Source organism: Pan troglodytes, chromosome 14 (assembly GCF_028858775.2).
Source record: "Pan troglodytes isolate AG18354 chromosome 14, NHGRI_mPanTro3-v2.0_pri, whole genome shotgun sequence".
Lineage (NCBI taxonomy): Eukaryota > Metazoa > Chordata > Mammalia > Primates > Hominidae > Pan > Pan troglodytes.
In genome coordinates, this window is record NC_072412.2 from 61011370 (window position 1) to 61083458 (window position 72089).

At 35.6% G+C, this 72089-nt stretch overlaps 1 long non-coding RNA gene across 5 annotated transcripts; it reads right to left on the bottom strand.

The window, feature by feature from the left end:
* Positions 1-2793: 2793 nt before the first annotated feature.
* On the bottom strand, positions 2794-50271 carry LOC104001852 (uncharacterized). Of its 5 annotated transcripts, none has more exons than XR_008538823.2 (5): positions 50050-50271; positions 47975-48057; positions 44757-44798; positions 21396-21519; positions 2794-2880 (listed from the first exon to the last, which is right to left on the bottom strand). It is a non-coding gene; the product is annotated as an uncharacterized LOC104001852 (long non-coding RNA). The 5 variants fall into 5 exon arrangements; XR_008538821.2 differs by having other exon boundaries at positions 47956-48057; XR_008538825.2 differs by lacking the exon at positions 2794-2880 and adding an exon at positions 20498-20636 and having other exon boundaries at positions 47956-48057.
* Positions 50272-72089: the final 21818 nt, after the last annotated feature.

The following is a 72089-nucleotide window of genomic DNA, read 5'->3' on the forward strand; positions in this document are numbered from 1 at the left end:
TTGAATATGGTGTTCTTGTTAGCATGGTTCTCCTTTCTTCATTCACATTGTTATATTCTTCTTTGTTCTATTTTTTAACTTATGCTCACATTTCAAGGCATTGGACTCATTTGGTCGTGTCATTAAGAAATGGTGGATCCAGGATTTTATTATTTGATTATTGAGTGTTTTTCACATTCTGAAACAAATTAGTATTCCAGCTTTGCTGCTTACTGCTAGACACTGAATGCAGAGAGAACACATTATGCATTAGACCAGTTAAGAGGTTTTAAATTAGATTTGTGACTTGAAAGTTTGAATAAGAAAACTAATAGAACACAAAATGAAGCACAGGGAAAATTAGATTAATTATCTACATCATTCAGTGTGAACAGTTGCTCATGTACTGTGTTGTTGAGTGGTATTTTGGTATTAAAACAAGCCTTAATTTTTCCCACATTAAGTTGCAATAATTGATGTGAAAACATATATACACATTTACAGATCACAATATCTTGGAGTATTTTAAAAATAGAAGTATATTTGAATAAGTTATTCATATTTTTTCTCTGTCTCCTTCTCCTCCCTCACTCTCACTAATTAGGAATATTTGCCTTTGTGATAACCCAAATATTTATCTTGAGTATTTTTCTCCATTAACACAACTTAGATAACTTGCTAATTCAAGACACTATATACTGAATGCAAAGACACATGTTTTTCCTAGTCATTTTTATTTCCCAACCCACCTAAGAATATTATGTTCAATTCACCCAAAGAAAGTTTCAAAGAATAATAGCACCTGCAGAATTGCACATTTCAATGCAACAACAAAGATCAAAATCTCTTGATCTATTTTAGAGGCAACTACCTCTTCCTTTAGGCAATCTAGACAAATTGAACCAATCTTTTTTGTAAATCTGGTTCAGTTCAGATACCTTAAGTTCCTGTGTCACCTACATGCCTGTGTGTGTGTCTGTGTGTATGTGTATCCTTTGCTCTTGTTTCAGTCTTCTCTAAAGGCAGTGACATTGATATTTAATTGAAATAATTCCTGCTGGTACATAAAACATGCCTGAATAAACATCCACCTGTTCCTCATAAATGGCATCAGGTGCTCATTCTATGTGACAAGCTGTATTTTAATTTTAAATATTTATTTTTTAATACTCAACCTCAGTAGGGTATGATTGCCATAATGCCCCGTAGTTGGTAAAATAATGTGAGAACTAGGAAAGAAGGCTTACAATTTTTCCTCAATAATGAATGAAGCACAACAATTATTATTAAAGTAATTAAACATAAACACAAGATAGTTTCTAGTTAACATTTTTTTCAGAATTTTATAATTATATAAAGTCAGAATTAGAAGCAACCTGCTGCTAAACCCTCTAGAGAAAAACTAAGGATACTATAAATGATCTCAGTCTTTCTAAATATTTTTATTTTTATATAATTTAAATATTTTGAATAAGTGTATTTTATTTCAGTTTAAATTTCAACTGATCAAGAATAAAATAATGAAGGCCTGTTTACCAAAGAAGGTGAGGTAGAAATATATGACTGGTTTAGATACTTGCAGGCAGAAGTATTGCTTTCATGGATAAAATAACACAAATATTAGATCATTAAATTAAACTAACACAAAGCAAATATTTTAGTCAGTATCTTTCCTTTTAAGTAATTATCCCTTTGAAACCAAAAACCACCAAACAAAAAATAATAATTGTAAGTAATGACTAAAGACAATATGCATGAGAAGAAGGTGTGGGAATACCTTTCCATCCCTCCAAGTCTTTTCCTGCCTAATTAGGACGCACTATGGAAGATTAATAAAATATTTAAAATCTAAGTTTTATATGCATCTCCATTACTTAAATAAAGGAGTCAGTCTCGAAACAGCTCCGCTTTATACTCAGATGTTTACACAATTTATGGTATATTTCCACAAAGTATGCCTCGAAATTTTATGATTCCAAGTTTGTTTGCAATAGTTCTGTATAAAGTATATTCTGGTGAGAACTTCAAGATATACAAAAAAAAACTCCCCAAGTGGCAATTAGATATACAAAAAATATCTCCCCAAGTGGCATGTTGTTATTCTAAATAAAATAATATTATCTATTTCAAAAAATGATTCTTCTCATTTATTGCTTAAAAGGTTCAAATCAGTCTGTCTAGAGCTCAAAAAGCTATGGGCTATGAGTACATTAGAAAGAAAACCATATTACTATTAGTTGAAATAATGAATATTTTATGACCAGGAAGAAATGTTCAGTGACTTGCAAAAATCAGACTTGGAAGCAGTCTCCGGTGGAGGCAAGTCAGATCCTAAAGCCAATGAATAACACGATTAACATGATAAGCATGGATCTATCGCTTATGAGATATGAACCACAAAAGATATATAAATATAATTTCAAGTACTCTACCTTCAGGGATCATTCTATAATTCATTATAAATATGATTTCATCCCATGTTCATCCTATCATGAGTGCACACAGAAGATGGTGGATCAGAAAAGCAAACAACATAATTGAGTTCTCTGCATTGAGAACTTGGTTGCTCAGAAAATGAGTTAAACAATTGAATAACTATGGGTATAGAGATAAAATGGAACTTGAGCACCATTGATCAAAGGGTTTGAGAAGGACATTTATGTAAATCAAATTCTATTGTTTTTCCTGTAAGTAACATGAGGTTCAGAAGACTCCTTCAGAAATAATCCAAACACTAAAATCCAAAATGTGGTAGAGAACTTAAAGCAGCAGTCAGGATTTCACTGAGGGTGACTCTTCATTTATCTTTGTTTGCTGCCAGTCCTGTCTCTGTGCCATATGTGTTCCTTAGAAAACTAGGGATAGAGTTTTCATTCTTTTTCTAAGTTTCCATTAGATTTCCTGGAGGAAGAAAAATACATTTACTTTAATGAAGAAAATTCTAGACTAGGTAACTAAATTTTATTTTCTTCTTTCAAGACACAGTAGGAAAATATGTGTTTTATTTTATTTATTATTGACACCAATGTTGTTGAAGGAATGATACCAATATCTTTATAATTGTTTTTATTAAAAATTAAGTAACAAAAAGGATAAGATTATTGTGCTTTACTTGCCCAGGTGGCCACAGCAAACATATAACATTAGCATTGAATAACACATACATATGGCATCAAAATACAAGATACAAGTATGCCTCAGAGATATTTCAGGTTCAGTTCTGGACTACCACAATAAAGTTAACATAATAAAGTGAGTCACATTAATTTTTTTGGTATCTCGGTGTACATAAAAGTTATGTTTATACTTACTGTAGTCTTTTAAGTATGCAATAACATTTTGTATAATGGAAAATAGATACTTTAAATAAAAACATACTTTGTTGGTTAAAAAAAACAAAACACGCTAATAAAGTGAGCATATGCTGTTTGAAAAATGGCACTGATAGAGTTGCTCAATGCAGGGTTTCCATGAAACTTTAATTTGTAAAAGTGGACACTCTTCCAAGCACAATAAAATGAAGCACAATAAAACAAGGTATGCCTGTACTTAGACTAACTCATTGCCTCAGAAAATAATGTATTAAATGTAATTTGGAGAGAAGCACTTCCAGAATGGCAGAGGAAGGTTTTTCATGAACGCTCTCTCCAGTGAAACAACTACTAACTTCTGAAAATTAATAATACATTTCTGAAATTGTCCTATAAGCAAACAACAAATGAAGAATATTTGTTCAATAATGAAACTTTGATGATAAAATATTCATTTGTTCTTACTAAATCTCGTAAAAACAATTAGAGTGTGTGAGTGTTGAGCCACTTCCTTCCTTCTCAGGCAGTGTGATGGAAGCTATACTTTGGGTAGGTATAAGTCTGAAGACAGGGCTTTCTGTCTCCAGCAGCTGCCAATATAATAGTTTATTTCTGGTGAAAGAAGAAAACAAGAATTTCTTATCTCCTTCCCCAGATTTGTGCTGCAGCTTTATTCCAGGCAAGCAGAGCAGGATACAGCAGAGCAGTCTGCTTTCATCTACCCAGACCCTAGTCTACCCTCCTAGTGTGAAAGACTATACCAGCTGTGGCAGGTTGAGAATCCCAGAGATGAATCCCTATCGCAACTTGCTCATATGGCAGTTTTTCTATGTTTGGAAGAGCAAGTCAAGTAACTGGGTTATCATCCATGTCAGTACCCTGCTTTCAGAGTATCAGCATCACTGAGACAAAGGGGCCACTGTCCATGCACCCAGTTCTGGGGCAGTAACACATTGGTTCTTCCCAAGTGGAGCATTAGGCCATAATTGCAAATAAATCTGCATTTTTTCATATAGTAATTAACTTCATTTGGAGCAGATCTTGGGAAACTCCAAGCCTAAGGACATAGTCAGAAAATGGAGATGTTGGTGGTAAGTAATTAAGAGGAGACTGACAGGTCCCTAAGAGCACCAAGAGAAATTATAGACTAGCCAGCTGTTTATCAGAGAAAATGAAAGGAAATGCAGTTAAAAAGAACCTTCTTAGCATTGGAGTAAGGCCCAAAGACTACCTCTGCAAAGGAGATTGACTTAATTGAACAGTTGTGTAACATTTTATGCACCAGGGCATTGTCAAAGACAACACAGCAATCAACTAATAATCATTACAGAAAAATAACTGGCTGTAACACTAGAAAAGTCTAACCAGGCAAAAAGTCATCCACAACGTATGGGGTATCAGGAAGGTGGTGCAACGTCTGAGGCGCAACATCATTGGCTTGATATTGCAAAGGATGGATACTGCACTGAAAGAATCTATTAAAATCATAAAGAAACAAAGAAGACATAACAAATAGTTTCTAATGAAAAATCAAGAGACATTGAAAAAGAACACAGGAAAGTGTGACTCATACACAGAAATATAAATCAAGCAACACACTGTCTTTGAAGTGGTCAAAATGTTGTACTTAACAGAACAAAAGAGTTTGAAGGCTATTCCTAATCCATTAAATAACTAAAGGCTGAAAACTTCCAAATTTCCTGAAAACTTTGATGTGTACAGTCAAGCTGCTCAAGTAACTCCAAGGGGGATATCATAAAGTGATCCACAAGGCACACTTTATAGTGAAAATATGAAAGACAAAGAGAATCAGAAAATCTTGAAAGCAGCAAATGACAAATGCCTTGTCACATACAACGAACTTTAAAGTAACAGCTGATTTCTCACAGAAACAATGGAGTCCAAAAGGCAGTGGTATGACAAATGCAAAAAGATGACAGACAAAATTCCTGTCAGAATAGAATCTTACATCTGATAACAGCAACTAAGAGTTTTCACTGCTACTGGGTATGTCATATTAAAAATAATTGTTTGAGTCCAAAGCAAGTGACATCGGATGATAATCTGAATCAACATAGAAATGCAAGTGATTCTAGATGATAATCCACATAGAATCCACATAGAAGGTCAAAGAGTTACAGAAAAGATAGTTGTGTAGATAATTGTAGGAGACATTCTGATTGCATATTTCTTATTTTTCTTCTTAACTTATTTAAAAAGCAATTATATATAACAATGTGCATATATTTGTATGCTAAGGCAATAACACATACAATATGTGTTTGACAACTTATATCCTAATGAAGACAAGTTAGACCAAGTTGTATTGGTGGAAGAAAACTACACAAGTTAGTAAGAGGGAATACAAAGAAAAATATATAAACATTATATCTGTAAATGCCCACATTTAAAAGGTATCTAAAATATACAAAATAACATTCCAACTTAAGAGACTGGAAAATACAATGACAAACTAAACCTCAAGTCACCAGATATAATGAAATAATAAAGATGATAACAAGAGCAAGATGAATATTAAATGGAGATTAGGAAAAACTACTAGAGAATAGCTTTTAAAAATCAATAATTGGCTTCTTGAAAAAAATCAGCAAAATAGATAAACATAATCCAGAGAGAGAGAGAGAAATAAGACTCAAATTACTAAAATAATAAATAAAAGACATCCTTTATATTTAGGTGAGTTAATCACTACTGACTTTACCTAAAAGAAAAGAAGTATATGTGAATACTATGAGTAATTATAAAACAGAAAATTAGATGTTAATTGAAATGTATAAAAATCCATAGAAAGATGTACATTACTAAAGCTTAGTCAAGAAGAAATAGGCAATAATAACACAAATACAACAATAAAATTGAATTAATAGTTTTAATACTTTCCGTATAAAAAGTCCAAACCAGGTAGTGTCACTGCTGAATGCTACTAAACATTCAAAAAGTATTAATAACAAGTCTTCATAAACTCATTCAAAAACTAGAAAAAAATGAGCTATTTTATAATTAATTCTGTGAGGCCAGCATTAGCCTGATAATAAAATCAAAGACATTCCAAGAAGTTAAAACTGCAGACCATGATCTCTTGTAAATATATACACAAACAGCCCTTAACAAAATACTAGCAAATCTAATCCAGCAGCATATCAAAAGAATTACATATCATGACCAAGTATGATTTATCCCAGCAATTCAAGTTTGATTTTACATACAGAAATCAATGTATCATATTGATATAATAAAGGTATTTATCAATCACATTATTATCTCACAGAAACATAATAAGCATTTGAGACTTAGTATCCATTTTTAGACAAAACACTCAACTAATTTGGAATGTTCAACATCATAAAGGGCATCCATAAACAAAATCATCCATAACCTCATACTTAATGTGAAAGGCTAAAGGCTTTCCTCTAAGATAAGAAACAAGAAAAGGATGTCCTCTTTTACCACTTGTATTTAACATTGCGCTAGAGGTTTTAGCCACAACAATTAGGCAAGTGAAAGAAATAGCAGGTATTTAGATTAGAAAGGATAAACTAAAACTAGCTTTATTTCAGATGATAAGTTTTCTTATAAAAAAATTCTAAGAAATCCAACAAAAATTTGGAACTAATATTCTCAACAAGGTTGAGTCTCCGTACTCCTTAGTTCGGCTAGGTCTGAGTTCTTGTTCCACAACCAAGAACAATAAGACACGCAGACACCGGAGAGTGAGTAAGGCAGCGTAGGATTTATTAAGCAACAGAAAAGCTCTCAGCAGTGAGAGGGGACCCCAAGAGAGTTGCCAGAAGTGGGGCTGAATTCTGGGTCTTTTATGTGGCAAAGACAAGTAAGTCCTCTGTGGGTTCTATACTAAGAGGACAGGTAAAGTTCCCCCATAAGAGTGCTGCATTTGCACATGCCTGGGATTGGCTATAGCTACCCCATCTTGGTTATTACCCATGATTATGAGTACCTAAATGAAACCCACAGGGAACTAAAACCACAAAACTAATGTCATGTTAATGATATTATAATGAGGAATTATCTGGGTTAAGTTAAAGACATTTCAGTTCATTTATTGTCCCTGCACTTAGGTTGGGACAGTCCCTTCCGAGCAAACATCCTAGCTAGAGAAAGTTCTTAGCTACATTTCTTTTCACTAACTACAAGGGTGGTGCAGGTGCGGTTCCACAGATGTATTTCCTCTCCTGAGACCCTCCCTCTCTAGCTGCCTAGCTGGCTTCTAACTGCCTCCTCTCTCAGTAGAATATACAATATAGAAAAATCAATTGTATTTCCATACAAAAGCAGTAAACAATCAAAAAATAAAATTTAAAACATAATTTTATTTATAAGATAATCAAAAAGAATACAATACTCAGTGATAAATTTAGCTATAAGAGTGTAAAACATGCATTCTGAAAGCTACAAAACATTACTGAGAAAAATTAAAGAAGGCCTAAATAAATGGAAAGACATCCCTTATTCATGGATTAGAAGACTTAAGCTTAGGAGAAATCATTGTGATTGTATGAAAACCTGAAAAATAATTGAAATAAGTATGAAGAAATAAAGAATGGGAAGAGATAGAAAGAGCCATTAGATAGATTATCTCAATTGAGTTAAAACATTAAGTAGAACATTAACATAACTTCAAAGATAGAAGACTGAGAGAAGACTACATGTACAATTTAACAGCAAAAAGCCTCAAATTGAGCTATGTATCTTAATTAACATTCTCTTGTAAACATAATGAATAAATTAGCTCTTTTTATTATAATGGAAAATTAATGAAAATTTTGCTCATCGTAACAAGGATTTGCTCTAGTGAAGAGACAGTGCTCAGTGTGGAACCTATTATTTTTCTTTTAATTTCTTCCTTGTAGTTAACTTTTTAAATCATATCTTTCAAGATACAAAGACAAAAAATTAGTTTTAAAATTAATACTTCAAAATTTTCTATTCAAATGATGATTATTATGAAAAAATATGGTGGTAAATGTTCAGGTTCTATGATTCTAACAACAAATATACTTTAACTGTATTGTCTATGATTAAAGAAACTGAATAATAATATCTTATTTTCTTTGAATCACCGTAACAGAGTATTATAGACTGGTGGATTCAAAGCAGTTCTGGAGTCTGGGAAGTCCAAGATCAAGGTCCTGGTAGATTTGGTGTATGGTTGAGGGCCCACTTCCTCATTGACAGCCTTCTCTTCGCTCTAACCTCACATGACAGAAGGTGCCAGGGGTCTCTCTCAAGCCTCTTTTATAAAAGTACTAATCTAATTCATGAAAGTTCTGCCGCATAACCTAACCAAAGGCTCCAGCTCCTAAAACCATTACCTTGGGGATGAAGATGAGGATTTCAATGTATGCACTTGAGGAGACTTAAACATTCAGACCACAGTAGTCAGATAAATATTTTAAAAACTCAAACATAGGTAGGTTAAAACCATTAGGTAGAACAAAACAGTTATTATATTAGTGGTTCTTTAGAATTCTCTTTTTTAGTTGTACTAGCTCACTTGACAGTGTCTTTTCTTTTTATATATTAGTATTGCAACAGTGTCTGAGAAATTAAAATATTGTAATTGTTATTTTAGTCATTCATTATCCTTGCATTTTAACATTGCTAACAAAGTGACTTTGTCTTAATTGGTCAATTAATAACCCCTTTGTATTATTAAGTAATATGTACCTACTGCAAAGGTTACAGAAAACACATATAAATAGAATTTTTAAAAGTACAAATGAATCACCCTACCTAGACTTAGTCAGTAATCATATGTTGCTTTATTTTCTTTCAGCATAATTTCTGTAGAGTCTTGCCTCATGTATTTTCCAGAACACCTGGATATATGTGTATGTCTGTGTCTGTACATTAGAAGGAAACTTTATTGCATAATTATTAATCAGTTTGATCTAAATTTAATTAGAATGTTATTGAGTCATATTTCAGCTTTTTCATACTCTTATATATTTTTCTAATAGTAAAAATCATAGCTTAAGTACACATTCCATCCCAACTCTCTTTTGTGCCAGCTTCCTAGAGTGACAGTGTGCTTGTAATTTTACACCTAACATCTACTTTAACTTTTGACAAATGTGTTTATAAAAATATTTGCATATTAAAGGCAATTATTAGACAAAGAAGATGTTAAAGGCAGTCAAACTGCAACAAAGAAGGAAAACAGATTACCATAAGGCAATCACATGAAAGAAAGTGCAGTATATTGGCTCATTCGCTAAAATAAAAGATGGCTGAACCTGAACAGTACAGATTGAAAAACTGTTACAGAAAGGACATCACTAAACTTAATTGTTCTGAATTTATGTTTCTATTAAATCAGAAATCACTTAATAAGTATAATAGGACTTCAGCTAATAAATGAGAATGATAGTCTTCTTGATGGGATTCTGTAATTTTGTATAGTAGCAAACCTCTAAGGAAAACATTTTTTGAGTAATTAGAATTTTTCTAGGTTAAATGCTCTCAAGAGTGACATAAGAAAGGCTTCTGTTTATTAACTGGAAAGAGAGGGTGACATCTGATTGATATGTATCAGAATGGTGATCTAAACACACAGAAAAGCATACAAGTCTTCTCAAGTGATTTTTAAACAATATGATCTTACTGTATATCCCTAATGTAATATAAGGGTGAAGAAAAAAACTACAAAGAAATTCTAAAGTTTTCTCAGCAGTCTTTTATTATTGATATTTTAATTATAGTTTAATAAACACTTCATAAGTGATGTTGCATGACATGATAAGTAAATCTATTCATGTTATTAATGATCACATAAGTTGGTATATGTTAAAAGGACTACAGATAAATTAAATAATTTCTACATACTCAATTTAATTTTAAATTGCTTTATTTATCTGTCTAATTGTCTGTGAATTTTAAAAGGTGTATTTTTTTCCAAACCTTTTTCATGGACGAGGTTTAGATGCAAAAATACCCCAATAGAAATAAATACATGTAGTTTACAGATTTTGTTTCATAGTATAATTTTCCCCTAATAAGATCTAACATTGCTAGGATAAATGGTTTATGCCAGTTCTGGGCCATAAGAGTTCCAGAAAAGCCTTTAGCACCTTGGCCTAGAGAACAAGGAAGGCTCAGATGAAAGAAGGTTTAAAAAGGATCCAGAGGCAAGCTTCTTGGTACTCAAAACACATATTTAAGCATTAGATAATTCTAATGTATTGTAAAATATTTAAAAATATAAACCAATGAGTCTATAGTAATATCCAAAAATGGGCTAATAAAGACTCATTTTAAACCATTTGACGCATCTATGACACCACATGTTTACTCAGAAGATTCATTGTTGGAGGAAATAAGCATGCATTCCGCATTTAAGAAAGATCATATTTGATGTAGGATATCACGTGCTTAAAAAAGATCGTCAGCTAATCATATAAAAGAAATGATTAGACTAGAAAGTTATGACTATAAAATTTCACACAAAATAGCCACTGGAATTAATATGGAAAAATCCAGAGAAAAACATAGTTCACATCCCTTCAATGTATGTTAGAGCAGAGATTACTTTCTAAGTACAAAAAAAAGTCCATTTACATTAGAGACAACTTGAGCCACCATTTTAATCAAATGATCATACATTAGCATCATTAACATTGAGATTCTGATACTATGTAATATTTGAGGTGTTGCAACATAAGGTGACTTGTAACATCTATGGAGTTATTACCAAAAAATTATACCTGAATTTAATGAAATAATTAGATGTATATTTCTCTTTATAAGAATATAGGGGGCCAGGTGTGATGGCTCACACCTGTAATTCCAGCACCTCTGGAGGCCAAGGCGGGCTGATCACCTGAGGTCAGGAGTTCGAGACCAGACTGGTCAACATGGTGAAACCCTGTTTCTACTAAAAATACAAAAATTAGCCAGGTGTGGTGGCGGGCGCCTGTAGTCCCAGCTACTCGGGAGGCTGAGGCAGGAGAATTGCTTGAACCTGGGAGGCAGAGATTGCAGTGAGCCGAGATCATGCCATTGCACTCCAGCCTGGGCAACAGAGCAAGCCTCAGTCTCAAAAGAAAAAAATAGGGATAAAAGAAAACAAATTAATTGAACTGAAGCAATCTATATGGTAGATTTTAATTGCTGACCTGTTTTGTCATCAATTACAAAATTAAATTAATTTTTTTATTTCAAGTGAAGCTGTCTCATTTAATAAACCCCAAAACAGTGATCTCTTCATGACTTTCTTTCATCTATTTATATTTTTATCATTATTATCTTAATTTATAATCACTCAAGATTATATGAGTTCAGAAATGGGAGGCCATAGTCTGGTATTTATCTAAAAAGAAGTAAAGGAAACAAAGAATAGAAGAAAGCAAGGAAGGAAGACAAAAAGACAAGGTGAAATCAATAAGTTTATACATCAATAAAGGTTTAGGAGAAATATGATAATTAAGATTAAGATGTAAAGAGAGAGAATGTAATTATGGTGCACGTTTTCTGTTTTCTCGTTGTACAAAACAGGCCATTGATTCATATTCATATTCATATGTAGAAGTATTTTAATGACCATGATCATTATATAGAGTCATAAAATTGGTAAGTACTTATTTTTCAACTTAATGACAATTTAAAATACTGAGAAAAAGGAGAACATGGTAGGATTTTTTCCTTATGACCGATAAAATCTTGTCTAAAAATCTGTTAAACTGATTTTTCTTCAAGACCTAAGAAAACAAACTAAAATATCCTTGTATTAGTTTGTTGTCACACTGTATTAAAGATAATATCCAAACTGCATAATTTATAAAGGAAAGAGGTTTAATTCACTCACAGTTCCGCATGCCTGGGGAAGCCTCAGGAAACTTGCAATCATGGTGGCAAGTGGGAGGCGAAGGGGAAGCAAGGCATGTCTTATATGGCAGCAGGCAAGACAGAAGAGCACAGTGGGGAACTGCCAAGCACATTTTAAACACATCAGATCTTGTGAGTACTTGCTCACTATCATGAGAACAGCATGGGGGAAACCACCCCCACGATCCAATCACCACCCATCACATCTGTCAATTGACACATGGGGATTACAATTTGAGATGAGATTTGGGTGGGGACACAGAGCCAAACCATATCAATCATTTTCTTATAAAATGTAATTGAATATTGCAAGTCAAATTTCTGTCTTTATAGGTAATTAATTTGTTATTATAGCACTAGGCTTTAAAATTCATAGCTATACATACACATTAACCTCCTGTTGATCTTGCCAATGATCATATTTCCTGACAGGAGGAGTAATTCTTTCCACTATAGGAAACACCCAAGCCAGGCAAGCCAAAGAGCAAAACCTAAAGTGAAAAATCACCATGACATTTTTCAATAGTAGGGTCTATTTGTGCCTGAACACAGTTCTATTTTGGAGATTTCCAGGTGATCGTAGCCAATTAAGTTATCTTTTTTTTTTTTTTTTTTCCTGCATGGAGTTGAATTTTGGTCACTAGTACTAGCAGAATCCTGACTACAAAAATCAAGCCGTACAGATTTTAGTAAAAATTTCTGGGAGAGTTCCAAAATATGGAAAGGCTAATATCAATTGGTCTGGGAGACTAACTAATTTAAAAAAAAAAGAAGAAGAAGCATAAGAGGAAGATGAAATAGCCTGGTTATCAAAGAGTATTTTGGAGTATATGTAGGGAAGATAATGATTCAATGTAATATTTTAACTTCAATTTTGCAACATTGAGTGTGACATAACCCTATCTTCTGTAACCCTCATTGCAGTCCACAGTGGCAAAATTGATTCTGGGGAAGAAATAATTCACCTTGAAAGAATAATTATTAATAAAAATTGTGATATATGACCTATTTTGGGAAACATGTTAGGACTGGTTGCAATACTGTTAAAAAATTACTAAACAGAAATGGAGTCAGGGTGGTTAGAAAATGTTTCATGATTACCATTCTTATATTAAAACAAAAAAGGAAGCAGGAACAAACATATATTTAAATACCTCTGAAGGAAACTAATTGTAAAGCAGAGATATTCAGTGTTTGAAAAAGCCCATTATGATTAAACTCACAAAATGAGAACATTTGCTGTGAAGGTTAATGTACTATCTATTACTTATTCAAATGCATTTAGCCATTGTCACAGATTTTGGAATTGAGCTAGATATATCATACACAGGAGAATACGTTACTTTGAAATACCCCTACACTTCAGAAAAGATAAGGGTGAAATCCAAGGTAAGACTCCTTTTATGCTATTTGTTGTTCTGTACTAGGAGCAGGAGGAGTTTTGCATATTCATATCATTGTGTGCATGAATATTAAAAGAGACTTTTACATTGATATCTTATTTCCTCCAGCAAAGTCAAAAAGGAAAATTTGAAAATAGTTAGTATTTAGCTTCTATGTTGATCATTACCAGAGAAGGTTATTATTATCTGACATTGAACCAAGACATGCCTTTTTAACATTCTGTACCATTGTCATAGCCAGTTGAAAAGCATAAAAGAACAAAACCGTAAGGATAAATAATAAAAGAAAATAAATGCAGAAAAGGATAAAAGAGCTGTTTCTTATGTTAGATTTTACTTCTAAAACATTGTCTCCTAACCTTTATTAAAGCAAATAATTAACATGAACCATATGCAGGGAGAACTCAGTAGTAGCACATGAAGTACAGTTTTATAAATCTAGTATGAAGGATATTGTACACTTAATATTTAAAGAGCTTAGCTTTTCAGTCTCAGAATATATCACTGTAGCAGAATATATTTCTTAAAAATCAGGCAACCTGGGTCTCCTTAATGTTGTTTTTTTTATTTAAAAATTATTTTAATCATACTGAGAGAATTGCAGCTTACCTGTCTTTTACAATACCAGAAAAATAATTAGTTTCAGTAAAGCACTTTGAACAACTTTCTATTTGGAAAAATTTGTTGCACAGTCACTAAAAATGCTGATATATTGCAGCTTAGAAGGTGAAATTTATCTTAGATAGTACTGATAAAGCAGCAGAAAATGACATTACCTTAAACTTGCTTCACTGGTTCCCATCAAAAGAGTCTTAAGGGGATTTAAGGTAACTCTCAATCTTACCATCCTTTCTAGGAGAAAATCTGTCAGAACTCTGTCGTGACTTAGATACATGTTCCCCTTCCTGAGGAAAGTTCCCTGACTGCTCAGTAATGCAAGTCCCAAGTGGAGTCATAAATCTTATTTGGACAGTAAAGTTGTAGTCTGAACCAAGAAGATTTGGAATGTGTGTTCCTTTGAGCTGGAGTATTCTATAGTTATGCACTTTATTTTATTTTGTATTATGGGAACTGTTGACACAAATGTGTTTACATATATACATATTTTATCCAAAAAAAAAAAATCTGAAAAAAGAAGGACTCCCAATATTTATAAAGAAGTGATGGGAAATTATTAGTAGTAATTACCCAACACCATTTGAAACTCAAATTTTTAAGACAAAATGTTGATAACAAGAGACACTAAGGAAAAAATGGTTCTGTTAGAACAGGCCAGACACTTGAGGCTCATCTGAAGGGCATTGGATCTTGATCAACGGTTGTTAGAATAAGTTTCGGAAAATTTTAGTTGCCTTTAAATGACACAGGATTCTTGGACAAAAAAGAAAAAAATCTTTTAGGAAGAGTTGGTCTTTGTAACTCCATTTTATTCTGTCTTGCATGAAGTATAGTGTGCATGGCACACTCAGCAGATCCCACAGAATTCCAAACCTAACCCTATTTATAATATTTCCGCACATTGAATGAGTTCAGGAATGTGTTTGTAGTGAAGAGAGATACTGATGGTTAACAGATTTCTAGGGTATGTCGACCTAATGGAAAAGAGTGAGGCAAAATGAATACAGGTAGAGAGCTTATTTGGGCCAAGTTTGAGGACTGCAACCAGGAGCATAGATACAATTTGCCCTGAATATAAACTCCAGTTAGCAGCAGTTAACAAATAGGTCTTTAAAGGGAAAGTTCCTAGGTTGTTTACCAAGAATTCACATCAAAATAACACAAGATGTTGATTGACTATATATTATTCTTTGTATCACAAATTCAGAAGCATGAAGATAATGGTGAGTGAGGCAACTAGTCAAAAACAAAATGCCTTTAAACAGTTGCCCCCAGGCATGAGTGGTAGAAGGAGGGGTGAACAAATCCTCATACTCATGTCTCTCTGGGCCTGATGAATTTTCCATACTTCACAGAGCTCAGACTGCTCTGAGCTATTTTTTCTTTTCTTAGTTGAATGACATAATTATCTAGCATAATTATCGTTAATGTAAAAAGAAAGATTATTTGGTCCTGCTGAATCCCTATGTGTTTCCACAGCCCAAGTTGGTGAAGGTGTAGCCATTGCATAGTGGGTTTGCCATCAGAAATTGGCTGACATGGATATTAGCACTGCATAGTGTTCAGTTACATAGGTAAAAGTTAATTGCCCTGCTGAGTTTCTAGTCTCCAGGGATTCACCAATTTTTTCTGTCCAAAAATTAAATTTAAGAAACACCAAACAAATATGTACGTATATAGCATATCACAATGAGCTCAGAGACACAATACAGAATGCAATTATCCACAACTGAGAAGTCATGTAATCTTTTAGTATTGCTGAGATTTTTATCTATTGTAGCTGTTTTCTTCAAGTTTCTATGACTTTTGTCTATTTTCCTTTTTGTTATATATTGCAGTATTCTCTTAAGGTTAATACCTTTAACAAAATGAATTTTTAAATATTTTATTATTATAATTTATTTCCAAGCAGTATCCTTAGAAAATACTGATTAAAAAGGTTTTGAAAGTGAGTTACAGTGTCATTCATGTCATATTTACCCAATCAAGAAGTCAGTAACTATATTTGAAAACCTGCAAGAACACAAATATCTGGAAACAATTATTCTCTGAGTGCTTTGGGTTTAACTAAAAAACAAAATAAAACAAAAATAAGCCCCCCCCACACACACACACTTTTAACATATTATCTTGCAATGAGATTTTTGTTGTCATAGAAGAAAAGGTATTGATATGGTTTGGCTCTGTGTCCTCACCCAATTCTCATGTGAAATTGTAACCCCTAAAGTTGTAGGAGAGGCCTGGTGGGAGGTGATTGGATCATGGGTGCAGACTTGTGCTTGTGATAGTAAGTTAGTTATCAAGATATCTGGTTGTTTAACAGTGTGTAACACTTCCCTCCTCACTATCTCTCTCTCTCCTGCAAGCCATGTGCTTGCTTCCTATTCACCTTTTGTCATGATTGTAAGTTTCCTGAGGCCTCCCCAGAAGCAGAACCCTATAGAGACTGCAGAAGTATAAACTGATTCATCTTTTTCTTACAAATTACCCAGTCTCAGGTAGTTTTTTATAGCAGTTTGAGAATGAACTAACACAGAAAATTGGTACCAGAGAAATGGGGCATTGCTGTAAAGATACCTGAAAGTGTGGAAGTGACTTTGGAACTGGGTAACAGGCAGAGGTTGGAACAGTTTGAAGGGCTCAGAAGAAGACAGGAAGATGAGGGAAAGTTTGGAACTTCCTAGAGACTTGTTAAATTTTTCTGACTAAAATGCTGATAGTGATATGGACAGCAAAGTCCAGGCTGAAAAGATCTCAGATGGAGATGAGGAGCTTATTGGGAACTGGAGTAAAGGTCTCTCTTGCTATGCTTTAGCAAAGACATTCATGGCATTTTTGCCCCTGCCCTAGAGATCTGTGTGACTTTGAGCTTGAGAGAGATGATTTAGAATATCTGGTGAAAGAAATTCCTAGGCAGCAGAGCATTCAAGAGGTAGCCTGCCTGGTACTAACAGTATATGCTTACATTCGTGAGCATAAAAATTTGGAAAATTTGCAGCCTGGCCATGTGGTAGAAAAGAAAACCCATTTTGTGGGGAGGAATTCAAGCCAGCTGCAGAAATTTGCATAAGTAAGGAAGAGTCAAATCTTACTAGCCAAGACCATGGGGAAAATATCTCCAAGGCATTTTAGAGATCTTCGCAGCAGGCCTTCCTATTACAGGCCTGGAGGCCCAGGAGGGAAAAATGGTTTCATGAGCCAGGCCCAGTGTCCTGCTACTCTGTGCAGCCTCAGGACACAGCACCATGCATCCCAGACACTCCAGCTTCAGCTATAGCTACAAGGGCCCCAGATAAATCCCAGGCTGTTGCTTCAGAGGGTGCAAGACCCATGCCTAGGTGGCTTCCATGTAGAGTTAATCCTGAGAAGTGCAGAGGGCAAGAGTTAAGGCTGAGGAGCCTCTGCTGAGATTTCAGAGGATGTATGGAAACACCTGGATGTCCAGGTATTCACCTGCTGCAGGGATGGATCCCTCATGAAGAACCCCTATTAGAGCAGTGCGGAGGGGAAATGTGGGGTTGGAGTCCTCTCACAGATTCCCCACTGGGGTACTGCCTAGTGGAGCTGTGAAAAGAGGACTACCATCCTCTAGACCCTGGAATTGTAAGTCCACTGACAGCTTGTACCATGTACCTGGTAAAGCCACAGGTACTCAAAGCCAGCACATGAAAGCAGCCATGGGTGTTATACCTAGCAAAGCCACAGAGGCAGAGATGCCCAAGTGGGAGCCTTTGGGAGCCTACCCATTGTGTCTAAGAGGCCTGGATGTGAGACATGGAGTCAAAAGTGCTTATTTTGGAGCTTTAAGATTTAATAACTACCTTGCTGGGTTTCAGACATGCATGTGGCCTATATAGCTTTTTTGTTTTGACTGATTTCTCCCTCTTGGAATGGGTCTATTTACACAATGCCTGTACCCCTATTGCATCTTGGAAGTAACTAACTTATTTTTTATTTTACAGGCTCTTAGGCAGAAGGGACTTGCCCTGTCTCAGATGAGACTTTGACTTGGACTTTTGAATTAATGTTAGAATAAGTTAAGACTTTGGGGTATTGTTAGGAAGACATAATTGTGTTTTGAAATGTGAGAAGGACGTGAGATTTGGGAGGGGCCAGGCGTGAAATGATATGGTTTGGCTCTCTGTCCCCACCCAAAGCTCATGTCGAATTGTAAACCTCAATGTGGGAGGAGCAGTCTGTTGGCAGGTGATTGGATTATAGGGGCAGACTTCCCCCTTACTGTTCTTGTGATAGTGAGTCAGTTTTAAAGAGATCTGCTTGTTTAAAAGTGTGTAGCACTTCCCTCTTCATGATTTCTCTTTCCTGTCACCTATGTGAACATGTACTTTCTTCCCCTTTGCCTTCTGCCATGATTGTAAGTTTCCTGCGTCCTCCACAGAAACAGCAGCCTGTATAGCCCAGGGAACTGTGAGCTTATTAAACCTCTTTTCTTCATAAATTACCCAGTCTCAGGTAGTTCTTTATAGCAGTGCAAGAACAAATGAATACAGGTATTTTCAACATAAATGTTAAAATATATCAGTATTGTATAGTTTAATAAGTGAATATATTATTTTTCAGCAGATAAGAGATACTTCTAAAACATTAAAGTGTCTTATAATAGATTCAATCTTTTTGTCAAGTGGTGCTAGATTAAATTATTAAGAAATGAAACCTCAAATATGCAATTTACTTATTTGGATGCAGATAAGATTCAAAAGCAAAAGACATGTAACTTAATTTAAAATGCCAGTACAATAGATTGTCATCCATGAGTTTTCATAAAAGGATAATGAGGAGGCAACTCATTTTTATCAAAAGAAAGTAATTATATATTTGAGCCCTTTTCAAATCTTGGACAAAAATTTACTTATCGACATCTTGTACATAAAAGAGTGTTTAAATTTAATCTTATAACTTGATCCTTGTTTTTCTAAATTCTTAAGTGAAGGTACCCAGCCTTCATTCTCTTCCTTTGCCTTCCTATGAGGACACTGTTATCACATACTCCCAATTTTGTTTTTATAAATTCATCTTACTATGGAAAACAGTGCCTCCTTTTTCAACAGAATTGGAATCTCAGTGGAGATTTCCCTTACTGGATTCTTGTGTTTTCATCGTTTGTTTACTAGGTACATCAGGGAAGGGATGTTCATGTCTGTGACTCTGCAATATGCTATTCATTAATATTCTCCTACATGTTGGGAAGTCAGTACTTGTAAGTAAGTACAATTTTTTTCTAGTAAACTATATCCATGGGTAACACATATCTCCTACAGTGTACATTTAACACCATGAGAGTGGTTTATCCTATCCTTGGACTGAGAACAATAGCATGCTATTCCTATGGTTATCTCTATCAAGGCTTCTGTCAACAGAAAAACAAACATATGTCAACTGCAGTTTAAAGCTTAGTGCTGTTTCATTAAGTAAAATACTACAAAGGAGAGAATGGCTTAAGGCAGTAAAAAAGGTTAGATTCGTCTTTTACTCTTTCTACAACCAACGTCATTAACTCAGCCATTTGTAGGCTACCAGATCAATCACAGTGACAATAATTCTGGGATTTTCTTCTGGCCTACAAATCTGTTGTGTTGTACCATGAGAAACAGAAACACATGTGTTGTGCTTAGGAAGTATAGTTATTACTGATTAGGAATACGTATTTTTATATTATTTCACCCACTCATTTAATTTTGTCTACATAAATAATTTCCTTTGTGACAATAGGATAGTATAGTGGTTTGAGGCTCCCTAAAACAGAATTTTAGATGGAGATTCATGTGTAGGTAATTTATAGACAGAGCGCTCTCTGGTGGAACTTGTGAAGACAAAGCAAGAGAAAAAGCCAAGGAAATGCGTAGTTGTACCTAAAGTTAAAATCAGCCTGATTTCACAGGGAATTCAAGAGTATTAGTTACATCACAGAGTTGTCCTTCATTGAGATAAGATATTTTGCCACCTACTATCAATCGCTCATTGTCTGTGGATAGCTGAAGATAATAGGAGACATAAAACCGTCTTGGCATTTCTCTCTTCCCAGGGCAATTCTCCAGAGAAAGATGCAGTGGGGGATGTTAGCAGCCAACCCTCTGGGAACCTGGGGCATGTGTAAACAGGTCTGTTAAAATAATTGGAGCACATTACCCATTTTTCCACTACACATGGAGTCCAGCATTTTATTTCATGTTTCTTTAATCTAGTGGAGTCTTTATTTCTGGGACTGGCAGCAATCTGTGTAATGAAGGTCCAGAATTCAGGCACAAACACCATTACTGACACTGCTAAGCTGGCATCCACAGCGGGCATCAAACAAGAATACAATATAAGATTTTGGTCTTTGTGAAAACAACATGTGCTCATGTATATCAGTGCCCCAGCAGGAGATTTATTCTAGGGACCCAGAGCAGATGGTACAGTTGCCAATTGACCTTTATGGAACATTGTTCACTGCTTGACTTCACTAAAATAAAGAAAAAGAAAGAAAAAAAAAAGACAGCTTTCCCAGGCTCAAGAATATATTTAATCTACCTACATATTTGTTCTGTATTCATATATGAACACCGAAATAACTTATATTTTACCTAAAATGAGACTTTATGACAATTAAATGTGGAGTAGACAATATCAGCGTTGCCAGATAAAATACAGGATTTCCCAGCTACATTTAAATTTTAGATAAACCACAAATAATTTTTTAGTACAAGCTTTTCCATGCAATAAGTGGGACATACTTGTATTAAAAATGTATTCACTTTTATCTGAAATTCAGAATTACCTAGATGCCAGTAGTTTTATTTGTTAAAATCTAGCAATCCTAGACAATAGGCCAGAGTACTTAAAACATTAAACTTACAGTGCAATGGTGCTTTACAATTTCAAACAAAGAAATATTTTTAAAAAATCATTTGTCCTGCATTTCTATTATCAATATACAAATTAAAGATAAAGGTATATTTACAAAGAAATAAGAAACAAAGCATAAAAATATATTCAACTGCTTGAACTGTTGCTCCCCTAAACTTCCTAGGAACATCAAATGTTAAACATAAACTCACTCTTACACGCACATATATACATGCAAACATACACACAATTTTTCATTCTCATTAAGTTTTAAAAGACTACTGTTTGGTGAAGTTACAGCATCAATTTATAAATGATATATAAAAAGAAAAATCTCAGTTCCCCTGCAGCGCCTGTTGAAAACACATCGCATTACCTTCACTGCTGAGCAGAGCGGTACTGAACTGCTAGCTGTAATATTGCTTGGAATTGGAGACATCCATCACATGAGGAACCCCACCAGTTGGAAGGAAAGGAGAATTTCTTTATGTGTGATCTCCCTGTAGGAATGGAAGCAAGGAGTCAGTTTTTCTTGTCCACTCTTTCTTCTCCTTTTCATTTTTGTATTATTGTTCTGGAATTTATTCCACAGCAAGTTATTCTCTCATCTACTCATACACACTATTAACAAGCTAAAGTGTTTGCATGAGTTTCTACAGTGCATCACCAGTTTCTTTATTTTTAATAAAGAGTTTCTGAGAAAAAAGTAAGAAAACTAAGATAAAAATTATCTTTAACAATTTTAAATTAACAATACTAAAACTTCAAGCCAGTCAAATGCAGTCTGATCTCATTTTAAGAGAGAATTATTTTGTTTTAAACAGATGTGTCTGGAAGAGCTCTACTCAATCATCCAGTTTGAGTTGTATTTATCCAATAATTTGAATTAATCCATTATTTAAGAATTTTGAGACTAAGAGTAATAAAGTAGATATTATAAAGTTCAGTAAGCCACTCATAACCCTGGGATATCCTTACAGTTTTTGCTTGTTTGTTGCTTCCTTGTTAGTTTTTAGCTTTTGCTCTCTAGATTTCAAAGTTATACAAACAAGTTGAAGAAAAAGTAACAAACGTAATTCAAACGGTGGAAATAATAAGTTTTGTTTTTTTTTTTTTTTTTTTTTGTTTTTTTTTTTTTTTTTTTTTGAGACAGAGTCTCGCTCTGTCACCCAGGCTGGAATGCAGTGGCGCGATCTCGGCTCACTGCAAGCTCCGCCTCCAGGGTTCATGCCATTCTCTTGCCTCAGCCTCCCGAGTAGCTGGGACTACAGGCGCCCACCACCACGCCCCAAAGTGCTGGGATTACAGGCGTGAGCCACCGCACCCAGCCAGAAATACAATGTTATAGTAATAAAAATTATCTAAAATAGAAAATTAAAAAATATATATATTGTGCATCCTGTCTCCACAATGGGACAGTAAAACCAAAGCTCTAGTAGATAGTGGCATCATGGCATCACTGAAGCACAGTGAGAGCAGGGAGCCCTTAACAACTGTTGGAGTCATGGAGACATTTGTAATTGCCCCCACCCTAACCTGTCCCAGATGCATCACTTGGGAAAAGGCAGTCGTTAAATTAATGTTACAGACACAGATAATTCACAAAAGGCCAGATGGGTAGATTTAGGACTGTGAAAGCAGGGTATAGATGAGTCTTGATTTTAACATCAGTGACTCTCACCTCAAGGTATATCTGTTTTCCAGTGTCTTTCTTTCTTTTCTTTCTTTCTCTCTCTCTCTTTCTTTCTCTCTCTCTTTCTTTCTTTCTCTCTTTCTTTCTTTCTTTCTTTCTCTTTCTCTCTTTCTTCCTTCCTCTCTTTCCTTCTTTCTTTCTTTCCCTTCCTCCTTTCTTTCTTTCTTTCTTTCTTTTCTTTCTTTCCCTCCCTCCCTCCCTCCTTTCTTTCTTTCTTTCTTTCTTTCTTTCTTTCTTTCTTTCTTTCTTTCTTTCTTTCTTCCTCTCTCTCTCTCTTTCTTTCTTTCTCTCTCTCTCTTTCTTTTCTTTCCTTCTTTCTCTGTCCTCTTTCTCTCTCTTTCTCACCTCAATAGGCATGTTCAGGCTAGGGACTGGGATAGCTTACCCAAATAACATTGAGTAAAAGTAGCTGATGTTCTCAGTGGAATATCATGAGGAGCACAAATGTTATAAAATTTAAAAAGCATACAATATAAACATGAAAAAACAGGGAAAAACAGATTAAGTGGCATAGACAGAACAATAATTTCAGTAAGCATAATAAATACAATAAAGTGAAAAGACAGTGTATGATATTGGAAATGTAAGGTGGAATGAGTAGTTGTAAAGAAAATATGGTATAAATGAACTCAAACAAATTTACAAGAAAAAAACAACCCCATCAACAAGTGGGCAAAGGATATGAACACACACTTCTCAAAAGAAGACATTTATGCAGCCAAAAGACACATGAAAAAATGCTCATCATCACCGGCCATCAGAGAAATGCAAATCAAAACCACAAGGAGATACCATCTTACACCAGTTAGAATGGCAATCATTAAAAAGTCAGGAAACAACAGGTGTTGGAGAGGATGTGGAGAAATAGGAACACTTTTGCACTGTTGGTGGGACTGTAAACTCGTTCAACCATTGTGGAAGACAGTGTGGCAATTCCTCAGGGATCTGGAACTAGAAATACCATTTCACTCAGCCATCCCATTACTGGGTATATACCCAAAGGATTGTAAATCATGCTGCTATAAAGACACATGCACACGTATGTTTATTGCGGCACTATTCACAATAGCAAAGACTTGGAACCAACCCAAATGTCCAACAATGATAGACTAGATTAAGAAAATGTGGCACATAAACACCATGGAATACTATGCAGCATAAAAAAAGATGAGTTCATGTCATTTGCAGGGACATGGATGAAGCTGGAAACCGTCATTCTCAGCAAACTATCGCAAGGACAAAAAAACAAACACTGCATGTTCTCACTCATAGGTGGGAACTGAACAATGAGAACACATGGACACAGGAAGGGGAACATCACACACCGGGGCCTGTTGTCCGGTGGGAGGAGGGGGGAGGGATAGCATTAGGAGATATACCCAATGTTAAATGACGAGTTCCTGGGTGCAGCACACCAACATGGCACGTGTATACAAAGGTAACAAACCTGCACGTTGTGCACATGTACCCTAAAACTTAAAGTATAACAACAACAACAAAAAGAAAATAAAGTATATACTACTTACAATAGTTAAGTAGGAAAAACAGCAACCAAGTCACCAATATATGTTTAGTAGCAAAAGGTATTTTTATAGAGATGAAGTCACTAAGCTGGAAGTAATTCAAACCAGGCATTATCAGAAAGGTAAAGAAAGATGGTAAAATAAAGAAAAAACTTAGCAGATTTGGAATGTAGATGTCAAAATGCTTAAAGTACATATAACATGAGAAAAAAAAGGAGAGAATAAAATTGAATTGCAGAATAACTTGAAGGTATTAGAACTGTCTAAATATAAGTTAAAATATGAGGTCTCCAAATAAAAGTAAACATAAAGTAACCAAATGGTACCAGAGAAAGAATAAGTAAATTTAAACACATCATAGATAAATTACATTGCATCATAACTAAAAAAAAAGATATTCTATAGATTTTATAGATAATGTATATTTACAGAGCAACAAAAAGTATACTGGCATCAAATTTCTGAATAGCAATATTTAAAGACTAAGAAGATGGCTTAATATTCCCAGCGTATTGAATAAAAAGACATAGACCAAGATTTTATACCCAATAAAATTGCTGCTCAAATGTGCTGGAAAAATAAAAAAATAATCTTAAGCATTCAAGTCTTCAGAATATGTACCACCTGAAGATCGTCTTTGAAAATACCCATACAAATATACCTGGGCCAAATACTTGATTCTTTTTTCTCAGCACCATGCTTGCTCTTTTATAGTCTCCAGTATATTGCTAGGGTTAGAAGTTAGCAAACTACATCTTCTAGACTTCCTTGAAGGTGTCTGGCTTATGGTTCACTCACACAGCTTGGTTATAAACTCATTAACAATCTTGAGTGTTTCAAAAGTTTCCCCAGCAGAGGCATCTAAGGAACTCAGTAATGTAATTTTCCTAGAGTAGCCACTGCCTCCTGCATTTACTTAGACGCTTGCTCCATTTTTCTCTATCTGCACTTCCATTACATTTGTACTTATTTTCCAAATTTAAATTCATCTGTTTAAGTCACCATAATCAGTATCTGCTTTTCTGATTGGACACTGACTACAACAGTACTTCAGCAGATGTATGGAAAACAAAAAAGAATACTAAGTTCTTGTCTAAAAAAAGCAATAAAAATAATCTAAATCTTTAAATATTGAGAATAAATATTGTACAAAAATATAAAAATATTAGAGAAAGTACGGGGGAAGAACAGAAATCAATAAAAGCATTTCATTCTTATTATTGAAGGTGGCGTAAATGTAAGATAGAGATATTTAAGAAAAAGGGAATAAATGCAAGTATAGGTAATATGATAGAAATAGCCACCAGAATAATAAAATATAATGTATAAAATGTAAATCAGCATAAAAATTTTGATCTATAAAGTAGAGAATGGGGAAAGAAGAAAACACTTTTTAAAGGTTGGTGAATGGAAGATACAATATTAGATAGGCAAAATGAGTTGATATAACAATTATTTTCATCCATTTAATTGAGTATACTCAAGTTTTGAAAACTCTTGTTGAACTATTTAAAATAAATCTAGATCTTACAAAAAGGAGTGTAGGGAAATAAGATAAGCAACTATAGAAGAAACAGTTTAGCCAGACAGAAAAAAGAAAGAAAAAGTCAATTATCCTCCCCCACAAAAAACATTTATATACAAGAATTTCTTTAAAAGTTTAAAATAATGGGGTGGAAAAATATTTATTTGGCATGTATGAACCAAAGAAAGGAAATGTTATAGGTCAAACACACAAAGTATGCATGATACAGAGTGGTCGAATAATATAATCTAAAAGTTGAATGTATTTGTGACCAATATTGAGAGAGAGAACTTTAATAAATTATCTTTTGCATTTAAATGCAATGCTTCTGGATATGTAATTATTTAAATATGAGTACCTCTGCTGAGACAATTTTAGACTATGATTAAAAATTCAAAAGAACAGGATACAGAAATACAGTTATTCTCATTTTGTGGAATGAATTAACATGGAAAAATGCCACATTCTCTCAAAGTAATTTAGAAATCCAATTCAATTTTGATTAAACATCTAATTAATTTTTAATTTAAAAATTTTACAAACAGATTTCAAAAAAAGGTTCACAATAGCTATGAAAATTGGGAATTAAAAAAATGAACAGGGAATATTTACAAATGTTAAGATGTAAAAAAACTCATGTTAATAAAATCACACACAAAAATACGTAAACAAAAAAAAGCACAGGAAAACAGGTGATACTGAGAAAGGACTCGAAAGGTGGACAGTACGGCACAATTAATGGTTCAGCAAGAGATATTTTCTGTATATAAGAACACAATGTGTGATCAGAGAAGCATTACAAATCAGTGAGGACATTATTGTTTTAAAACTGACATAAAATTTTTAAATTTTATGCCTAATACTTGGACTGTTATAAATGCATTTTTAAATAATATACAAACATATCCTCCAAGTTGATAGAAGGCCTAACTAGGAAAGACAAATTTAAAACATGATAGAAAAAAAATAGAAAATTATCTTTGTCACCTTATGGGGATTAGTTCTTTCAAAAAGAGATCTAAAAGAAACAACAACAAGGTAAAATTCTATGAATCTGAATTTGTTAAAAGTAATTTTATCTGCTTAGTGTAACATTACAGAATGAGTTTTCTTCAACTGCCTGGCTCAAGCAATGCTCCCACCTCAGCCTCCTGAGTAGCTGGCAATACAGACACCCAAAATCACACCCAGCTAGTTTTTAATTTGTTGTTGTTGTTGTTTTTGAGACAGGGTCTCACTATGTTGCCCAAGCTTGTCTCAAACTCCTGGACTCAAGCAATCCTCCTGCCTTGGCCTCCCAAGGTGCTGGGATTATAGGCATGGCCCATCATGTCTGGCCTATAGATGGAGTTAGCAAGTGTGTCCCATTCTAGAAAAGATATATATGTAAAATCTAAAGGCAACTGGGCAATATAGGTACTTCTACATATTAACAAGAGTAGTTCAGAAATCCAATACCCAGAAAAAGATCTTTGATTTTATTTTTAGGTTTTTAAATTAATAAATGTATCTATATAAATCTGTACAAACACACATATATAGATAGATACACACAAATGTTAACTTAGCTGCTCAACTTCATTAGCCTTCACAGAAGTGTAACTTTTAAAGTGTAACTTTAAATAGCCATAAGATCTAGTAAATATGCTTTAGAATGCCTAGATGTAAAAGTAAGATAATATCAATGTCTGTGGGGACATGGACACCATCATGCCATACTTAAGCTCATCCAATCTGAAGACCAATCTGACCATACTTAGTGAACTTAAAAATCCTTTTTTCCCTATGAGATATCACTTCCTCTAATCAGTATGTACCTCAGCAAAGCTCTCACATGAACACCAAATGTATACACTCGTCTTTATTATAGTCTTATCTGTGGTAGCAGTGAGGTAGGGGCAACCCAGATATCCGTCATCAAGGACATGGATAGGAGCAATATGTTGGGTGCTTATGGTGTGTGTAAAATACACACGAGTCCTGAAGTAAGCTACTGGCAGCATGAATAGATTTTGAAAACTGTGTAGAGTAAAATAAGTAAAAAATTTAATGCAAATTTTATCATTAATGTTAGAAATAATTAAATAATTAAATGCAATTTCTAACATTAATATGTATTAAAACACAGAGATATACATATATATTCCACAGTATTAATATTTTCAAGGATATTTAACAATGCCTGAGAAACATATTAGAGTGGCCAACTATGGGAAATTTCCCTAATGGGAGAGGTGATGGGGAGGAAGCAAAAAGTAAAAAAAATTAAATAAAAATAAATACGATGTCTTTGACAGACAGATTTTGAAAAGTATTTTTGAAATAAATTGCTTGATGAACTTAACACTGTATTAGTAATTAGCACATGATAGTTTCATTAAAATGTGCAGAAAATCTTTATATTAAGATTTAAAATGATTAATAATGAATGTATTTTTACTCAACAGCATTACTTATTGTTGAACATAAAATCTAAATCAACCAATAAAAATTGAAGAAAGTAAATTAAATTCCACTTACCAGTCTTCTGTATCTGTTTAGGAAGAAACTCAGTCTCATATGTTTTAATTAATATGCACAGTACTTTGAGTGTAAGGATTTCAAATAAGCACAGAAAAATCCTAATAAAAGCATTTGCTTAAAAAGAAGCAATTCAATTTTTAACCTATCAATGTTAACTTTAGATTAAAGTATATCATGTGGTTTTATAAATAGGTTTTCTAATGGAAGGCTTATGTAATTAGATGTAAACTCCTATTTATCAATCTAATGATCTGTTTGAACAGATACATTATTTAAAATCCCACTCTACATGCATAAAAAGGACCTAAAATAAGTACCGCATATTTAAAGAAAAACTTATTTTCTGTAGAGATAGATTTTTACTTTTATAATTTAATGGAAACAATATTAGAGTGGAAAACAAATTGCTTGGCAAGTGACAAATCTGACCTAACTACCTATGTGTCCTTAGGAAAATTTTCTGAGTTTCAGATTCCTCATCTTAACACTGAACATGTCTCCTAGCTTCCTAGCTTTTACAGTGGCTGGATAAGAATCTAAATCTTTGTATTGAAATCTTTCTAATTCTAATACAAGAATAACTTCCAAAAAAGGCTAAATGTGCTTTAGATTTTTAATCTCTTAAAAAATAACATTTTTTTAAATTTGAAAATAAAATTAAAATGTTTCCATTTAGTCAGCTATGCTTTAACATGTATTAATATACATAATATGCTTTTATTCATGTATTTGTTTACTGATCATGCAAGCATGCATATATCACTACTGACAACATTTGGTCTGTTCTGATTTCATTGATAACTACTCCTCTATACACATTTATATATTTAATATAAACATGTCAAGCAAGGCCCTAACATTGACTCAACACCACTTATATCCTCAGCTTTATCTAAACTAGATAAGGACTGAATTTTTTTTTTACCAAATCTTTGCCTTGATAACACCTCCATTTCTCTGTGAAATATAAATATGTCATCATATAGAGATGAAATTCTTTCTTGTTCCTGTATTCTGACATTAGTGTCCCAATCATTATGCTCCCTAAGTCTTACCTCTGACTTCACTTTTGTTATTAAATTTATATTATCAATTTATATGTCAATCTTCTCCATTTAATTGGTTAATTCATATTTTAAAAATTAACAGCGCAAATGCAATCAGTGCATACAAAAAGCCATGTGTCATAAAGTCCAAGCTAATTTAATTAATATCCCATCTTGAAGGTTGATTTTCCAATATAGCATGCAACTATACAAAGGAGCATTATCAAATAAAGTTGACTAAACTCATAAAGTAAGTATTCTTAATTATGCCACCTTTTAGAAATGATTTGTGTACTTTTTATGATTTTACAAAGTACTTAGAAAAGCACTGTGGAAGAAATATAAAATGATGTTAAAGTGCTTTAGTCACTACAATGTATTGTGAAAGTACACTCATTTGTCTTGGACATTTTCAATAAAATTGTATTTTCTTTGGTATCATAAAAATGCATCGTAAAAACATAAGTTTTCTGGCAATGCTGAGCCATCTGTTTTGTTCGGATCTTATCATTGTTTTGCTCTGTACAACAATAATTAAGTGTGTTGGCAGTAAGAGAAATAACAGTTGGATTTCTTTAGAAGATTAACAGTATGAACAGTACAGCTAAAAAAGAAATTTTCTCACAGTTTCCAAAAATATCCCACCTTTACAACTTCGTAGCAGAGGAACCTGGTGAGCCGCCCACTCTCTCCTACCTACCACCAAATGGCTACAATATCTTCAGTGCAGGCAGCACTTTCCAGAGGGTTGGTTTTTTTCTTCTGGAAGAAGAATGCTTATTACTGTTACAATGCCTCTACCTTGCAACTGTCATTTTCCTCTCCTTTTCTCTAATTTCTGTGATACTAAAGTATCATACTAATTTCTATGATACTAAAGTATCATAGTCTCCCTGTTTTTCCAATTCCTTTTAATACTGGCATCTGTTTTTAGGTATGTCAAATTTGACATATACCTTGCTTTGGAATCTCAAAGGACACATTCCTGTTCTTAGAAATAGAAATTTGCTTCATTGCTTACAAAGAGGATGAATTATTTGCTGTCAATCTTAAACATGTAGATGATTATCCTTCTTCTGATTACAGAAACAGTAATAGTGTATAGGAAATTATACTTACAAGCCCTAGGGATTGGGATTCTCCAATAATATAATATTGTATAAGAATTTTAATTTAATTATAAGTTGTTGAGATCGACACATTTTTAAATTTTTTCATTCATTACATCAGTGCCATTTTCAATTTTATCTCTTTAGGTCAAAAGTTGAGATGTATATACATTTGTAAATTTATTCAGTTTTAATCCAGAGTCAGGTTATATTAAAGACATCCTGGGCCGGGCGCGATGGCTCACGCCTGTAATTCCAACACTTTGGGAGGCCCTACTGCCTGATATGGGGCATGAAGAGCACTTCCCTGGTAGGTGCTTGCTGTGCTATGATCCTCCTTAGCAGTGCTTCTTGGTCACCCTGGTTTCTCTGAATGCAGTTTGCATTTTTCAGACCCAAGAGAATTAATGGCCAATTGTTTTGGCAAGATCCCGCTTGCCAATGCCATCTGGTTACCCCCACTGTCCTTCAGGGACGCAGTAGAAAAACATCAATAGTTTGTCTATGCACATTTTTTCTTTCTTTCTTTCTTTTCTTTTTTTCTTTTTCTACCAAGGCCTGTTGTGTCACACTTGCCTGTTGCCAGAGAGGCTCCCATTTGCTCCAAGGGGTAAATTAGATTATCTGGGCTGCCTTTGTTGCTGGGTTGGTGATTATAGACAATGCGGAGCCAGAGTCTTCTCTTTTTGTTGCTTGGAGTGACAGAAGACACCCTGCTGAGTTGTTCTTCCAGCTCTAGGGTGACAAAACTGTGCAACTTCCTCACACTACTCTGAAGTTGTTCTTTGGTTGCCTGTTGCATTATTTCTAAGGTTTTAGTTGTACTTAGCCAAGAGAAGCAGAGAGAAAGTAGTATATTATATTTTAGCTGAACCAGAGTCCATATGGATTTTTTTCTATCCTAATAAGTTCCTATAGGCTTTAATAGGGCATTTTGGACACTTATTTTTAATATAAATATATTTAGTTAAGTGTATTTGATTAAGATACAAAAATAAAATATAGAAATAACATATACATATGTAACCATATAAATAGTGTGGTAGACAAAGATAAAGATACAGTCTTACAGTATGTAAGCTCAGGAAAATTTTGTTCTCAAAACCACAAAGAAAATGTTCAGAGAAGCTCCTTCTTTTACATATTTGGAAATGCCCATGCACCAGAAAATCATACTCTGTCTGTTCCATTGTATTACATTAGAAGTTCCACACTGTGAGTAATGACAACCTCAAAACATGTTATCTTCTCTCATCCCACTTACCTCAACAACTGGAGCATGACATTTTTTAATAGCAAGAATCTATTTTAATTTAGTTTAAATATCAGCACTGCATCTTTATTCTAGTAGCCTTCTGCTTGCATGAACCCATACAAAATAACTCATATTACCTATTAAATATATTTATATTGTGCATTTTTCCTTATAAGATTGGTGAAACATCACATACAGTGACTGTGAATTATCTTAAGCATTTTTTTCTTTTAACGGATTTAAGGAATATAAGGATACTTCCAGTTTAAGGTAGAACACCGAAACACAGATTTAGTTGCTATATCTCTGAGATCCCTCTAAATCAGGGGTTCATAACTAGAGTACATGAACTTGAATGGATATAATCTTGTATTTTATATATCTATTTACAGTAACTTTTGAGTGAAAATTATCTTTCCTTCAAGATGTAGAAGCAACGAACTCCAGTAATGTTAGCAATATTTATAGCTTCTATTATCATTAAAAATCATAGGCAGTTTCATGTCATAATTTAGACAAGTAGGAATGCAGATAAGTAGGAATTTTGATTATATTGATCAATACTTTGAAATTATGATAGATATTAGGTATGAACTTAATATTTTTACTTAAGGCATGAGTGGAGATATATTTATTGTTATATCAAAAATAGTTTAAAAATATGTTTATAACTTCTTTTCAATGCAACTGCTTTCTGTTGCATTTCTATATAATTTATTTCATGAATTAAGAACATTATTTTGAAAAGCCCATAGACTTTACTACCTTGCCATAAAGAGTCATGGGGCAAATGCATGTGGAACATGTACTCCAAAATGATACTTAAAATATTTTTTCAACAGTAAGCCAGGCTTGGTGACCCACTCCTATAATCACAGCACTTTGAGAGGCTGAGGCGGGCAGATCACTTGAGGTCAGAAGTTCAAGACCAGCCTGGCCAACATGGTGAAACCCCATCTCTACCAAAAATACAAATATTAGCTGGGCATGGTGGTGCATGCCTGTAGTGCCAGCTACTCGGGAGGCTGAGGCAGGATAATTGCTTGAACCTGGGAGGCAAAGGTTGCAGTGAGCCGAGATCATGCCTGTGTGCACTCCGGCCTGGGTGACAGAGCAAGACCCTGTCTCAAAAAAAAAAAATAATAATAATAATAATAAAATATTTTTTCAACATAAATGTAAAATCAACAAAAGTGGAAGAAAAAAAGATCGAGAATACAATATTGGTAGCTGGAAAGCTGGTGGACAAGTGGTAACTTAGAAGAGGCAAGATAACTGAATGCTAAACCAGCACAGTGAAATACCAAGACAGAACTCAATTTAATGAGTTTTCTCAAAGACTCAGGAACTTGCAATGTTAGCTGCCTCTGAAAGTGGGGTAGTGAATGTGAAACTAAAACAAGGCACTTGTTAAACAATCTAAGAAAAGATTGAGCAACCCTATCTTTTCTGCTACTCTGCGGAACTAGTGACTGTCCATAGCAAACCTGGCAGAAGCCTACAGCTGTATTTTCTGAAAAATGCAAAAGAAAGGGATACTGGAATAATGCAATAAAGGCCTAAATTTAAGGCAGGCAGGAGTGAGACATTATCATACAGTAAATGAGAGAAGTAGATGAAAGTTTATATCCAGCAATCTTCACACTGCTCCAACAGCAGGGATTCTGGATTTGAATTCACAAACAAACCCATAGGATTAAATAAGCATTGCCAAAACACTTACTTAGTGTTGAAAAAGTATACAATATAGGTAGCAACACAGCATGCTCTGTAACAGCATGGTACAATCCTTATGCCTCCCTGACATGTCTTCCGAATGTCTCCATCACACTGCACTAGAACGCACAGGAGAGAAGGCAGAGTGTGCCTTCCTTTGGATTGAAGCCATCGATCAGCCTTAAGAGTTCCTTCAGGTTTTAGAGCTTGCTACTCGTATGCTCCCTGAAAGATACATAACAAGCTCCCATTCCTAGGTGGAGCTGCATATCTTACTCATCAATTATAGACTCTTTATTAGTTACATGTTCCTTAATAAATACTATCTTTAAGCAGGCAAAACTCCTTAGATTGGTACGTAACTTTAACACAATCCTCATTTATCTTGGATTTAGAATAAAGTACTTAGTCCTTGAATTAATATTGCATTGGGGTTCGACTAAGGGCTAAATTCTCAGGAATTCCTAATGTTAGGGGAAGACTAGACCAGCTACCAAAAGTTTCATTCCATATACTAAGTATTGAAACCTCTAGCCTTCATCTAAGGGACTTTTGGAAGACAGATCTACACTTTTCATGCAAAGGCTGGAAGAGTCTTCTGGAGATATCTTAAGAACACAAGGAAAAAGACTTAAAAGTACCAGCATTCTGGATTTCAAAGCATCACAGCTATATCAACCTCTAGAGAAGACAAGCTCTATTTATATGTACAAGGCTTCCAACTAACTTTTGAGTGATCAAATATAAGAAAAAGTAGAGATTTAATAGACATTTCAGATAAAGCTTCTCATGTGAAAGCTGGAAGCCAAATCACATAGATAAAAATAAAAGCATACAAAATTTTAAAAGTTCATAAAATACATTAATATTTGCACTGAGTAAACAAAGATAGTGCAGTGAAAAACAATAATAGGATGCAATAACAATAGAAGACTGTCTTGAAAATGTGGTGTTCTTGAAAATGAAAAATATGATAGATGTGCGTTTGGGTCCTTAATCCTATTTCACTGTAAGTGAAGTATTTTACAGTGTTACGCTATTTTACTCGGTTTGACCATTTTACTAATAGATAACTTTCTGTGATTTATAAGTATGACTGAGTAATTTTAGAACATTATTTCTTATATTGTGGTGAAGACTGCATATTTGTGATTTCCATACCTTTGTTTCTGCTCTCTAATCTAGCTCTTCAGAACAACAAAATAATAACAACAAAAGTCTTCAGGAGAGATCTTCAAATGCTCCGTTACCCTAAATGGTCTCTTCCAAAATATACATTTGTAGTTCCATCAACTAATGTTATTTTAAGAGAACTCTTAAGCTAGTTTTTGCTTTGTTTATGTATACATTTGTTTTTTTCATTTTTTTCATAATCTGATTTGTTTAGTACAGAGCACCATTGACAAAGATAGTTTTACCTTGAGGTGAACAAACTTTTTCAGTACAGGATTATATTGTAAACATTTTAGCTTTTTGCCAGTCATATGCAGTTTCTGTAATATATTCTTTGTTTGTATTCTGTATAATCTTTTAAAATGTTTTATATGGCTTAAAGGCTGTACAAAAACAGGCTGCAAACCAGATTTGGCCCTCCAGCCTTTAGCTTGCCAACCCCTGGTCTCTACCAAAGGAGGCTTTCTTGATTGAGAAAGTTAATCAAAGTAATATAATTTTTAAATTATCTGTGCATTTTGAATGGGGACATTACAATATTTGAATCATATTGACTTTAGAGATAACCAAAATTTTAATATGTTTTTCAGTTTAACTGCTGTGTATGTTTTGACCTGTCTTTAACCTACTGACCTGTCAAAATGTGGGTAGCTAAAATTCTTCATTTAATTTGCACTTTGTATTTTTTAGTTGAGACCAGGTATTGGCAAACTTTGTTATTATTATTACTATTATTATTTTTAAACAGGCAGATGGTAAGTGGTTTATTCCTGTCGACATAAAGATTTCTGTTACAGACATTAAATACTATCTTCACAGTCAAAACCAGCCATGGATGGTATATAAATGAATAAGTGTGACTACGTTGCAATAAAACTTTATTTATTTAAAAAATGGCTTTTCACTGTTTTTATAGTTTTAAAAGACAATTCTGTTTGGTGATTTTGTCATTAGGGAATTAAGTATTTCCCCTTGGATTGAGTAACCTGAAAAGCAAATAAAGATATTTTCTGTCAAGATGAAAATGGTAGGAGAGGCAGAAGGTACTTCCAAAAATTTGATGAAATTTAAAAAAAAATCACTCTTAAACCTGAATTCAAATAGACATGTAAACTAAATTATTGCCATGAGATTTTTCAAATTATATCTGAGATTTTGAAGCCTCTAGGGTGTTAGGAGATGAAACCAAGGAACACTAAATGGGGAGAACTTCATTCTCTTCAACTGGAAGAGCTCTGATTTCTGCCTCTCTCAAATATTTTACTGTATTTAGCACTTTATTTGGAAAAATTAAAGACTTCCTGCAAAATTATGTGTTTAAACCATTTCTCTGGCCATATTACTCTAAAATGGTTTCAGATGTGTCATCATGTCAACTACCTTGATGAAACCAATATTCTGTATAAGTATTACAGCTCCTTGATAGACCTTAAAAATATATAAATATATATTCCAACAAATAGCAATTAAGTTTTAGTAAAGTTTTTTAGCTAGCATTTTAAAATAATACATATTCTATTATACTATTTATAATATACCATAATATCTCTACTCACTTTATTCCCATTTGACTCCATATAAGTGACTACCTTAGCTAATTGTAATAATAAATCCAGGTTATTACTTAGAGTAGAATAGAATTCTGGCACCTCTTCTCTCTTGGTTTCTCTATTGTCCCTGTCTTCTAGCTGGTAGTAACATGAAGTTTAATTAGTTGAAGAAGTTAATTAACCCAGCACAAGTCCTTATCAATATTATCTCTTGATAATAATTATTTTGCCTGTAAATTATTATCTAATAAGGAAGGATAATTTTTAAAAAATCAAATATGCTTTGTTTTATAATTACATAATTATTAAAATTAATTATATATATTGGATCAACTTTAGTACATTTTGTTAATATATTATCTAAAAACTCCAGAATTACACTTAGATAGTAACCAATATTCAGTTGTGGCTGTTTAAATTTAATTATTTAAAATTAAATCAAATTAAGAGTTGATTTTTGTTGTGGTTGCACTAGCCACATTTCAAGTGTCCAACTATTTTGAGACTATTAAGATGTAGAAAATTTTTATTATTACAAAAAGTTCTGTTGGAGAGTGGGGATCTAATATTTAGAGTGAAATAACCACACATTAACCACAATATGTTGTTTTAAAATTACGTTGGACTGGGCTTTGGAAAATAAAAATTTCAATCTCAATGTAATTTATTAGAGTACATCATGTTTTATTCAATTTCTCCCAGTATATCCTCACTTCATTTACAAAAATGAAAACTGATTGTTAGATGATCTTTAGTGACACTTTGAGCTATAATACATATTATTCTAGAGAACAAGTGAGTTTTCTAGAAAAAAATAATAAAATTAAAATAAACATTAATTTTAAGTGATACACATATGTGTGTTGCTTGGATATGTTTGAATATTTGAATACATTTTCTGTATTTAGAAACACTTTTATCTCTTATGAAGTGCAAGACAGTGAGAAAAATAATTTAAACAATAGTTCTCAAACTCCACATATATGAAAATCACCGGAATGGCTTGTTAACATACACATTGCAGGGCCTCACCCCAGAGTTTTTGATACTGGACTATTGAGCTAGATCCCTGAATATGCTTTTCTAAGAGATTCTCACAATGACACTTTGAGAACCACTGGTATAAAAATAAGTTAGGCTCTTGCAAAAGAAAGACACAAACATAAAACCAAAATCATTAATTTAAAAAACTTAAATAACACTGATCATATAATGTAAAAGTTATAGTTATATTTATACTTATGCATATAAAGGACATAATGCTAAGTCATGAAGGAAGTATAAAATATACAATAGGAATTCAGACAATGGAAGATCATTTCTAAGTAAAGAAATAAGGAAAATCATATTTCATGGTGTAGGCATTGTTTGATCAAGAATTTGATAGAGTAACAATGTTTCACCTAATAAGGATGGAGGTAATGGCAGTATTCAAAAAACAAAAGTGACCAAAATTTGGGAATATGAGTACAGGGTATACAAAAAGGATTTTCTAGAAATTTGAAGACAGATGCTTGAGGCAATAAGTGAAAAAATAAGAATAGCTTTTTCCCCAGTTCCAAGACCAGGCAAAATTTTCACACAAAGATAAAGGGTATTGAAGCAAAAATTGCTTCAAACTTAAAATGGGCAAATTAGACTTTATTCAGGCTATAGCAGTAGAGAAGACAGATTGGACTTAATACTGTTGAAATGAAGTTTTGGGGGAGTGGGAGGTAGAGCACTAGGGTGAACTTTTGGGAAAGTACTAGAGAATTTAGAGAGGTTAATCAATGGGATAGGTGAAGTACACTGAGTTATTGCTCATTTTGAAAATGGTTTTCTCTGCAATTTGGCCATCTGTGTTTACTAAGTGGTGTCTACCGGGACTGGGAGATAAGGATGCTGATATGGTTTGGCTGTGTCCCTACCCAAATCTTATCTTGAAATGTAGCTCCCACAATTCCAATGTGTTGTGGAAGGGACCCGGTGGGAAGTAATTGAATCATGGAGGCAGGTCTTTCCCATGCTGTTCTCATGATAGTGAATAAGTCTCATGAGATCTGATGGTTTTATAAAGGGGAGTTTCCCTGAGCAAGCTCTCATCTCATCTGCTGCCATGTGAGACATACATTTCAACTTGACTAAGGCATCACCAGCCACATGAAACAGTGAGTCCATTAAACCTCTTTCTTTTGTAAATTTCTCAGTCTTTATCAGCAACTTGAAAAAAGACTAATACAGATGTTTTTCCTTAGATGTTCACATTTCAAAGAAATGGTTTCCATGTACTTGAAAAAAGCATTTTTTGGATTATCAAAGTAGCAAGAGGCTGAAAGAAAACTTACATGCGTTTGAAAAAGGCAGATAAAGAATTTACGCTTGCAAGTTTACTAAAGTAAATCTTCTAATGAAAAGATGGATGGACTCCATAGTAAGGAAAAGGTCAGTATAAAGAGCAGGCCAGCTAAGGGAAACATTAAGGCCATCTTGGTCAGTGAAAAACCAACATTTTGTAATCATCTAAATCTTCTCAAGAGTATGGGCTGGAGAAGACTGGATTGAAATTGTCTTTAATTTCAATCCAATTTCAAAGTCTTAGTAGTTTCTTTGTAAAAAGTCACACAAAGAGACATCATATGAAATCAAACAGAAATGAATAAACTGTACTAAAATGTGAGGCAAAGAGTCACTGGGCATCATCTTATCTAATTTTTCATTCTTCAAATGGTAAAACTAAGTTTTTAAGGTTAAGTTTTTTACTCAAAGTCACAATTATAGTAATAGCCAAGTAAGAATCAGAATATAAGTCGTTTACAGTTACCTAGAAGAGGCAAAGGAGCCAACAAAGGTGAGTTTGTATTTGCAGTTACCCAATCATTATTTTCACATGAGAGAGGAAAAAGTGAGAGAGAAAATGAAGAAAACAAGTAATCCCTTGCATCCAGTGATTCAAATAAGAGTAGAGAAAAAGTGAGAGAGAATTAGATCTCAGTAAACATATTTCAGAGCATTTCAGTACAAAATTCATAGCACAGTCCACTCTTTATCATCAACTCACATACTGAGTCAAAGGCTTACATTTTATTGTTTTCACTTGACCCTCAGAGCAAAACATAGCAGGATCTCCCAATTCTTCTCCTGGATATCAAATTCTGAGGCTATTAATTTTCTGATTAGATATTTTGTTTTTAATTGGCAGAACACAATATTCTTAGTGTTACTCCTCTGGGTTTTCTTTCAAATCTACATGGAAATCATAAGTCATAAAACTGTGTTTTAACCAGTGGTGTTAATTGATAAGTACTGTGAATAATCAAGTCTTAGACTATAGGAATCAGTAGCAAAGACTAAAAAATAACTGAGAAAGACTGCTCTTTATACATGCTCCAGATGATTCCTCCTGCCTATCAGCGTTCTTTCTTGTTTGGACTGAAAGTTGGTCAGTTTGTTTTAATCCACGTCCCTAAAAGTAAGACACAAAAAAAGCAGGCAAAACATCATCTGATCAAAGGCAATGTTGGGCTTAGTGTCAACAGCACACTGATGGACTAGAGCTTCCAATCGTTTCTCTGCTTACTGAAAAACAAAAATGAAACTGACTGATCTTTTCTTAGTCTTTAAAGCCTTATGAAGGCTTTTAATAATAGGACATGTCCAAAAGAGATGTCTTGCACAACAGGTGAGTGCCTTAAACACTGGGATACAGACTATTATGACAATAAAATTCTTTATTTTTATTTTAGTTTAAGATACAGGGATTTTTCACCTTTGAATACAATATAGTATGTGTGTTTGTGTGTGTAGTACTAGCCAAAGATGGTTTAAAGAATGTTATCATATCAACTGGGACACTTTAATCTGTAGCACTGAGACTTTTTAATCTGGAGTGCAAATTAATATGCTTCAGCTTATCTATCATAATACATAATGCCTGAAAAAAAATTGACAATGAAACATAGGTTTTAAATTTAGGAAATTCAGGAAAATCTCTTTGCTGAGCAAAAACAATTACTTAAAAACTCAGCATATCTCAAGCTTCTTAATACAACCTAATAATTATTAATAATATTCTGAAATACATGCCAGTAAAAGATTTTAACTTTTGGAAATGTTTGAAATATTACATGTTTCTCCCAGACACATAGTTTGTATGAATTAGCCTTCCTCAGTCTCCCAACACCACTACCTCTTCTAAGAGTGGTATGTCTATCTGTGCAAAAATACATATATACATGCACATGTACATACAGATGGAGAGTGAGAACATGTTGTGAGAGAGAATTGTCTGAAAAAATATTACATTTATTGTTCTCTATTTGAGAATGGAATATGAAGGTATCAAAAGATTTGCCTCATTAGTAATGATCATATGCATGGTTAACTCAATATAAAATATGAACTGTTTTCTATCAATTCTTAGTTTAATTGAAGAGTTTCAAATAAAATCTCTTTTGTTATACCTATATCTACTTGCAAAGTTCCCATAGAAATCAAAAGCAGATTATAATACTTCAGGAGCTGGTTAAATTTCTATTATTCAGGCTCATTATAAACATTGTCATCAGCATGAAGATAGGCTGTTTCCTTTTCTCTTTTTGTTACATTTTCTAGGCTTCAAAAAAATGTCATTTCCATGAAAATTACCCTCCTGCAACATTCATTAAACCCTTTTTACTCGGAACCTAGCTGTTTCTCAATCCTCTCAGTTATCTGTGAGAAATCTTGGAAGGGTCAAAACGGCAGAACAATGTTATTCTGTTTTAATATAAAATATGAAAAGGCAAGATATTGTTCAAAGTTGTATTTTTATGTTGAGAATGTTACGGAAGCACACTACTGAAATAGAATATATTTGAATGTGTTAAATAGAATAATTAATGTGACCATTGGTACAAATTAATTTGTATTACAAATTCCATATAACAATTTTATTGATCTCCTCTGCAGCTGTACTTCCAACATAGAACCTATTTACATCTCATCAGCGAACACTCTAGCAAGTAATCATTGTCCCATTCGTTGTAATCTCTGCCTTTCTAATGCCAGAAAAAAATTGTGTGGATTACACACAATTACAACAATGAAAATAAAACCATAACACTTTACACAGAAAATACTCAAGTAATATTTTACCACTATATAATTTTCTTATCTAGATCAACTTTTCCCAATCATTTTTTACCTGTAAACACTTTTTACAAAAATGTATAATTTCATAAGTTGCCTGGGTATATTTAATCATTTTTATATTAATAAAACAAAAAAAACATTTAAAAACATAAAAAGAACATTAGCAGCATATTATTACATATGTTGTTATAAAATTTATTTGAATATTATACTTGGCTATATTCATTACACATGAAGTCCCAGTTTGTTTTAACCCATTTGCAAGTGATATACACTGTGATTAACTTTCTTTAATTACATGAGAAAATATATAATTTGTACATCAGTGGATATAACATATTCCATTCAGGACTACCATTTATATAATGAAATCGCGCCATCATAAATTAACTGTATTTAGGACCTAATATGTATAATACTTGAATGCTGTATTTTTAACAAATCCTCTATGCCATTTTATAAGTTCTACAATTTTTGTTTAAAAGTTGAGACAACTGAAAATTACTCAGGTTGTCATTTGTTAGCATTTCCCTACAAATGGCTAGCACATAGTACGTGAATATAGCCTTACTTCCAAAGTGACAAAATGATAAACTGAGAAAATCATCAGTGTATTTTATCTCTTTAATATATATTAATATTTTGCTGAAAAATTACTTTTACATATTAAAATTCCATTTAGTAAGTAATTTTAAAAGTCTTATCAAATAATTGTAAGTCTTAGAACAGATAAAAATCACCTCAGGAAAATTTGAAGAAATATCAACTTTTTATGCCAATTTTTCATTTACATGTTAATATCAGTGTTCTTTTTGCTTTCTTTGTTAACCAAAGGTGCATTTATAAAAAATAAAATGCTCCTGCTGAGTCATAAACTTAGTTACTATCTCATGGGGATGTTTAGTTTCTTTTCAACTAACTGCTCATTTGTTTCTATTTTTAATTTATTTTTAATAGACAAAAATTATATATATTTCTACAACAGGGTGTTTTGAAATATATACATAGTGAAATGGCTAAATTGAGGTAATTAATAGTGTATTACCTCACATACTTACCATTTATTTGTGATGAAAACACTTAAAATCTACTCTTAGTAATTTTGAAAAGTACAATACATTGTCATTAACTATAGTCACTATATTGTACAATAGAACTTATTCTTCTCATCTAACTGAAATTTTTTATCCATTGACTAACATCTCCTCAGCACCCTCCCCCTGTTCTCCCTCTTATTTGTTTCTTGACACATGCTAAGATGCCCTTAAAGTTCCATTTTAAGAAGAATGTATTTCAATAATTATTCTATCAATCAATTAAAAATAGCATTTCCTTTTTTGTCTATATCCATTCCTTGATATGACTTTATAAAACCACTTCAAAAACTCATGAGGGATATCAAAATAAAGACAAATGTCAGAGCATCTTCCTATAGGATAGCAGAAATGTGGACAATAGAACCACATATTGGAGAGAGGTTTTAAGATGCTAACTAGAGACATCAGACACTCTTCCTCCCCAGAAAGAAGTAAAACTGTTAATAGATAATCACACATTGAATAGAATTGAACAGAATTTATCTAGGAAAGAACACTAGAGTTTAAGAGAGAAGTCACAGGAAACACCTGAGGTACAGAAGGAGAGGAAGCTAGCAGCTAGCTCAGCCAGGACCAGCTGGGATCCTGGAACGGCTCCCTATTATGGGGAAAGGGTCAGTGTGAGCCGTTAGGGGTACACAGTCTTATCTTAGACTACTGCAATCCTAACCACAGGAGACCTCTTCCATCTATACAGCTCTGAGATTAGCATAGGCGGGGGCTCTACAGCGTGGTGATCTAGAGGCCTGCCAGGGCATTGCTGCAAGCGGGAAACTTGCACCACATAACATAGCAAGACATAAGCAGCTGCAGTAGGGCACAATGGCCAGAGTCCAGCTTCCACCAGACTGCATCCTCTTCTGAGAACCAACAATTCCACATCTTCACACCCTGTGAACCCCCAGTAGAATTCCCTGGCATCCACCTGGAGGGCTTCAGTGGCACAGCGGTGGCTGGACCCGATGGTGCTGTGGGGTACCCAGCACTCTAACCCACAGGGAGTACAACTCCTCAAGGAAATGATAGTGCAGTACATCAAGGAGGCTTCTCCTGAGACAAAGGGAACCAGTGCATGTGCTTGGCAGAACCCAAGAGCTCCCTGCCTGGTATAATGATACCAATGGTACCTGGTACCATTAGGGCAGGGAACCACCCTGCCCTAACTAGCAGCATGGCCTTTGTGCTCTAGCTTATGCACAGAGGTCAAGATCCCTTCCCCAACTCTCCACACTGCTGCAGCCACTGCTGCCTCTGAAAGCCAAAGCAAGCAAACCTTAAATCTGAGAGTCTGGGTATGTAAACAGTAACCATGTCCCTATTAGCAGTATGTTCTCAGTACTTGGGCTCATGTGAAAATGGATCCCTTCCCCTTTCTGCATATCACAATAGTGCTGCTGCCACTGGGAGCCAAAGTGAGTGAGCCTGACAGCTGCCTGTCTGAGGATGCAAATAGCAACCCCATTCCCACCAACAACACAGCCTCTGTGCTTGAGTTCACACCCAGAAAGGCAGGATCCATCTGACCCCTTTGAACATGATAGCAGTCACTGACTGCAGCCAGGAGACAAAGCAAACACTACCCAGAAACTGAGAAGTGCCTGTTTGGGGCTCTGAATAGCAACACTGCCCCCTTCAAAAGCATGGCCTCTGTGCTCTAGTGCATGTCATGAGTGCAGGCTCTTCACACACACCACTGTGGACACTGCTACTGCCAGAGTTGAAAGTGTACACCCCTCAGAACCTGAGAGCTCCCTGCAGGGCCCACTGATAGCAACCCCACCCATACTCAACAGCAGGATCACCACACTCTAGCACCAGCCCTGAGGTCAGGCTCTCCACAACCAACACCACAGATTGCCTGCCCTGCCTACTACCTCCTGGAGCTCTGCACACCCTGATGCCCTGAGATCAGGCCCACCAGACCTGTCACCATTGCTTCCCCCACCCAAAGCATGAGCACCCCTCCCAGGGACCTGGGGATTACCCAACCCCTTCTACCACCTCTAGCATCTGTACCCTACTTCTGGAATCCTGAAGGTGAGCCCATATAGCCTGTCATCAATACCATCAACTACATCCATGCACATGCACAACCAAGGAACCTGGGGACCAGCTTGCTCAGCCCATCATACCAACAGCTAACATTAGTGAGTGCCACATGAGAGCCCCAAAATTATCCTGCCATCACTACTACCATAATCCAGGCCATACATTCGGCTTAAGGTGCTAAGGACTCACCCACCGATCTGGCTTACCACTCCCACTGCCAGCATGCAGGAAGACTGCCTGGAGTCTCAAGAATTTGCCCACCTGCACTCACTAAAACTGTGCTTGCATATGCCACCTGGTGGCCCAAGGTCAGGAATGCTTGGCTTACCACTACCTGCCATGAGTGGGCCCTGAGGGCAGACCTACCTGGTATCTCCTGTTCCCAGCACATTTTTTTCATGCATGTCCCTGTGAAGAGACCACCAAACAGGCTTTGTGTGAGCAATAAAGCTTTTAATCACCTGGGTGCAGGTGGGCTGAGTACGAAAAGAGAGTCAGCAAAGGGAGATAGGGGTGGGGCCATTTTATAGGATTTGGGTAGGTAAAGGAAAATTACAGTCAAAGGGGGGTTGTTCTCTGGTTGGCAGGAGTGGGGGTTGCAAGGTGCTCAGTGGGGGTGCTTTTTGAGCCAGGATGAGCCAGGAAAAGGACTTTCACAATGTAATGTCATCACTTAAGGCAAGGACCAGCCATTTACACTTCTTTTGTGGTGGAATGTCATCAGTTAAGGTGGGGCAGGGCATTTTCACTTCTTTTGTGATTCTTCAGTTACTTCAGGCCACCTGGGCATATATGTGCAAGTCACAGGGAATGCGATGGCTTGGCTCCAGCTCAGAGGCCTGACATTCCTGCCTTCTTATATTAATAAGAAAAATAAAACAAAATAGTGTTGAAGTGTTGGGGCGGCAAAAATTTTTGGGGGGTGGTATGGAGAGAGAATGGGCGATGGTTCTCAGGGCTGCTTCAAGCGGGATTAGGGGCAGCGTGGGAACCTAGAGTGGGAGAGATTAAGCTGAAGGGAGGTCTTGTGGTAAGGGGTGATATTGTGGGGATGTTAGAAGAAACATTTGTCATATAGAGTGATTGCTGATGGCCTAGATACGGTTTTGGATGATTTGAAAAACTAAATGGAATAACGGAGAAAAACAGGTATAAATGGTCTAAGAATTGGGACGACTCAGGATATCTGATTAGACAGTGCCTAAGGAGATTCAGCATAGTCCTGCCAGCAAGAGTTAAGAGTGGCAGTTTGGGGATAGCACCAGGAGATATCAGCTGTGATGGCTTGGAAAAACAGTGTAAACCGGCAGTGTAAACAAGAGCAGGGCATGTATGAGTAGTTGAGAATGGTGAATAGGAGTATGACTAGACAGAAGATAGTAGGGATGACAAGTTTTTTTGGGGCACAGTCTAAGTTGTTCTGGTGTCTGGAATGAGACTGGGGCCTAATAAAAAGGAGCGTCTATACAGGAGCTTAAATGGGCTGTACCCTGTAGCATTCCGAGGACAGGCCTGAATTCTGAGAAGGGAAAGTGGTAAAAGTATGGTCCAGTCCTTTTTAAGTTGGTGGCTGAGCTTGGTGAGGTGTGTTTTCAAAAGACCTTTAGTCCATTCTACTTTTCTTGAAGACGGAGGACCATAAGGGATATAAAGGTTTCACTGAATACTCAGAGCCTGAAAAACTGCTTGGCTGATTTGACTAATAAAGGCTCGTCTGTTATCAGACTGTATTAGGTGGGAAGGCTAAACTGAGGAATTATGTCTGACAGAACAGAAGAAATGACTGCAGGGGCCTTCTCAAACCTGTAGGAAAGGCCTCTACCTATCCAGTGAAAGTACCTACCTAGACTAAGAGGTATTTTAGTTATCGGTCTCAGGGCATGTTGAGTAAAGCTAATTTGCCAGTCCTGGGTGGGGCAAACCCTCGAGCTTGATGTGTAGGGAAGGGAGGGGGCCTGAATAATCCCTGAGGAGTAGTAGAATAGCAGATGGAACACTGAGAAGTTATTTCCTTGAGGATAGATTTCCATGATGGAAAGGAAATGAGAGGTTCTAAGAGGCAGGCTAGTGGCTTGTACTATAGCATAACCTGCCTTTGCTGGTGTGTGGTGATTAGGCCTGGTGGAACCGCCATCAATAAATCAAGCGTGATCAGGGTGAGGAACAGGAAAGAAGGAAATCTGGGGAAATGGGATGAATGTCAGGTGGATCAGAGAGATACAGTCATGGGGGTCAGGTGTGGTATCAGGAATAATGTGGGAGGCCGGATTGAAGTCTGGGCCAGGAACAATGGTAATTGTGGGAGACTCAACAAAGAGTGTACAGCTGAAGGAGCCGGGGAGCAGAAAGTATATGTGTCAGGTATGAGGAAGAAAATAGATTTTGGAAGTTATGAGAACTGTAGAGAGTGAGTTGAGCATAGTTTGTGATTTTGAGGGCCTCTAAAAGTGTTAAAGCAGCCGCAGCCGCTGCACGCAGACATGAGGGCTAGGCTAAAACAGTAAGGTCAAGTTGTTTGGACAGAAAGGCTACAGGGTGTTGTCTGGGCTCCTGTAAGAATTCTGACTGCGCTAACCATGCCTAGGAAGGAAAGGAGTTGTTTTGTAGAAGGTGCTTGGGTTTGAGAGATCAGTCAGACACGATTGGCAGGGAGAGCACGTGTGTTTTTATGAGAATTATGCTGAGATAGGTAACAGATGAGGAAGAAATTTGGGCTTGATTGAAGTAATAGGGGCTGTCTGTGAAGCTTTGCAGCAGTACAGCCTAGGTAATTTGCTGAGCTTGATGGGTGTCAGGGTCAGTCCAAGTGAAAGCAAAGAGAGGCTGGGACAAGGGGTGCAGGGGAATAGTGAAAAAAGCATCTTTAAGATCAAGCAGGGAATAGTGAGTTGTGGAGGAAGGTATTGAGGACAAAAGAGTGTACGGGTTGGGCACCACAGGGTGGATAGGCAAAACAATTTGGTTGATAAGGTGCAGGTCCTGAACTAACTTGTAAGGCTTGTCTGGTTTTAGGACAGGTAAAATGGGGGAATTGTAAGGAGAGTTTATAGGCTTTAAAAGGCTATGCTGTTCCAGGCGAGTGATAACGGGCTTTAATCTTTTTAAAGCATGCTGCGGGATGGGATATTGGCGTTGAGCTGGGTAAGGGTGATTAGGTTTTAATGAGATGGTAAGGGGTGCGTGATCGGTCCCCAAGGAGGGAGTAGAGGTATCTTATACTTGTGGGTTAAGGTGGGGGATACAAGAGGAGGACGCAAAGGAGGCTTTGGATTGGGAAGAAGGGCGGCAATGAGATACAGCTGTAGTCCAGGAATAGTCAGGGAAGCAGATAATTTAGTTAAAGTGTCTCAGCCTAATAAGGGAATTGGGCAGGTGGGGATAACTAAAAAGGAGTGCTTAAAAGAGTATTGTCTAAGTTGGAACCAGAGTTGGGGAGTTTTAAGAGGTTTAGAAGCCTGGCCGTCAATACCCACAACAGTTATGGAGGCAAGGGAAACAGGCCCTTGAAAAGAAGGTAATGTGGAGTGGGTAGCCTCCGTATTGATTAAGAAGGGGACGGGCTTACCTTCCGCTGTGAGAGTTACCTGAAGCTCGGCGTCCGTGACGGTCTAGGGGGCTTCCGAGGTGATCCGGCAGTGTCAGTCTTCAGCCGCTAAGCCGAGAAGACCTGGGAAGGAGTCAGTCAGAGAGGCTTGGGCGAGAGTTCCAGGGGCTCTGGGAGTGGCTGCCAGGTGAGTTGAACAGTCCGATTTTCAGTGGGGTCCCACACAGATGGGACGCGGCTTAGGGGGAATCCCGGGCTGAGGGCATTCCTTGGCCCAGTGGCCAGATTTCTGGCACATGTAGCAAGCTCCTGTGGGAGGAGGTTCTGGAGGAACGCCTGGCTGCTGCGGTTCAGGCGTTTGGAAGTTCTTGTGTGCTGGAGATGTGGCTGGGGTTTGTCTCACATTGGAGGCAAGGAGTTGCAACTATTTTCTATTATTTTACATCTTGAAGGTGAGGTTAATTAAATCCTGTTGTGGGGTTTGAGGGCCGGAATTTAATTTTTGGAGTTTCATTTAATGTCGGGAGCAGATTGGGTAATAAAATGTATTTTGAGAATAAGACGGCCATTTGATGTTTTAGGGTCTAGGGCTGTAAAGTGTCTCAGGGTTGCTGCCAAACAAGTCATGAACTGGGCTGGATTTTTATATTTGATGAAAAAGAGCCTAAACGCTACCTGATTTGGGATAAAGAAACAGGAGCATTAACCTTGACTATGCCTTTAGCTCCAGTCACTTTTTAAAGAGTAAATTGCTGGGCAGGTGGGGGAGGGCTAGTCACGGAACAAAACTGTAAGCCGGACCAGGTGTGAGGAGGGGAGGTGATAAAAAGATTATAGGGTGGAGGAGCAGAGGCTGAGGAAGAATTGGGACCTAGCTCAGCCTGGCAAGGAGCAGCCTGGGGAAGAAGGGAGAGGTCAGATGGGTCTGCAGAAAAGGAAGATTAGAAAGACTCAGCAATGCTTGGGGTTGGTACTGAGGGGACAGGTGGGAGGGAAAGAAGGAAGATTTGGGATGAGTTGCACTGGGCACAGAGACTTGGAAGGGACTGATGTGTAAAAGAATGCCTGGACGTCAGGCACCTCAGACCGTTTGCCTATTTTATGCCAAGAATTATTTAGATCTTGCAGGATGGAAAAATCCAAAGTGCCATTTTCTGGCCAGTTGGAACTACTGTCGAGTTTGTATTGGGGTCAAGTGGCATTGCAGAAGAAAATAAGGCATTTAGGTTTTAGGTCAGGTGTGAGTTGAAGAGGTTTTAGGTTTTTGAGAACACAGGCCAAGGGAGTAGAAGGAGGAACGGAGGGTGGAAAGTTGCCTATAGTGAAGGAAGCAAGCCTAGAGAAAAGAGAGAGTAGAGAAATGGAGGGAAGGGGTTCGGGGGTTCTTACCTTCCAGAAAAGTGGGAAAAGGGGTTGGGGCACAGAGATAAGAGGTTGGGACATAGAAATAAGGGGTTGGGGCATGGAAATAAGGGGTTGGGGCATGGAAATAAGGGGTCGGGGCAAGGAAATAAGGGGTCGGGGCAAGGAAATAAGGGGTCGGGGCATGGAAATAAGGGGTCGGGGCATGGAAATAAGGGAGCACAGAGATATGAGGTTGGGGTACTTGCCCCCTCCTCTAGAAAAGCGGGATTTGCCACTAAGAGTGAAGGAGAAGGGGTTGAGGGGTACTTGCCCCTCCCCCAGAAAAGCGGGACTTGCCACTAAGGGTGAAGGAGAAGGGGTTGAGGGGTACTTGCCCCTCCCCCAGAAAAGCAGAGAAGGGGTAGAGACAAGGAGAGAAGGGGTTGGGGTACTTGCCCCTTTCCCAGAAAAGCAGGACTTGTCGCTAAGGGTGAAGGACCACGGCAGGCGTCCCTGCGTGGTCTGACACCTTTGAAACGTGGATGAATAATCAGAGAGGTGTCCTTGCAATGATTAAAGGGAAGTCTGCCTTCCCAGTCTGTGACCGGCGCCGGAGTTTTGGGTCCACGGATAAAACGTGTCTCCTTTGTCTCTCCCAGAAAATGAAAGGAATTGAAATTAAGAGAAGGGAGAGATTGAAGAGTGGAAAGGAGAAAGTGGTTGAGGGACAGTGAGAGAGGTTGGAGAAGAGAGTAAGAAGAGGCCGCTTACCTGATTTAAAATTGGTGAGATGTTCCTTGGGCTGGTCGGTCTGAGGACCTGAGGTCGCAGGTGGATCTTTCTCATGGAGCAAAGAACAGGAGGACAGGGGATTGATCTCCCAAGGGAGGCCCCCCCCCCCCCCGCCGATCTGAGTCACGGCACCAAATTTCATGCACGTCCATGTGAAGAGACCACCAAACAGGCTTTGTGTGAGCAATAAAGCTTTTAATCACCTGGGTGCAGGTGGGCTGAGTCCGAAAAGAGAGTCAGCAAAGGGAGATAGGGGTGGGGCCGTTTTATAGGATTTGGGTAGGTAAAGGAAAATTACAGTCAAAGGGGGGTTGTTCTCTGGCGGGCAGCAGTGGGGGTCACAAGGTGCTCCGTGGGGGTGCTTTTTGAGCCAGGATGAGCCAAGAAAAGGACTTTCACAAGGTAATGTCATCACTTAAGGCAAGGACCAGCCATTTACACTTCTTTTGTGGTGGAATGTCATCAGTTAAGGTGGGGCAGGGCATATTCACTTCTTTTGTGATTCTCCAGTTACTTCAGGCCATCTGGGCGTATACGTGCAAGTCACAGGGGATGCGATGGCTTGGCTTGGGCTCAGAGGCCTGACAATTTTCACCATAGCTTCCCCTAAAAAATGTAGCCAACCACTGCGGAGATTACTGATACCACTATGCTGTTCACAGCCAAAAATCACAGACTATACTGCTGCATGCATCCAGAATCAAAGCTAAAGCACCTTTCCCAGTCATTACCATAGACACATCTTCAGGAAGAAATTCTCCTCTACAAAAGTCAATTCAAGAAGTGACTGTTACGTCAGATGTGCAGATATTTTGCTTATCTTCATAACACGAGGTGGTTTTAGAACACGGAGCAAGGCACTCACTGTACTTAGGGTTTCTTCCCTCCCACAGAAACAAAGATATAGGAATACTATTTTCTATGAAGATTGCATTTCAAAAGAATGGCTCCACGGTCCTTGATAAAGACATTCTTGGCTATAAAACTGGCAAGAGGCTTTCAGAAAGATTTACATATATCTCAAAGGGCACAGGAAAAATTTACAATTACAAGCTTTCTAAAGTAAAAACTGTAAGCAAAGAGAGGTTAGAAGCCTAGATGCATGAAAAAAAAAAAAAAAAAAACAAGGTAAAGTTTGTTCAAGCTGAGGGGAATGGTAAGGTTGCTTTGGCCATTAAGCAAAAAGTCTAATGAGAATAACAAAAACTTTCAGCAATAATTTTGTTTGAAGAAGGAGTGGGTAACATTTTAGTCAGTACATGTTTAAAACTTATTTCATATTTATGAAATAAAGAATAGTTCATGCCAAAAAGATTTATACATAAAAAGCTCAAAATCAAAGTTGGTTGCATACAATCTAATGTTGTTAAAATAGTCAAAGACATCCTAGCATACCTTCAGTAAATCATATTATCTTTCTACTTCAACATAGTAGAGGGCACGGAGATGAAACTAGCTCTGTTTATTAGGTTTTCAAAAGCCATTGATATGACACTATGGAAGAATCTATTACCTTCTTGTCTACAATAAAAATTATGATTGTGACTGAAGAACATTTTTGACACTACACATGTATTACGATGTGGTATGAAAATAAGCACTTGTATAAGTACATTTGGATTCTTACAATAAGCCTTATTCTATCATTAATTTTTACAAGAATGGCTTAAACCTTGAGATGTGGAAGATAATACTATTACACTGCTTATATTTATTTTATTTATATGATAACACTTCTGAGTTGAGGAAGGAGGGAGGGAGGAAGGAGGGAGGGAGGAAGGAAGGAAGGAAGGGAGGGAGGGAGGGAGGGAAGGAAAAAGCCTTGCAGAGTGTTTAAGATCTCTTGTATAAAAATCTTCATTAGAAGGCCAGGTGTGGTGGTTCATGCCTGTAATCCCAGCACTTTGGGAGGCTGAGGTGGGCAGATCACGAGGTCAGGAGTTTGAGACCAGCCTGGCCCATATGGTGAAACTATGTCTCTGCTAAACATACAAAAATTAGCCAGGTGTGGTGGCACACACCTGTATTCCCAGCTACTCAGGAGGCAGAAGAATCGCTTGAACCCGGGAGGCAGAGGTTGCAGTGAGCTGAGATCACACTACTGCACTCCAGCCTGGCCGACAGAGTGAGATTCCATCTCAAAAAAAAAAAAAAAAAAATTATTAATTAGAGAAAGACTTGTTCTACAAAAGTTTTCATTCATTGCATCAGGCTTTTTTTGGCAGAATAATGATTTTGATAGCTACTAAATTAACAGTTATTTAAAAAATTATTATCCTATTTATAAAACCAAGACCATGTAGAGGGCTTCTTTTTTATTTTTATCTACAAATCAGCAGTCACTTGAGGTTAATTAAAATTGATTTATATGCAAAAAACCTCCAATAAAGACAAGTGGGTTTTTTTTGTTTTTTTTTTGTTTTGTTTTTTGTTTTGCTCTCAAGTATGAATGAGAACATGCATATTTGTCTTTCTGTGCCTGACCTATTTTGCTTAATATAAGTCCTCCAGTCTGATCCATGTTTCTGTGAATGACAGGATTTTATTCTTTTTTTATGTTTGAATTGTATTCCAGTGTGTATATATACCACCTTTTTAAAAGAAATGTTTCATCATTTGTTGACATTTAGGTTGTTACCATATCTTAGGTATTATAAATAGTTCTACAATATATTGGGGGTGCAGGAATTGTCAGAGGTGTTTGAACCAGAGCAACTCCATCATGAATAGGAGCTGGGTAAAATGAGGCTGAGACCTCCTGGGCTGCATTCCCAGGAGGTTAGGCATTCTAAGTCACAGGAAGAGCATGGAGGTTGGCACAAGGTACACGTCATAAGGACCTTGCTGATAAAACAGGTTGCAGTAAAGAAGCTGGCTAAAACCCCAAAACCAAGATGGCAATGAGAGTGACCCCTGGTTGTCCTCACTGCTCATTATATGCTAATTGTAATTCATTAGCATGCTAAAAGACACTCCCACCAGGGCCATGACAGTGTAAAAATGCCATGGCAATATGAGAAAGTTACCATATATGGTCTACAAAGGGGAGAAACCCTCAATCAAGCTGACACTCAGTATTAACCATCACAAGTCCATCCTTTGTCAACTTGAACCCATACACATCTCCTGAGATCATACATAATCTTCAAATAAAGACAATAATAAGGTGGTAGTTACATCTAACATAATACAACTATCCTTTGTACAACTGGAAACACATTAATCCCCAACCCATATACTGTTACATAAAGTTAACAATACGTAAATTCTGATGTGAAGTAAATAAATCTTATGTCACATGATAAAGGAAAAAGGAAATAAAATGAAGATATTTTCTTAGTGCAAGTGTATACATGCACAAACATGTTTTTAACAAAAGAGGAAATACTCATGACAATTACTGTACTTATTTCTGCAGCTGGTCACATTGCCATAGATGGTAAGGATGACAACCTTCTTCTACATATTCTGTATTCCCTTTGCCTTCAGCAAGCACCTCAGCTGGTCGTGGTTTTTTCCCTGGTGGAGTGATCCAAATCTTCATTACTGAAGGGTCTGGGCCATTTGTAGTCCGGCCTGGATTAGGCTGTTGCAGTTTCCCCTTGAACTTAATCACAGGGCTTGTTAATACTAAGAGATGACCTAATGGATCTCCTATATCCATACTCTTCCTTACCTCCGTTGTGGAGTAATAGACTGATTTCATCTTGATAGTCTGGGTCAATCAGCCTTGTCCACACTATAACTCTCTCCTTAGCCTATTGACTAAAAGTAGGAGCAGCCCAAAGTGTCCAGGTGGCAATCTTAACACCAGTCTAATGGAATCATTGTTGTGTCTCCTGGTGGCAGCATTTCTCCATCTGGAACTAAGACCTCTAGGCCAGCAGAACATAACGTCGTGGTAACAGGGGGCAAACATTTTGTTATTGTATCACTAGGGGTGATTATGAGTGGTGCCCTTCCACCCCTTCATTCCTGGACCCGTGAATCCTGGCTATGGGAGAAACAGTACCATGTATGGGACAGTGATTCAGAGCATACATGGCCTTCTGGAGAACTTTGCCCAGGCCTGCAAAGTATCGTCACCTAGTTGCCATTGTAATTGTGACTTCAAAAGGCCATTACACCATTCTATCATTCCAGCTGCTTTAGGATGATGGGGAACATGGTAAGACCAGTGAATTCCATGAGCATAAGCCCACTGCCACCATTTTTTAGCTGTAAAGTGAGTGCCTTGGTTAGAGGCAATGCTGTGTGGAGTACCACGATGGTGGAAAAGGCATTCTGTGAGTCCATGAATGGCAGTATTGGCAGAAGCATTGCATTCAGGATAGGCAAACCCATATACAGAGAAAGTGTCTATTCCAGTGAGGACAAATCTCTGTCCTTTCCATGATGGAAGAGATCCAATATAATCGACCTGCTAGCTGGCTACCCACCCTGAGGAATGGTGCCACATCGAGGGCTCAGTGTTGGTCTCTGCTGCTGTCAAATTGGGCACTCAGCAGTGGCCATAGCCAGGTCAGCCTTGGTAAGTGCAAGTCCATGTTGCTGAGTTCATGCAAAACCTCCATCATTGCCACCATGGCCACTTTGTTCATGGGCCCATTGGGCGATGACAGAGGTGGCTTGGGAAAGAGGCTGAGTGGTGTCCACAGAACAGGTCATCCTATCCACTTGATTAGTAAACTCCTCTGCTGAGGTCACCCATTGATGAGCACTTACATGGAATACAAATATCTTCACAGTTTTTGACCACTCAGAAAGGTCCATCCACTTATCTCTTCCCCAAATTTCTTTGTCACCAATTTTCCAATCCTGCATTTTCCAAGTCCTTGACCATCCAGCTAAACCACTGGCTACAGCCCATGAATCAGTATATAATTGCACATCTCTCCATTTCTCCTTCCATGAAAAGTACACAACCTGAAGTTCTTCCTATGAGGAAGATGTCCCTTCAGCGCTGTCCTTCAGGCATATCCTAGAAAGGGGCTGCAGTGCTGCAGCTGTCCACTTTCAGGTGGTACCTACATAACATGCAGAACCATAAGTGAACCAGGCCCAAGTCTTCTCTTCCTCTGTCATCTGTTAATAGGGAACTCTCCATAAGGCCATCAATGCTGGCTGGGGGAGAGAAGGAGGATGGCAGGAATAGAAACCATGGGCATTTGAACCACTTCCTCATGTAACTTACCTGTACCTTCAGGACCTCCTCAAGGCTGATCATGTATACATCACTTCCATTCGATGATAGAATACCGCTGTGTGCAACCCAATTTATGGCTGGATAGGTCAGAAAGCACCCAGTTCATGATAGGCAGTTAGGTTACATGGTGACTTGTTGACCCATAGTCAAACGTTCAGTTTACACCAAAGCCCAGTAACATGCCAAGAGCTGTCTTTCAAAAGGAGAGTACTTATCTGCAGGAGATGGCAGGGCTTTGCTACAAAATCCTGGAGGCCTCTGCTGTAATTTACCTATAGGCGCCTGCCAAAGGCTCCAAACAGCATCCCTATCTGCCATTGACACCTCAAGCACCATTGGATCTGCTGTATCATATGGCCCAAGTGGCAGAGCAGCTTGCACAGCAGCCTAAGTCTGTTACAGAACCTTCTCCTGTTCTGGACCCCACTCAAAACTGGCAGCCTTTTGGGTCACTTGATAAATGGGCTGGAGTAACACGCCCAAATGAGGAATGTGTTGCTTCCAAAATCTAAATAAGCCCAGTAGGCATTGTGCCTCTTTCTTGGTTGTAGTAGGGGCAAATGCAGCAACTTATCCTTTACCTTAGAATAAATATCTTGACAGATCCCGCACCACTGGACCATTGGAAATTTTACTGAGGTAGAAGTTCCCTGAATTTTAGTCTGATTTATTTCCCATCCTGTGGCATGCATATATCACACCAATAAGTCCAATGTATTTCCTAGTTCTTGCTCACTGCATCTAGTCAGCCTAATATCATCAATGTATTGGACCATTACATTGGTCCATTACCTTGGTGTGATAATCTTGGGGAAGTGAAAAGTGATCAAGCTCTCTCTTACTAAGCTTATGACACAAAGTCAGAGAGTTGATGTACCCCTGAGGTAGGACAGTAACGGTATACTTCTGACTTTTCCAGCTGAACACAAATTACTTCTGGTGGGCCTTATGGACAGAAATGGAGAAAAAGGCATTTGCCTAGTCAATACCAGATACCAGGAGATTTGTTGATTTGCTCAAACAATAAAACTATCTGGTACAGCAGATACAATTGGAGTCACCACTTGGTTAAGCTTACAATAATCTGCTGTTATTCTCCAAGATCCATCTGTCTTCAGCACAAGCCAAATGGGGTAGTTGAATGGGGATATGGTGGGAATCACCGCCCCTTCATCTTTCAAGTCCTTGATGGTGGCACTAATCTCTGCAATCCCTCCAGGGATGTGGTATTGTTTTTGATTTACTTTTGATTTTCTATGTAGAGGCAGATGTAATGGCTTCTATTTGACCTTTCCCCCAGTAATAGCCCTTACCCTACCAGTTAGGGAGCCAATGTGGGGGTTCTGCTAGCTGCTAAGTATGTCTCTGCCAATTATGCATTTTGGCCCTGGGGAAATGACCATAGAATGAGTACAGCGACCCACTGGACCCACTGTAAGTCAGACCTGAGCTAAAATTCCATTAATTACCTGACCTCCATAAGCCCCTACTTCAACTGGAGGACCACAATGACGTTTTGTGTCCCCTGGAATCAATGTCAGCTCAGATCCAGTGTCCAGTAGTCCCCGAAACGTCTGATCATTTCCCTTTCCCCAGTGCACAGTTACTCTGATAAAAGGCTGGAGGTTTCCTTGGGGAAGGATAGGAGAAAGATTCACTGCATAAATTATCAGTAGTGTAGTGGGGTCCTTCTTCAAGGTGAGCCGGCTTCCCCTTCACTTAAGGGGTTCTGGGTTTGTAAAATGGCTCAAGTCTGGAAATTTATTGACTAGCCATGATTTTTTTTTAATAATTCAAATTAGTCTTTTGTCCATTTGACCTAGAAGTTTTCTGCTTATATAAATTCAATAGGAATGCAGTAGGCTTCCTATCAATTTCACTTCTAGGAACACTTTGATTAATTAGGTTAATGCCAGAGTGCTACACGACTCAGACTATTCTGATTGCCATTTGCCTCTGCTGTCTATTACTGTAGCTACGACCACCTTGCTTTTGATGGTTGGGTGATGCCACTTGGCCCCTGCCACCTCGGGATCCAATTATTCCCATTGTATTTAAATTTTGTAGTTGAGTGACTGTGGTTTCCACTGTTAGATCTGACGTACAGAAAAGAGCAATTACAGGGTCCTTCAAAGATGCAGATGCTACCCTCATAAATCTATTTTGCAAGGCATTGATCAAGGGTATATCCTCTGGACCCTTTCAGCTGGGACTAGTAGGTCTTAAGTGACTAATTCACTCCAGCATCCCAATTTCCCTAAGCCTTTAGATCCCTTCTACATTAAACCAAGGGAGATCAGGCATTTCCAACTCATTCACAGTGGGCTGTCTTTTCATCCTTATTTCAGCTAACCAAGCAAATAAACTGTTAGAACCTTTTTTAACTCCCTGAGCTGCAAGATTAAATGCAGAGTCTCTACCTAGTGCACCCAAATTAATAAATTCCTAACCCAACTTTATGTTCCTTCCACAATTATCCCACACCCTTAATATTCATTCCCATGCCTATTCTCCAGATTTCTGCTTATATAAATTAGAAAACTCAAGCAGTTATTTTTGAGTGTTGCACACCTTCTCTTGGGTCACACTCTCAACCTCGCCTCTAGGAGCCCACCAGGATTTTAATCTAGTTACAGGTCTAAAAGCAAACAGGGGTTTTGGGGGTGGCTCCTGAGGAGAATTAACATTATCTTGCCTGGCAACTGCCTCAGATGAGGGCGTTACTGTTGCCTTAGTGCAGGGTTTATCTCTTCAGACAAAGGTAGAAAGGCTGATGGCAGCATGGGTAACGGAGGGAACGTTCCCATTACTGGGGATGGGGAAGCTGTTTCTTCTGGTGAAAAATGTCCATCAGAGTTTTCAAACTCAGTGTCCCCAGCTTCATCAGGGTCCTCCCACACATCCCTATTCCAAATTGCAGGGTCCCATTCTTTTCCAATCAATATCCTCACTTTAACAGTAGACACCTGACGTGGCTGTGGATGCACCTTTCATTGTAAGTCAGCCACTCATATGATAAGAGCTTGTGTCTGTTTTTCCACAATTTCAGCTCTTTCTCTACAAGCGATAAGACTCTCACTCAGGACAATCTTAGCAGATCTGAGGCTCCGTGTCTGCTTTCGAAGCTGGGAGTTAGAATCTCTGAGTTTATTATTTCTTTCATCACTTTGTCCACTGAACTTAGGAGCAACTAACCAGCTTCATTATGTTCCTTGGTTCTCCACATATTGTCAAGGTATTATGTATAGATTCACTAAACTCCTTGCCTTTTATAAGCAGTGAATCAGGAGTAAACAGGGGAGTTTATTAAGTATTAACTCATACAATCACAAGGTCCCACAATAGGCTGTCTGCAAGCTGAGGTGCAAGTAGAGCCAGTCCGAGTCCCAAAACTGAAAAACTTGCCGTCCAATGTTCAAGGCAGGAAGCACCCAGTACAGGAGAAAGAGGTAGGCTGGGAGGCTAGGTCAGTTTAATCCTTTCATGTTTTTCTGCCTGCTTTATATTCTAGCCTTGCTGGCAACTGATTAGATGGTGCCCACCAAGATTTAGGGTGGGTCTGCCTTTCCCTGCAAATTAACTGACTCAAATGTTAATCTCCTTTGGCAACACCCTCACAGACACACCCAGGATCGATACTTTGCATCGTTCAATCCAATCAAGTTGACACTCAGTATTAACCATCACACCACATCAGTTACAGCATTTCTTCTCTTAAAAGTGTATAAAGTTTGTTTTTGTTCCATATTATCACAAACACTGGTGTTACCAATTTTCATTTTTGTCATTAATAATCTGTATTAAGTTTGATATTAGATACCATTTAAAATTGTGCCTATGTATTTTCTCTTTTGAAATGCCAATATTTTGCTGATAATTTCTTTTGATTAGTTTGTTTTCTTTCTTATTAATTTGTAGAGTTAGTTTATATACACTGAATTTTTTTTCATTTGTTGATTTTAAGAGTGGAAAATATTTCTTCTAATTGTGTTTAATAATTTTGATAAGCAAAAATTCTCAATTTTTATAAAGTCAAAAGCAATCATTTTCTTAATAATTTTTATATTTTGTTTTAATATATACATATTTTTACTCTAAGTTTATGAAGATAGTAATCATTCCTATTCTCTAAAGCTTGATAGGTTGTCTTTTAAATCTCGGCATTTATTCTTTTTGGAATTAAATACGGTATATTGTAGAAAGAAACATCCCAACTTTCTTGTTTATTTACTACCCAAATATCCTAGTATTGTGCATGAGAATGTCTGTTCTTTCCTTGTTAATTTGCAAACCTCATTTAAATATTGTCCCTAGAAGTATGTAGTCTTGTTTCTGAGTTCTTTATTTGATTCCTTCAGTTTCTTTCTCTACTCTGGCAGTACCTAGGAGTCCTAAACACTAAAGCTTCATAGGTCCTGACATGTGGTGGAGAAAATCCTTTAAAAGTTTTCTTCAAGAGTATTGTGCCTAATCTTAGTCTTTCTAATTTCCAAATATACTTATAACCAGCTTATGTTCCATTTTAAAAAATATTATTATTATTTTAAACTTTGTTTGAACACATGGAATCATTTGGGGAAGAAACTACGTCTTTATACTATGAAGTATTTCAATCTGTAAACATACTCAACACTTTTCTAATAAAAATCCATCTATGTTATAACTTTCTTCATGTCTTACATGCTTTTGTTAGATTTATCACCTGGTACTTAATAATTTAAATTGCTTTTAAAAGTATATTGTTTATTTTTTTCTTTTTCTTTTTCTTTTTTTTTTTTTTTGAGATGGAGTCTCACTCTGTCACTCAGCTGGAGCGCAGTGGCAAAATCTTGGCTCACGGCAACGTCCGTCTCCCAGGTTCAAGCAATTCTCCTGCCTCACCTCTCAAGTAGCTGGGATTACAGGTGTGAACCACTATGTCCAGCTAATTGTTATATTTTTAGTAGAGACGGGGTTTTACCATGTTGCCCAAGTTGATCTCGAACTCCTGACTTCAAATGATCTACCTGCTTCAGCTTCCCAAATTGCTGGGAATACATTCAATATATTGTTTAAAAATAAATTTTACTTTCTACTTTTTAGAATTAGAAAGTGACAGCTGTTTGTAGATAAAAATATAACATTTTTTACGTTGTCTTTGTATCCTCCAGCTATTTGCCACACTTCTTAATTCTTGTATGTTTTCTAGCTCCCATTCTGTGTGTGTGTTATCTGTTCACTCTGCTGATTGTTTCCTTTGCTGTGCATATATTTTTAGCTTTATGTGATCCCATTTGTCTATTTTTGCTTTGGTTGCAGGCTATCTGCTATTTATTGCTGTTAAATTTCTTTTTCAGAGAGGGCTTTTATTTTCCCATGTCAAATGTATGAGGTACCATTTTAAACTAAATAAACTGAAGAGTCTTTGACAGACTGGTGATAAATATATCACAAATATATTAAATATGCAGCTTAATATTGTATCCTTCGTTGAATGTATCAGTGAAATATTAGACATTGTCCTGTTTTATTCCCCCTTAATTTTTTGAAATGTCTGAATTGTCAGAGATTTCTTACACAATAGCTTAGCTGATAAATGAAAAAAGTAAATATTATCCTCACTGATATCTCAATAAACAGCAGACATTGTTACTTCTTTTATTCATAATCTTTGTTTCAGAATATTTTTGTTAGTAAGTTTAATATCAATGACTCAAACTCATATTTATTCATATTTTATAATCTCTGTGGTTGATTTTAGTTCATATTAAAGGTTACAATATTGAAAAGACTAATTAAATTACCTACAAATGATTAAATGATGAAAGATAAAAACAGAGACAAATTATTTACTTTAGCACATATAGGATATACTTCCTACACAGAAAAATCAAATAATTAACTGTTTATTAAAAAATCCAAGCAGAAAAAGTTCATCTGACAAATGAACAATGGATGAGTTAGAATAAATGAAACTATTTTAGCCACAGATATTTAAGAACGTTCAAAACAGCTAAAGAAATCATTTTTAATCTGTAGTATATCAATCCTCATTGTAAAATATGGAAAGCTCAGGCTAAAATTAACTTCAATGTTTATTCAAACACATATATAAAGCATACTATTATGGATTTATATAAATAAAATAAATATACCACATTAAAAAAAGTAAGAGGGAAAAAAACCCACATGAAAGGATTGATTCATTCATTTATTTTCTGAGAATTGAAGTTTCATCAATACAGCAAAGTAACAGAAATGAGGAAATTTAAAATCTGGGATGTTACAAGGAAAAGGTCTGAATAACTAAAATCTTTTGGAATCAGTAAACCAGAAAGGGTAAGCTTTTGGGAAAATAGCCTTAATATAAGCATCCCTCAAGCATTACTTTAACTTATAGTATAATGCTTTTTACTTACATTTTCTACATTATTGTGACTTTTTGAAAAACATGAATTCAAAGAATCATAGGTCAAATTATGCATTTAAAAATAATTTAATATATGCTAAAATTATGTATGTTTGATATATAGTGTGCTTAAATTATTGATAAGCCACTGTAAGAAATTTGGTGCTCCCAAATACCAGCAAGTGGCTACCTTGCCCAAGAGATAAGCACTTTCTGTTGCCTAAAGTTTTAAACATTTTGGAAAGTACTAGCCAGACCATGAATGTATTGATGAAAAAACAATAAAAATAGTTAAATTGTAAAACTAATGAAGTGTCCCGTGCAACTTTAGGTATAACCAATTAGAATAGGGCTGAGGCAACTGTAAATCAAAAACACGAGGTTTATCCAAAGCACTCAGGCTTCCAAATAGGATATAAGAGTCAACCATCTGAATCTCTCTCTGTGCACTGAACTGACCTGGGGACTGTCGCATGAACCATGCAGTGGCTACATCTTTTTGTGCAGACTTTGGGAAAATGATAGAACACATGTCCCATAAATGCATCAGCTGGGACCCATAAGTGCATCATCTGGGAATGAATGGTGGTCTAGGCATGGAGAAGAAACTTTCTACCCGCTTTCCCCTCTTCATTACTCACAGTTGCCACTTAGCTTGCTGATGGAAAACAAATGATAGCCATTGAAAGTGAGTTGTGTTGTGCCTTACTATTTCAACAACATGAAACCAGGTCGTTGTTTTGACCCTGAAGCATAATGCCTCAGAATAAAATATTTATACCAGAAAAAAGTTCAAATTTCAAAATATAAGTAAATGTGTCCAATATAATTTATAATTTAACAATCCACCAATGTGATTCAAACCTTATAAAATCAATCAAGCACCATTCCAGAAATTCTGAAAATCAATTAAAATTCTAAAATTTTGAAAGATGAATTACACAATTATATTAATTAATTCTAACTAATTTTAAAAATAAAAATGTATTATATATTTTAAAAAGAAAAAGAAAAATTAACTTTTTTCTTTGGAAAGAGATGAATATGTGATAAAACAATGGTATGTAGGGATTTCAGAAAAGGATCCCAGAGTCCCCCTACCTTTTTGGAGCTACGTACATTCAAGGTCATTGACTAATGAATTTCATACAAAATATGCATCCTTCTAAGTAAACCAGCTGAGAACGATATTACTGCATTCAAGTTTTTATAATCATTCTATAATTAAAGTCCCAATGTATGTTCAAATGAGCACATCTCAACTTTGTTTTAACCTATGATCCATTTTGGTAAACATCAAACTCTTATGTTCTCCATTAATGTCATTTGAGTTTCAAAATAAATTAGGTATTGTCACCAAGAGCATGTCAAATCAATGATAATATTAGTAAAAAATATTATAATGTGAAAAATAAGATCATTCTGTGCTTAAGGTCTACTTGTTTGGCACAAGGTTCACTGTCCTAGGAAGTGGAGAAGTTTAAATACAATATAGGTCACTTTCAATGTCAAGTCTGTTTTATTATTTAGTTTCCAAGTTAAAATTTTATCATAAAATTTGTTTGACTTTTTACTTCTACACTGATTAACAAAAGATATTAGTCCTGAGATTCACTTTTGTTATTCTGTCCTTGGAAGTTGCTCCTCTTTCTTTGTCTATGAAAAAATCAAAGTACTCATAAATGGTTCCCTCTGTTGTTTCAAGACAGTATCAGTACTCTGCACTAATACACTATATCTGTTCTTATATACTAATTAGGTACAGCCATAATAAATAGATTAAAGAACAAGTTTTATTTAATTATAAGAGAGAAGGCTTCTCAGACATACACACAAAAAGTGTGTCTAGCAATAATATATTTTGCATGATATGCCAAATAAGCTGATGAGATTTAACCTTACAGAGGCTTTAGAATTTAAAAGAAAAGAATGTTAAAAAAAAAAAAAAACATGAAGGAAGGAAAGCAGAAAGGAAGAATGGAAGCTCATCTTTTTATAAAATAATTTACGTATCAAAGAATGCCCAAACCTGAGCTGCAAAGGTTAGAGAAATGAAAATCAAGTTTGTCTTTTTGGAGTCTTTTTTAAAATCATTGTTCCAATTTGTTCTTAATACTTACTTTAAATTTACCAAAACAACAATGAATTTTCCAGGAGACTTCATTAAAGGAACAATACAAACAGTAAAATTTTACACAAAGAGGCAACTTTATGTGCTAATAAGGGTATAATATTTGAGAAAATAAAAATGCTTCAAACATAGCATTTATATAAGAAACTGCTATTGATATCACAGTGGTAATTATTTTAGATCACTACATGGTGACAAAATAGTGACTGCCTTTTCCCTGTAGCTCCATACCCCAATTCAACATTTCCATATCTACCAAGGTTAAATGTGCACGAGTTCCTACATTTTTGCAGTTCACCAGAGACAGGAAACACAGATGTAAGCAGATGTAAAGGACACTGAAGCTGTGTGCATAGGCTCTGGGGAAAACCTGGCTCATATACATTCATGTGGTTTGATTTTATTTTGTTTTTAAAATGCTTGATTATATTTAGGGCTTAAACTGAAGGAAATGGGCCTGATTTTATACCTAAGGGCGTTGATACATCTTACAATATTTTTTTGCTCAAAAGTAAGAAAATACTTCACTCAACTTTGTAGCTAGGATCATGCTATTACCCATTAGCAACAGAACATGAAGTAATATTTAGCATATCTTCAACCACAGCATGGAGATGTGCGAACATTGGGGTCCTCTCTAGATGTAAATGTATTTAAATAAAATAAAATCATAAAGTGTTAGTAAATAAATATTTTAATTATCCCAGTAACTTTATAAAATAGTCCATTGTCTCTCTGTATCTGGAGAGGTCTTGGTGAGGATAATATAAGATTGGAATCAGAAACCAGGAGGGAAAGCCTCATTGAAACACACTGGTATATGATTTCAGGTATACCATTTAATTTTTAAATATTCATTCTCATCTATCAAATAAAGGAGTTGGTGCTTAACTTATAGGCATATTTTGAGAAGTAAGTGGAAAAGACATGTGAAACTCCTTCATACACTGATGAGTTCATATTTATTTTTTTAGGGCAAATTAATCCCCCTAGAACATTTCCAATAGTAAAATTTCAACTGAGTATCACTTCTGGTATTTTTCAGTTATATTCATTAAATAACTTTTCAAAAGTTTAAATATCTGTTCTCACCTACAATATTATTTCTCTTACATAGCTTATATAAGTGAATAGTACCACAATCTACTTTTCAAAAATTTCCATCATTAAAAAGAATATCTTCCACTATCTTACCTGCCTATTCTTCCTTTAGCTTCTGACTCTAGTCATAGGGAATTTTTTCCATCCTTTATATTCATATTATTTCCAACTTCTTTAATTTCATTCATAATCTCCTACCTGTGCATCACTCTAGTACTTTAAATTACTTTGCAAAATATTGTCTTAGCATATCCATATTCCAATTATCTCTTTACGTGTTTGTTTCTTTACATAGATGTTAGTTCTCAACAGTGTAAAGAATATGGCTCATTAAGTTTTGCATCTCCAGTGTTTAAAACATTGCTTGATACACAGTAGTTATTTGATAAATGTATGTTGAACTAAAGTACTTAAGGCTATTTTTGACACATATGTCAAAATTAAAAATTAAATGTCTGGTTTATGAAAATGAAGAAAAGTTCAATTTTGAGTTCTCCTTTAGTTTAACCTAATATTTAAATTAAAATACGTTTCAAAAAGTCAAAATATTTCTCCTGTAACAATATGTTTGGAATACACAGAAAGAACAGAAAAGAAATGAAATGAATATACTTTGGGCAAAATAATAAATGCCTTTTCAGATTTCAAAGTTACCATTTATTTTCCAAATTCTTATGATGCACCCATGTGCCTACAAAATCTAACTGCAATACTTATAACAGGTAGATGGTTATGTAAAAATTGCAACCTAGCGGAATTATTTATTAATCAGTGACAAAGGTTTTAGCAGCTCTGTGGTATGTTGTTTTTATTTTACTGAACAAGATAAATAAAATAATCAGAGTAGAATTAATTTATGGTAACCACATAATATGTTAAATACTATGTTGTATTGGTTAAATGTCACTTAGTGTGAACTTACTGTATTGGATAATTTAATTTCTTAAATTAACTTTTCCTCAAACACTATCTTATTACTTTGTGATTTCCCCTAGGATCCAACATGAGAAAGAAAATCTATTTCTTAAATTTATAAGCATAGAATTAAAACATATTTAATGAGTTGATAAACACATCTGACATGGATCTCTTACACAATTAAACTTCAATAAAGTTTTGTAACATATTTGATACTTAGGTTTTCAATTTTCATTTGCCTAATTTAAACATACATGATAGCCTTTCTCACAACAATTTAAATTGTGTTTTGAAAATTTTTTTTCATCTAAATTTTATTTTGGAATGAAAAGACAAGAAAGAAGGCATGTCTGTTTAGATACATACTATATATGTATATATATATATCTCTCTCTTATAAGTTCTTATTTTCATACTAATCTTAAATACATTTAAGAAGAATGATAAAACAGATATTTCTGTATTGATGGTGGTCTTATTTCTATTTCTACCAGCAAGAAAAAATATAACTGAATTGAATATCCTACAAGACTTAATGATATTAAAGAAAATATATGATAGAATATATTACAATAAAAATTTATAATGAATATATAAAGGGGAAAACAAAATTTCTGTAGTGCTGTAAATCAGAACATTTAAATGTTTGGACTAAGCAGATATTGAGAAAGCAGAAGGCTATTAGGAAATGTATTAGCAATAAGACATAATTAATCTCTTTTCTCTTAGAGACTCTCATTTTATCTATCTTTTTCTATATCTACATAGATATATGAGAGAAAGAGAGAGAGAGAGACAGAGAGAGAGAGGGGGGATAGATATAACCATTCACCTTGCTAGTTATCCAAAAGGTCAAAATGAATAAAAGTGGTAGACAAATTTGGAAATTATGATCAATTATGTTACTAGTTACTGTTGCTCTTAGTTCTGTGCTGTAGCTTTCTTGTTCAAAATAAGTGACTGAGATTTGGCTGGACTGAAAAAATTTAGAAAGCAATATTACCTGAAATAAATTGTGTATAAAGTTTAACACAAGAATTATTCTTAGCAAAACAAAAATCATGACAAATTTTAATATACTGTACATACAAAGTCACAGTACGTTGTATCATTTAATTTTCTAAAAGTAAGGCATAATTTTTAGGTATATTCCAATATCACAAATTGGCAAGAAATCCAGCATTATTACAGTCAATTCCTTAATTTAAATAAAGTCATCTTTCTCAAATACAGATTTCCTTGAAACATCAGATTGTGTAACCAATATACACATGAAATTGATAATATTTTATAAAATTTGCTTTAGCTCATTCTTATAGAAAAAGTATACTTATTTTGTTTGTAAATAGCTGTACTCCATGAAACAAAGTATAAGACATATTACATACATGTACATAATTTTCTGGAAATGTATTAAGGATAAAATGAGTTTTTTTCAAATTTTAATGATTAATGCCAAGTGTTAAATACTTGCAATGTATACTATTCTGAGATACTTATAGATCTGAATAAAAGAAATCTAATGAAGTATTAAAATTGAAGCATTGCAAATCCAAACAATACACAGTTGCATGCTATAATCTAAGTTTTAAAATTACTAAGTAGTATACACACATTGTTTCTTTGTTAAAATCAGAAATTTGAATATATGAAAATGAATTTGCAGAGAGAAGTTTGATGAATACAACAAATGTCTTAAGGGAATTAAAAAGTGAAAATCTCAACCAGTACTTTATAATGTCCTTAAGTCTTCTATTATAGAAATGCCATTTTTAATGATTGTAACTGTTACTTCTATTACAATTATTATGTATTTATTTATTTTGAGACAGAGTCTTGCTATGTGGCCCAGGCTAGAGTGCAGTGGCACGATCTCAGCTAGGTTAACATCCTAGGTTCAATTGATTCTTGTGCCCCAGCCTCCGGAGTAGCTGGGATGACAGGTGCAAACCACCACACCCAGCTAATTTTTGTATTTTTAGTAGAGATAGGGTTTCACCACAGTGGCCAGGCTCGTCTCAAACTCTTGACCTCAAGTGATCCACCAAACTTAGCCTCCCAAAGTAGAATTACAGGGGTGAGCCACCACACTGGGCCTGCAATTATTATTTAATGTCAGATTTAAATAGGTGTTTAGAAAAATATACATGGGAAATTTGATAATTGTTTAAGTCATTTTTTTTAGAATCCTTGAAGGTGTTTAAGTACTGTTTATTCGACATTTAGAAATTATAATAATATAGAAGAAATGGCTTATTGTACTGTACAACCTAATATATTTATTCTACTTAAAAGGAAGATTCTTAATACTTCTTTCTGATATCTACATATACCATGGATAAAAGTCTATAAGTATGATAGATACTTATGTATTTTTTCTACCACAGTCAATGAGAAATGTTAAATTCACATTTGACACTTGCTTCCATGGGTTTGCATCAGCAATAGGGGTAAAATCTCCTTTAATCACACTTACAACTACATTTTTATCTTTCTCACTCAAGAAGGTATATGTAAATCAAATGAATAAGACCAACTTAATGATAGGGAAAATCCTATCTCCTAATTTGTTCTTATACAATACACTTTGCTATTTTATCTTGTTTTAAAAGTGAGCCCATATGGTATAAGCCATAATTGATTGAGACATTTTAATGGGTGATGCTCGATTGTCTTAATACAGAGTGTGTGCAACAGATCTGATACAGTAGACAGAATTGTTGCGCATTATGGCAAGGGTGACTTTTTCCCCTCCATCTCTCTCACTTAAAACGAAGGATATTTAAAAGAGAAATGTCTTCTCAAGTTTAAATGTTGAATTGGTGTCTAAGTTATTATAATTATTATCCATATTATTATATTAATATTGTGATTTCATAATAATTTATTAAGTATTTTTGTTTGTTTTGTTTTGTTTTTTTGAGACATAGTCTCTCTCTGTCGCCCAGGCTGGAGTGCAGTGGCGCGATCTCGGCTCACTGCAAGCTCTGCCTCCCGGGTTCACGCCATTCTCCTGCCTCAGCCTTCCGAGTAGCTGAGACTACAGGCGCCTGCCACCAAGTCCAGCTAATTTTTTGTATTTTTAGTAGAGACTGGGTTTCACCGTGTTAGCCAGGATGGTCTCGATCTCCGGACCTTGTGATCCCCCAGCTTCGGCCTCCCAAAGTGCTGGGATTACAGGCGTGAGCCACTGCGCCCTGCCGTTTTATTAAGTTTTAATATTTATTAGGTATTATTTTATGCTCAAGACACCGTTCTAAAAATTTTATAAATGATTGTTATTTAATCACCATAGTAATGCTAAATGTTACATAATTTGCTCAAAACTACTTAAACACTGGCAGAGCCAAGATTCAAACCTAGGCAGTTTCACTCGATAACTACTGTTTTCAACCACAAAACACTATCAAATAATAAGCAGTTATTATGTATTGCATGATATAGATTCTTACGAATGTATGAAGTCATTTAAGGGAGTCCATAAAAAAATTTAATACTTATTGAACTCTTATCAAATTTGTCAATTAGTGTGTTATTTGATCCTTACACTAGCTCTAAAAACTACCTTCTATAATTAGGCTAATCTTTACAGATACGAAAATAATTAAAAAATAGAGATGTTACAAAAGTTGACCAAAGTGTTAGGAACTTGCCTAAGATAAAAAAGCTAGTAAAAGGCAAACTTGCCTTTGAACCCTGGCCTGTAATTCCAGAATACATGTTCATATTCATTGTTAGTGTGACATATAACCGAGAGAGCTGACATGGCACAAATGGTGCCTTTTAAGTTCATAACAATTTGAGGTAACATTGTGTTTATTATCATGAGGAAGCGTAAGATTAGGTATGCATATGCATATAGGATCAGCAATACATTTCTTATTTTGAATTAATGTTAATGAATTGATAGGTAATTCAGATTATCTGTATGTTGATAATTGTACTTATTTATGTAATGCAAAGCACTAAAGTCAGAGTAGAACTGCACGCTTTGTTGGAACCAGTATATGAATGTTACTGGGCAATTCACAGCAGGACTAGCAGCTGGTTGTTTTGCCTCCACTTTTTTAAGATCTGTTCATTTCTTCCAAAGATATGCTGTTGCTCCTAATCAAACATTTCCTCAAACATCACTCACAATATGGGTTTCTCTAAATAAACATGAGTCTCTCATTGCTTAGTATTATATAAAATATATATTTTAAAAATAACTAATTTACACAGGTTCTAACTATGTACATCTCTCATGTCATTTTAATCAGTTTTATGGTTTGCTATCATAGATGATGTTATTAACTATTATCTTAAGAGTATAATCATAATTTTCCTCAAATAATTTCAGGGAAATTACTCCCAATCTATATCCTATTTACAATGTGTGTATGTCATATAATTTTAAAAAGTATACATGTATTTTTTGCAAAGAACTAAAAGTAAGAATTAAAACATGAACATTGCCTCTGTATGAGAGCTATGCCATTTGACATCTCTTTCTTCATTTTTCTTTCCAATCGGAAAAAAAGTGTTTAAACTTCAAGGAAAAGGAAGCTTCTACTTGCATGATGGTATCTTTCTATTTAAAGATACTTAGTTATTTTCACCCAGAGCTTTCACGGCATTTTCACACTATCTCATCAGCTAGTCAATAAAGAATTATGCGCAGAGCTATAATTCTTTTTTTTTTAACTTTTGCATGTTTTTTTCTAAATTGAGCCATGATTCACACTTTTGTAATATAGGCCTTGATTTATAAACTCAAACCCAGATGTTTGATATTTCTCCATATAGTTTTGTTAAGCATTGCATCTGTTTTACACTTCAGATCAGGAGTATAGACTCCATGGAAACTTAGATAAGTCCTATCTTCAATGATCTTTTTAACATTTCTCACATGGAATGAGAAAATTATTCTATTTCATATGTTGCTTAACCAAAATATGAAAAGCTTTAATATTTTGATAAAGTACTTTTCATAATGGCTATGCTAATTGTAATCTGTGGAAGCTTGGTGAAGTAACATACATATTTTTAAAGAATTACTCTTCCCTGGCCGGGCGCGGTGGCTCACGCCTGTAATCCCAGCACTTCGGCCGACCGAGGCGGGCAGATCAAGAGGTCAGGAGACGGAGACCATCCTGGCTAACACGGTGAAACCCCATCTCCACTAAAAAAAATACAAAAAATTTAGCCAGGCGTGGTGGCAGTCGCCTGTAGTCCCAGCTACTCAGGAGGCTGAGGCAGGAGAATGGCGTGAACCCGGGAGGCAGAGCTTGCAGTGAGCCGAGATCGCGCCACCGCACTCCAGCCTGGGCGACAGAGCGAGACTCCATCTCAAAAAAAAAAAAAAAAAAGTCCAAAGAATTACTCTTCCCTTAATGAACTGAAAAATTTAGCTAGTTAGATCTCTAATATTTTTAATTTTATAATTTTGAATAAATGTACGCACTATACTCACATCTCAAAAAGCTACAAAAAGAAAATCAACCAAACAAAAACCATAAAGGAAAAAAAGTAAAATAGAAGACTCTAGTGAAAAAGCAACAAAATGCAATAGAGAAAATGACAATGCTAATATGTTTATCAAATTGATAAATTATAAAATCTGATCAAAAAAAGAATCCAAATAATCACCACCAAAATGAATGGGAAAAAATAAATTTATTTATCAGGTTTTTTTTGCCAATAATTTGTCTGTATAGAGTAATTCCTCAGAAACGCTAAATCTTATGGAAAAGGAACGGGAAATCTGACACGATGTATTTTATAAAAATGAATTCATTATTTAATAAACAATTAGAAAATTCCAGGTCCAAAGGGTTTCTAATAGATATCTTCTATATTTTTAAAAAGAAATAACATCAATCTTACAATTTTTTTTCAGATTTTAGCAAGTAACTAATTTTATGTAACCAACATAACGTTTACATCAGAAGTTGACAAGCATAATACAGAACTCAAAAAAAATCCTTATGAATATCTCTCATGAACATGAATGCAAAACTTCTTAATTACATTTTAATAAATCAAGCAAAGAACTTAGAGCTACCATTCAAACCAGCAATCCCATTACTGGGCCTATACCTAAAGGAAAATAAATTATCTAACCAAAAAGACACATGCATTCGCTACGTTAATTGCTGTGCTATTTACAATAGCAAAGACATAAAATCAACACAGGTGCCTATCATTCTTAGATTGGATAAAAGAAATGTAGTACATATACACCATGGAATACTATGCAGTCATAAAAAGTAAAATCATGTATTTTGCAGCAA